Below are 71,853 nucleotides of genomic sequence, written 5' to 3' on the forward strand. Positions count from 1 at the left end.
TTCCTCCTGACCCACTCCAGCCTGGAGAACCAGTAAGCTTTGCCCTTTTAAAAAAACAAAAAAAGTGCAAAGCTTACTGGTTCTCCAGGCTAGAGTGGGTCAGGAGGAAAAGCTTCTGTACACACACGTTCCTCCTTGGGCTCCCTCCCTCCCCACCATTTTCGCCTCCTGCTTGGCCATCCTTGGTGCCTCCTCCTCCTCAGTCTCCCTCCCTCCCTCCTCACCAGCTCACATAACTCTCCAAAGTATCCTGGCTGTCTAAAGTATTTTTTTTTTTACACTTTAGACTCAGATTTCACAGCAGTTAAGGTCGCACACAGAATGGGGAGATGCTCCTAATGCATTGAAATGAAAGGGGTGAAATCTTTTTAAAAATAATTTTTAAAAAACCAATAAATCCTACAAACTTGGGGCTGCCTGGGAGGAGTTGAGGCCATACCTGCTGTGCCCCCAGACCCACTTTGGGGTGCCCTGGCACCCCCCAAAGGGGGGGATCTGCCTCAAATCTCCATTATTCCCTATAGGAGGAATACAAAAATTGGAAACATCTTCAGAAATTCATCAATAATCACAGAAGTGTCCGACTGCTTTGGGGTTTGGTAGGTGGTTGACATCCCTGGGTGCCTACCATCAACCCCAGTTTTGTGCCCCTAGGTGGTCTACATAGGGAGTAATAGGCCAGTTCAAGTCCCCATTATACCCTATGTAGAACCTTTTAGAATCAGTTCAAATTGGGCTCAAATTTGAACCGAACTGGGTGTGTGTGTGTGTAGGGTGGGGGGTTCCGAGCAAAACCAAAACCAAACCTACCTGCCCTGGTTTGAAGCTGTTCCACATTCGAGCCAATCAAGCTAAGCCGGTTTTGTGCAGATCCTTAGTGAGAGGCTTACATGATTGAATGCTGCTCTATGTAATTTGCTGTAGAGTCTGAAGTGGCCCAATCCAAGATGCAGTTTTATCGGCTCAGAAGCTATTTGTGCAGATTAGAACTCAGTCAACTGAATATAAAGTTTACAGTAAACAGCACTCTAAGGGGAAATTGGTATAAAATGTACCTGCGGTGGTACATTACTCCAGCAATGATTTCAAAGATGGACAATGAATACCCTGGAGACTGTTAGAAATGTATGCAGAAGAAAGGTACCTTTTATCATATGTGGTGGGCATGTTAAAAAGCCCAAAAATGTTGGAAAGCAATATATTTGAAGATGCATCAAATTTTGCATATAGATTTTCCTTTTCTTCCAGAAATTTTTATGTTAAATTTTACTAAACCGTATATTCCTGCAAAACACACTGAACTTTCTTTATATATGATAAAGATGTCACAAATCTTTTATGCTTCCTGTTGGAAAACAAATAAGATTCTGACTTTAGATCAAGGATTCTCAAACTTGGGTCCTCAGGTGTTATTGGACTTCAACTCCCATAATCCCCAGCCTCAGTGGCCTTTGGTTGGGGATTATGGGAGTTGAAGTCCAATAACACCTGAGGACCCAAGTTTGAGAATCACTGCTTTAGATTATTGGCAACTCAAATTTGGGAATATGCATCAATGGCTAAAATTACTACATATACTAAGAATAAATCTGAAGACTTTTTCTTTCAGACATGGGAACCATTTATTCAATATAATACATCACAGGGTTTGTTACCTCATCCGAGATTTGGTTTTTGAGAAATTTAATGCAGACTGTTGTGTATAGATAGCAGGAGCATCAATTTTGTCATTGTTATTGTTATCAATTTTTTAGTTTTGCAGTTATATATTTTTCAGAGTAGGAGAAGGAAGGTAGAGAGATGTTGGCTGAAAGAATTCAGGTTGATGTACACAGACTGTAATGAGAATCACTGTATTTGCTTTGCTTGATTATTATTTTTGTTTTTCTGTTTTCTTATGCCTCTTGTTTGTATTTCTGATAAAACAATAACAATATATATTTTAAAAAGAACTCAGTCAAATATGAACCTTGTCATAATGACCTTCAGTAACTGAAATGCTTACTGGAGAAGAGCTTTTCCTTTTCACTCACCCTTGGTTATTATTGCTGCAGTCAAGATGATTAGACTCCCCTCCTTCATGGCACCTAGGTGACTGTTAAAGCAGAGTCACATCTTCTGGGAGCCCTGGGAATGAGGATGTTCCATGCTGCCTGATGTTAGTATAGACAACAGGTGCCCTGGGAAAATTACATTTCCAAAAACTTCTATTACCTTAGATGCTGCTATTGCAGCATGCCAGACACGAAATAGGAGGGATGGGGGAGAGGGAGGAAAGACCTTCCTCCCTCATCTCCCTTCACACTCATAGGGGCCATAATTATGAATGTATTTAGAACTCCTAGGGGGAAAAGAATTCCCCCCAAGCATTCTCAAATGCTGCATGCAATTTCAAGCCCCACTCCAAATTAGGGGTGCGCATGTAACCTGTTTGGCCAGTTCAGTTAGAATCCAGACTGGATTTGAATGGACAGTTCCAGGTCCCCTGTTCCAGGTTTGGTCAAACTGGTTCCAGTCCAGTTTGGCCATCAAAGTGGGCTGAATTGGTTTCTGGGCTGGTTCGGGGATATACTTGTAAAGGGGAATCCAGTGAGGGATTTCCCAAGGCAGTGGTGGTGAAGAGTCTCTGGAGACATCGGAAGTGGTGGGGAGGAAGTGGGGGTAGGGGCTCCTCCAAGCCCCACGCTGACCTCCTGAAGGACACCCCAGGCTGGCAGAGGCCCAGTTCAGGCCTCTGCATATACCTGAACCAGCGCATGCCTCCTTGCCGGATTCCCCTGTATAAGTATATCCCCAAACTTATTCAGACTAGTTCTTTTAGAACTGAAGCCGGCTAAACCGGGCCGGTTCTACACAGTCAGCTCACACATCCCTACTTCAAGTCAAGGGTAGGAACTTTCTCCCATCACTAGTTCAGTGTCCACTGTGTTTGCTAGCAAGGACTATTTTTAAAACAGTCTCTGATTTATACAAGAGTATAAAGGTAAATCTTTTGACTGAGAAGGTGCTGAAGAAAAAAAAAATGCAGATGACAGATCAGGTTGCTATTAATCTAGTGAACACAGGAATATAGGAAGCTGCCTTATTCCAGGCCAGGCCATTTGTCCATCTAGTTCAGTACTGTCTACGCTGACCCCTGCTAACAGAACAAAAGATGCACCTTTTTAAAGTGGCATTTCTCTTTATTGAGCAGGGGGAGAGCAACTGACCCTATCCATCCTCAGCACAGCATCCTTCCAGTGGCTGTTGCTGGTGTCTATCTTATGTTTCTCTTTTAGATTGTGAGTCCTTTGGGCAGCCATTTTATTTATTTATATTTATCTATGTAAACAACTTTGGGAACTTTTGTTGAAAAGAGGTATATAAATATTTGTGGTATTCATATTCATATACACTGATCAGCAGTGGCTCCCTGGGATGTCAGAGGGGTATTTGCCACCCCTACCTGGAGATGTTGCTAGGGACTGAACCTGGGAGCTTCTGCATGGAAAGCTGGGGTTCTCCCACTGAACTAAGGAAATGAAAGATGATGTCCCTGTTCCTCACTTCTTCTTGTGTCCCTGCTTCTTCTCAGCTGATCTGTGTTTAAAACACTTTACTAGAAAGGCATGCCATCTTGGCAGCATTGTTCCAAAGTTAAGCAGTGCAGCCTTTTCACCCCTGGAAAAACTCTAACTTCTTGAAACAATTCCCTTGCACAAATCACAATATGCAAGAACAAAATGAAGGGTGCCTTAAGAAGGTTCCCTTTGTCTGTTTGACTTAGGTGGAGTGACCAAATAGAACATATGACCAAGATCCTTTGCTGAAGACATTGCAGAGTCCAAGACTGAGCCCCTTCAGGGGCGTAACAAGGCTGGAGTGGGCCCAGAGAAATTTTTTTAAAATGGGCCCCTCGCCGATACACACACACACACACGTCATGTGACTTGCCTCTGGGGGGCCCCTTGAGGTGTGGGGGCCCCCAGGCAGATGCCTCCCCTTGCCTAATGGTAGTTACGCCCCTGAGCCCCTTAAATATTTTCCAACCTGCCCGTGTTCAGAATGCCAGTCTTCCCACCAGCCTAAAAACCCAGGAGATCTGTAGAGCTACAGAGTTACCTACTCTCAGTGGTAATCAGGAATTGCAGAGGTGTTCCCCAGCTCCCACTGGATATGCTTTCACTCTGTCACCAGAATTTTCAATGTCTCACCAGAACATTGAATAGGTTTTTATCATCCTTCCAAAGAGGTGGAGCTGAGGAGGCAGATGGTGAAGTGACATCAGACCAATCATGCCTTGACACAATGGCTGAAGACTGAAGGATGTGTTATTTAGATCTTTTGATGCCTTGCCCATGATGATGCTCCATCCTCATCCAAGAGGAAATGTCCAGATGCAGTGTCCACATTAAACTGGGATCATTGGGACTGTGGAAGGCACAGTGGGGTCTCCTGGACTATCTATTGTTCTGGAAGAAATGTTTTAGCGGTTACAAAACCTCCTTGTTCACCATTAGAGGTTGTTTTCTAGCACAGATTGGGGATTTTCATTGAACTAGATATGATGGGGAAGCATTTTGTCCAAGTGGAAGTGGAGAAGATGGGCCTTCTCGGTTACTGCCCTGAGGTTGTGGAATGCTCTCCCTGTTGAGATACGATCCTCCTCATCTCTGGCAATTTTTTAAAAAACCTCTGAAAACCCATCTTTTCACCCAAGCTTTCCCACCTTTTAAAAATTTTCTGTTTTAATTTTATGGTTGATTTTAAATTGTTGAATTATTTTAACTTTTTATATGTGTCTTAATTGTTGATGAGAAACATCAACAGAGATGAAAGTTTGGGCGGTATAGAGGTTTGAGAAATAAATAAATAAATAAATAAATAAATGGCACAATTTTGGAGGTAATGGTGAGAACTTTCTCCTTGCCCCCTCCACCACCACAGCCCTGTACTTGTAAAGGGGAGGCCCCCCCCTTCAGCTTGAGAGCAAGCTTTCGAGTGTGAACCAGCTCGAGGGCAAGCTGGTCCACACGTTCCTAGTGGCTATAGGCCACCTCCAGCCTCAGAGACAAGATGCCACTAAATACCAGTTGCAGGGGAGCAATAGCAGGAGCAGGGGCAAGTCCTCGCTCTCTAAGAAGCCTGTGGACTTCTTAGAGGTATATGGTGGGCCACTATGGGGAAAAGGATGCTCGACTGGATGGGCCTGATCCAGCAGGGTGGTCCTTATGTTCTTATGAGTGCACATTTCATTGTGATTAAATGGATGCACATGGCAGCAAAGATGTCCAGGTGTTCATGAGCTTTGCAATTTCTCTGAGTGGAGAGCTTGTGTATGGATCATGTTCAGGGCTCCCTAACCATGGGGCAAGCCAGGAGGATTGCAACCACCCTCAGGATTTGTCAGGGAACCCCACTGACTGGGGCACAGGCGGGTCCTCAGAAGACGTTGGTGGCAAGCACAGCCCCTGACCCAGAGCCTAGAGTCCCTACTCTCCTAGATGACAACTACTAGCACCAATATTTATAGACCTCTTTTCCACAAAAGTGAACAAAGCATTTTCCATTATTATTATTATTATTATTATTATTATTATTATTATTAATCCCCCAGTGAGGCACTACATTTGCGTGGTTGTGGGGCTTGTGTGCTCTGAGGAAGGTGAGAGCTATGCCAGAGGTCCAACCATACTGGACAGGTCTCACCAGAGGAGCCAGACAAAGAGTGCCTCTCCCATCAACAATATGGTGAGACGTAACTTTAATAAATCTATACCGGATCGGTCGTCGCCCGGGTCAACAAGGACCGCGCCAGGTGCTATAGTCCCTGGACATCTGGTGGCAAGTGGGCAACAGGACTCAGGATCTTCAGTTGAGCAACCAGGGCTGAAGACTGCAAGGTTACTGGAAGAAACGTCGCTTAACCGAAAAAAAAAATACAAAAAACGCCAACAAGGAAATAGTGATCTGTTATTACAAGTCTAGTCCAACTAGAATAGGTTATTTAAAAAGAATGTACCAAATTTGGAAAGAGAAGCATCCAGATACAGAAATAACAGAACAAAGGCTAGCAGACCAGAGAAGATTCATAATAAGAAATAAAGTATTCACAGGAGTTGAGCTGGAAGAAATGCAAAGAGCAACACAGGCTCAAGATATGGAAGAAGAATTACCACCAATTGAAGAAGTTGCTCAGGCGCAGGTGGAGGAGGTGTTGGAAATTGAGGATGCCACTGTTGCTGAACTGTTTCAAAATCAAAACAAGGCAACTGCCCCTTTCCCTTCACCTCAAAAACCCAAATGCCGTTTAACAGAAAAGCAACAAGAACTAGAGCAAAAAATAACTGAGCACATGAAACAAACAACCACCAGGGTTCAACTTCCAGGTCTAAAAACAGTTGCCAAAAAACAACTTGCTCAGGCATTAAAAGATGTCAGTGCTGCACTTGCAGAAATAACAACCAAGAATTTGCAAGAAACAAACCAACTAATGTACAGTGCAGCAACAACAACAACACAAGAGCTCGGATATAAGATCAGTGGACCTGTCAAAAAAGAAAGCAGTACATCACCTAAATGGAAGATTAGATTAGAAAATAAAATCTCCAGGCTTAGATCAGATGCTAGTAAATTGAAAGATATGAAAGACAAGAAGCTGAAGAATGAAAACACCAAACAGTATCTGATCCAAAAATACCACCTAGATTCAAGGAAAATTAGAGAAGTCCTGGAAATAATAAAGCAGCAAATAACAGCAGTGTCAAAGAAGATTAGCAGGTATGAAGCCAGAGTTACACAACACAGGCAGAATCTCCAATTCCAGTCGAATCAGAGATGTTTCTACCAAAGCATAGAAGGAGAAACTGCAAGAAACATCAAAACACCAAATAAAGAAGAAAGAGTGCAATTCTGGGGGAAATTATGGGACAATACAATAGATTATAATAAAAAAGCAGGCTGGGTAAAAGAGGTCAAAAAATGTAACCAACAAATGCAAGATCTAATAATAACACCAGAATTAATAAGTGAAAGAGCAAAAAAAATTAAAAATTGGACTGTGCCAGGCGACGATGAACTGCATGGCTTCTGGCTTAAACACCTAACAAGCCTTCATAAACAACTGTCAAAACTGTTCAATTACATTATGCAAGGAGGTGATATTGAACAATAGCTAACAACTGGGAAAACTCATCTCATAATGAAAGACCCAGCAAGAGGTGCAGTTCCAAGTAATTACAGACCGATAACCTGCCTGCCAACCATGTTCAAATTATTAACTGGAATAATAGCAGATAAAGTGATTCAACACTTATTAACTAACAAACAGCTTCCAGTTGAATAGAAAGGAAATTGCCCGAACACCAGAGGCACAAAAGACCAGCTGCTGATTGACAAAATGATTATAGAAAACTGAAAGAGAAGAAAAACAAATGTAAGTGTTGCATGGATTGACTACAAGAAAGCCTTCGATTCATTGCCTCACTCATGGATACTAAAATGTTTAGAAACAACTGGTGTCAGCAAAAACATTCAGATATTTATTTAAAAAGCAATGAGCATGTGGAGTACACAGTTAACAATCAATGGCCAGACACTTGGACAGGTTAGCATTAGAAGAGGCATTTTCCAAGGGGATTCACTATCCCCTCTGTTGTTTGTAATCGCCATGACCCCACTTTCACAAATACTAAACAAAACAGGCCTCGGATACCAAACATCTAAAAGATCAAGTAAAATCAGCCATTTGGACGATCTGAAGTTGTATGGAAAGTCCCAGTCAGAAATTGAATCACTGCTAAACACTGTCTGTATATTCAGTAGCGATATAGCCCAGTCAGAAATTGAATCACTGCTAAACACTGTCCATATATTCAGTAGCGATATAGCAATGGAGTTTGGACTAGACAAGTGTGCTGCATTAATAATGAACAGAGGGAAAATAACAAAAACAGGAGGAATAGAACTGCCCAATGGAAGCAACATCAAGAACCTGGAAGAGAAAGAACCTTACAAATACTTGGGCATTCTCCAGGCTGATAACATCGCACACACTGAAGTTAAAAGAAAAATTGGAAGTGAATACATCAGGAGAGTTAGAAAAATCCTCAAGTCCAAACTCAATGGCGGGAACACCATACAAGCCATAAACACCTGGGCTATACCTGTTATCAGATACACTGCAGGAATAATAGACTGGACCCAGACAGAGCTAGAGACGCTAGATCGTAAGACCAGGAAAATCATGACCATCAATCATGCTCTGCACCCCCGCAGTGATGTCGATAGGCTATACCTCCCTCGCAGCTCAGGTGGAAGAGGAATGCTGCAAGTCCCCTGGTTCCTGGCAGCTCCATTTGTGCCTCTCTCTCCTGTCCTCTTCTTAACACCCACCCCCGGTGTTATTGAGAGCTGCACTGCCTGCAGACTGGCTATTCATCAGGTAGGACTGTGTGAGCTGGTTAATGATTGAAACAAGGTCACGTTATTCTGGAGCTTGAGTGACAGTGCCTTCAGGGAAGAAAGGAAATCTGGCTTTTCGTTTCAACAGGAAATAGAACTAAGACCTGCGAGTTAACCAGTCCCTTCCATCTCTTCAGCATATTACTTATCTCCCCCTTTTCCCCCCAAGCTTTAACACCTGACTGAAAAACTGTGAATTTACTGAATTTTTTTAAAAAAAAATAGATATCTATAATTATAAATCTGCTTGGGCCTCATGCACTGACTGACTGACATGAACTCCCAGACCAAACCACAAAAGATAGAAACATGCCATTTTCGTGGGTACGTTCCGGACCTTGCCCAGATTACAAAAAAGGCGGGGCGGGCTTGGGAAATTCATTAATAGCCCACAAAATGCAGGAAAACTCTCCTGTTGGAAAAGCATGAGTTAGGGTGAGGATGCGAGTTGGCATGTGAAGATTAGCATTGGGTTTGGTGGTAGGTTTGGGGGTGGAATTACTAATACTATTATTACTAGGGCTAGGGTGGTTATTATTATTGCTATTATTACTATTACTTGGGTTAAGGTTGTTATTTCTAGGTTTTTAGGTTGGTTATTATATTATTATATATAGGGTTAGGATTATTGTTACTACTATGATTACTATTACTAGTAATAATGGAACATAAATAAGAATGGTCTCCAGAATCAAGGGGGCTAGGAAATTTGTTGTGGGACAATCCTCTGGAACCTTGCCCTCCTGTTTAATTCAGCACCTTGAGATCATCCTTCCATCAAGTTGACAGAGAATGCAGCGTCTAACCAAACTAAAGAGGATTAGATAAGGTTCCCACAATAGAGCTCATTGCCTGATGGAGAAATTCCCTTTTTACAAGTCAACACAACGAGGATGCGTGCTCAAATTAGCTTTTATTCATGATCATGAAGGCAGAGTACAAGTCAGAAGTCTGACAAGCACTGCACACTCGGGGTACGCAGTTGCCAGTTTATATAGGTTAAAAGCAAGTCAATACATCCATCAACATACATCATTTGTGGTTAAACATATGTTTTCCTGTGGTGCCAATTAGAGCATTAGACATGAGTTCCTGTCTGGCCTTTCTGCTGACCCTACTCCATATCAGCATCTCCTGGTGCCAGCTATTTTTTCTTTCTGCTGATTGGGGGATTTATCTCATGACCCTGGTCACATACCTTGTCTCCTGTCAGACTCTGGTATTTTTACCTCCTTCTGATGGGCCTCACATCCTTGACTTGAACAATTTTATTCTAGCCTACTGGCCTTACATTCTGTTTAGGAGCCTGAACCAAACCTTTATACACTTATTTGTGGGCCTGGATCAAACATTTCTTTATCAATTTTCTGTTCAGTGCAGGCTACTTTCTATGAATAGTAGCTAGCAGTTCCTAAAGATCATTCCTTCTCTCTTTGGCTTAGGCAGAACAGGTGACCAAAGTCCTTTGCTGAAGGTATCTCAAACTTCACATACACACCTTTCCCTAAGCCACACATGTCCTTGACACAACCATGCCCATTCGGCCCACCCATGAACCCAGGAGACTTGTTGAGGGGAGACATTTACCTCAGTGGTGGTGGTCAGGATTTGTTCCTCAGCTGACATGATGAAGGACGAGACCCACCTTCCTCAACTGAAGGCTGATGGACCTTCTTTTTGGATTTTCTTTTATTTTAAAACTATTTCCAATATATTTTATTTCTAAGCCTTTTCAATGACCTTTAATGTTCAGTAAAAGTTAAAAGTTTTAAAATGTTTTAAAAGTTTTTTTAAAATTTTACTTTTAACTTTTACTGCGCATTAAAAAAGGTCATTGAAAAAGTTTTGCAGTGTGGAAATGCGTATTTCATTGCCCTTATACCCTCTTATTTTATTTCCAACATATAAAATTAGATATTTAATTTCAAACACCAAACAGTCAAAAAATTATTATTCAAATAAACATTTCTTATTCCAGTAAGAAAGCATTCTTTATAATTCTTTTCCACACAAAGTAATATGATCAGTTCTATTTCAACTCTAAGTCAGATGCCATCAGTGCATAATATAAATTTACATTGTAGTCAATAGTAGTAAAGAAAAGGGGTGAACTATTTTTATAAACATGTAAATAAGGAATAGCTCTTTAAAATACTTGTTTCAACACAATTCTGAGTATCCTCTATAATAAAAGGCTTGAGTGTGCGCCCGTGTCCTTTTCTGGCCCGTGTCTTTCTTGGCCACAGGGACACGGGTGGCCATGTTGGAAGGAAGGCCGGAGGCGGTGGCCACGGCGGGGCGACTGACCCCGATGGCAGCGGTGGGGCAACTGACCCCGATGGCGGCGGCCGCGGCGACTGGCCCTGATGGCGGCAGCGGCCGCAGCGGGAGTGCGGACGAGGCGGCGGTGGCCGCGGCGGGGCGACTGGCCCCTATGGTGGAGGCAGTGGCCACAAGGAGACTGGCCCCGCTGGCGGCAGCCGCCACGGTGGGAGACTGGGCCCGCTGGCGGCGTTGGCCGCGGCGGGAGGACTGGGCCTGCTGGCAGTGGCGGCCGCCGTAGGAAGCCCGGAGGCGGAGGCCACGGAACCGGACCGGCCGTGGGAAGGGTAAGGGAGCCCTGAGGTGGCGGGGGGCCTGAGGCCTGAGGTGGTGGGGGGCCTGGCCCGGCCGGCGCCGGCCCCAGATGGCGCCGGCCCCGGCCGAAGGAGGCGGTGGGCCCGGGTGGGAGGAGGCGGCGGTTGAGGGCGCAGACTAGCGCCCGTTAAATTAACGGGCTGAAAAATACTTGTATAATATAAACTTAAAGAGTAGACAAACTTTGATATATATCTATTTCAACATTGTAATTCTGCTTTCAACACTGAACAAATGGGCCCCTTTTTAAACATAACGGCAACCCACGGGTCCATGGTTTGCCTCCACCCCCCACCCCACCCCGCCCCCGGTGCTCCCACCCCACCCCCCAGCACTCCCAGATGTTCACAATCTGAAGTTTGGGAGCTGGCAAAGGGGGCGGGACTGGCTGCATGGGCTTAGTCCAACCCTGGAAGGACAGCCCACACCAAACAATGGGCTAGCAGCTTGCAGGAGGAGATTCCTCCCTTGCCTCCGGTTTGGGGTGAAATTCCAATCCAGGCATAACGGAAGATGGAATGGACCCTCGGTTGGGTGAGTGGAACTCACTACAAATCAAGGGTTCATTCCCAGGTTTGGGGGCAAAATCGGAACTGTGGTTCGGTCTCGAACTGTGGGTCCGATGATTTGGACATCACAGGGGACGAACTGGAGGTAAGTTCCCCATGCAGTTTGGCATTATGTCCGAAGGTGGCCATGGTTTCTATTGCACACGAAACCTAGATCTTAACTTCTTTTCATCTCTTAACCTTCTCAGTTCATAAATTTTCAACATCTGAGCTACAAACCAAACTTTCTCAATCTATTCCTAACACGTAATCTTCTCAGGATTCTTTCATTTCTGTGTGATTATGATCTTTGCAGCTGCCAGTAAACTACATATTAACATTCTATGTTTCTTTAGTATTGTCACCTACTGGTTCCAAAGTAACTGGCTCACAGAGTACGCTGGGATGTTGTATGCAAATAGTTGTGCAACTGCGCTCTTGCACAACTGCAAGCATAGTGTGTGGAATGCATTTACCCAGGAGTGATCCCCTTGGAAATAATGCATTTTGTGCAATTGTTGCAGTTGTGTAACAGAACAGTAGTGCAGCTGTGTGCGCACACATGCTGTGTTGTATTTAAGCCACTGATGTTTTTAAAAGATCCCTGCAACACACAATATGATTTCAAAATGCAAACTTTGGAGGAAATGCTTTCTTTGGCAGAAATGCCAGAAGACTCACCCACCCCAAACAAAAAGCATTCACCCATAGAATTGCCCATAAAATTAGGGTCATTTGGCCCATGATAGGTACAGTGCAGGCCACTGTTATCTTGATTGTTCTGCAAGAGAAGGTTTAAAGCTTGTTTAGAAGTGGGGAAAACTCATGTGGTTTTACTTTACATAAGAACAGCCCTGCTGGATCAGGCTCAGGGCCCATCTAGTTCAGTATCCTGTTCCACACAGTGGCCCACCAGATGCCTCCAAGAAGCCCACAGGAAGGGGGCGAGGGCTTCTCAAATACCGACTGGGGATTTTCAAACACTGACTGGAGATGTTTCATTGGCCTGGATATAATGGCATTTTGTCCCAGTGCAAATATTCAAAAGATCTAGCTGGTCATGGCAGACAGCAAGAATGTTAAGGTACCCTGAGTTACATAACTGTAATCAGCCCATTTCTGCAATACGTATCACAGAGCACTGAGTCTTTGCTTGGATTAAATACTGAGTTGAACAGTTGAAGGAGCTGAGTATGTTTAGCCTGGAAAAGAGAAGACTAAGGGGAGACAAGATAGCCATCTTTAAATACCTGAAGGACTGTCACACAGGGGGAGTGGACTTGTTTCCTGCTGCTTCTGAGAACTGGAACCAATGCCTTGAAATTACAAGGAAGCAGATTTAAGGTAGATGTTAGGGAATTCTAAATTATAAGAGCTGTTGGACAGTGGAACAGTCTGCCTCATGAAGAAGTTGGGTTCTCTTTGCTGGAGGTTTTCAAGCTGGGTCTGAACAGCCACCTGTCAGAGATGCTGTAGCATTTCCTGCACTGAGCAGGGGCTGGACTATAAGAACTCCAAGGTCCATTCTTATTCTATTATATAAACAAGGGTGAGGGCAGGGAGACTAGTGGGTGTGTCACATTCAAATAATAATAATAATAATAATAATAATTAATAATAATAATAATCTGATTTCTATACCGCCCTTCCAAAAATGGCTCAGGGCGGTTTACAAAGAGAAATAACAAACAAATAATTATTTATTAAAAATTATTTCTAGGGAAGCTTCCAAAATTGTTTTCATCCACACTTCCTCCCATATTTTGAAGGTCTGATTTACAAGACAACCTCGTTATTCGCGTGGGTTCTGTTCCTCACCTACTACCGCGAGTAATGGAACCATGAATAACGAGGCATTAGGTTTATGGGGAAAGGGGGCTTAGGTTCCAGGGTGGAGGGGGGGAAATTAAATCACCAAAACAGCCCCCAAATGGGCCAGGACATACTGTGGTGTGCTCTGTGGGTCCCCCATGTGCCTAAAAATGCTCCCCAAAGGAAGGAATGCCCCCCAAATCCTGAAAACTCATGGGGAAAGTTTGTTTCCCCTCCCCCCAGAAATCAGCTACAAAAAGACTCCTCCTATCTCCCTCGAGACAAAATGGCGGCCTCTGGGGTCATTTCCGGCCCTCTGGGAACCATTGATATGTGGGTTTTAACTCATTAGTATCCACGGATACTGGAAACAGTTGTCAATAAAGCACCCCGCTGATACGTGGAACCTGGTCCTGAACCAAAGTAGAACTCAGCCACTATTGCTCCTTCTAGATAGATCTAGTTCTATCTTTTGGTCTCTGAAGAGTCTACAGATTAGAGTGGTATCCAATAAAAGCAGTTTTTTTGCATCTCTTGATGCTAAAGTTTTTAAAATCGTAATGTGTTTTAATCATGATTTTTATCTTTTTATGAATTGTAAATGTTTTATATTTTCTATTACGTTTTAATTCTGTACACCGCCCAGATATTTTGATATTAGCTGATATATAAATTCCTTCATTCGGTCAATCGATCGATCTATCAATCAATCAATCCAGTTGAGCCAAATCTTTTCCGGCCACTGTTGGAACATAGGAAGCTGCCTTATACCAATCCAAACCACTGATCCATATGTAGTTCAGTACTGTCTACAGTGGTGTCAGACAATACACTGATGGGCAGTGCATCTCTAAGGTTTCAGAAGTCTCTTCCTGCCCTACCTGGAGATGCCAAGGAATGAACCTGGGACCTTGTGCATGCAAGCATGCAGATGCTCTTCCACTGAGTTATGGCCCATCCCCTACGGGGGATATCTTACCAAGCTCACATGTAGTCACCCATCCAAATGCAAACCAAGGTGGATCCTGCTCAGCACAGGGGACAATTCATGCTTACTACCGCAAAAAAGTGACTCTCTGGGTTCTACAAACGGAGGTCTGCTTCTAAGCTCCGATGGCCCAGATCCTTTCAAGGAGTGATGCCAGGCACTGAATCACCCTCGGTTCTTCTGCATGGAAAGTAACTGCATAGCAGCTGAGTTCTGGTGTTCACCCACATTTGTCCACATGGGAGGAGAGCTGGTCTTGTAGTAGCCAGCATGAATTGTCCCCTATCTAAGCAGAGTCTGCTCTGGTTTGCATTTGAGTAGGAGACTACATATGAGCACTGTTAGATATTCCCTTTTGGGAATGGGACCGCTCTGGGAAGAGCATCTGCATGTTTGCATGAGAAGGTTCCACGTGCCCTCCCTGGCGTCTTCAAGATAGGGCTGAGAGAGACTCCTGCCTCAGCCTTGGAGAAGCTGCTGCTAGTCTGTGTAGACAATACTGAGCTAGATGGACCAAGGGTCTGACTTGATATAAGGCAGCTTCCTATGTTCATAAACCTTATCCTCCTTCCCGCCTCCAGAGTCAAACTGCAAGCACCTTTACAGTCCATTTTAGCAATAGCAATAGCAATAGCACTTACATTTATATACCGCTTTATAGCCGGAGCTCTCTTACATTTTCCTTTGTAATTGCTTTCTGCTTCCGAAATCCTGCAAAGCACTAGAAATAAACAGTTCTGTATACATTATCATGAGCTTATAGTGTAGATTATCTGTTGTACATTGTTGTATGTTGTAAACTGTAGCTAGAACAATCAACCCTCCCTAGGACTGAGGTTGTACAACCAAGGCTAACACATGTGAATGACATGTTCCAATTGTCATGTCTCCCCAAAAAGGGCAATAAACTAGGTATGTACCACAATGTACCATTGTGGGCTTCCTTTAACCTGGCACCAGCCTTGGTATGATGGTAAGATCTGTGTCCCCGTCTCCCACCATTTGAAGCAATATGTTACAATGCATTTTTGTGGTATCCGCTTTATTATTGGTACACACAAAATTGATTTTGTTAGAGATAAAACAATTTTAACATTGGATTCCATAACAACAGATGACCTATGCGCTCAGAAGAAGCATATAGAGGAGTCCTCCTGGGAATGGACCGCTTCAATATTTAGGAACGGGGGAAATCACATGTTGAAATGCTCTATCAGGTGAGAGAGAGAGAGAGAGCACGCAAGAGCATTTCTAACATGGATTTGCACACATTTTCTGAAGAGGTATGGTTTCTAGGGGACTGTGCCGTATGCTTGCTCTCAACATGCAGCTTAGCTCCAAGTGGAAAATATAAGCAGACCATCAAACATTAATTGCATCAAACTTAAATAGCCTGTGAGTTCAAAGGTCTTTTTAATGTATCCACGGCTGTAAACTAGCAGCAAATGGAACAATGGGTACTTTCTAATGGCTGGCTACTCCATCTGTTGGGGAATGAAGCTTCCCTTACCTGGGTACCTGAGAGGGGAGGAGGCTGCACTGCCATCTGTTTAGGGCAGAGCTGCTTAACCTTGGGTTCCAAGACTTGTAGTCCAACAGTATCTGGGAAGCCAAGGTTCAGAAGCCCTAATCAAAGACATTTTGTGCACCAGGAAGAGCAGGCAATGGCAGGAAGGGGGTACACAAGTGATGGGGAGAAAGCACCCCATAGTGAAGTGATGAGGTATCAGTGACCCATCTCAGGCAAGACTTGTCCAAAAGGACAAGGTGGAAACGTTGGAGTAGCTGACCAGTGGCTGTATAGCTTATACCAATGTTCAGTCTACTGTTATGCTACAGGCAGGCATCCATTAAAAAGAGCTGAAATCACAGTCCTAGGTGTACCTTTTCTATGTATGTATCGTTTGGAATACCAGCACAGCATCTTCCACCATCTTGGGGAAAGCAGATATGCAATGTCTGGCTTACATTGAAATTTGCAGAGGATTCTGCAAAACAAGAGAATATGTTCCCTTGCCAATAGGCAGCCTCCTAAGAAGCAAAAACAAACTGTACTTTTCAAAAAGAGAGACATATTAGATTAGGGGAGTGGCAACGGAACAGCAACCATCGTATTGGCCATTCAGTGATTCGTTTTCTACCAGCAAGGAGGCAACTACGGAACAAACCAAAACAAACACTGCTTTCGTTTGCTAAAACAATAAAATCAGAGTTACAATGCAATGGAACAGAAAGTGAACTAGGCTAAGCTTTTTCACAAACACATATTATTTTATAGTAATGAATTCTAGAAGGTAACACACAAATGCCCGAATCAACAAGAAGTCAGCCATGCTGAAGCCCCATTCAAATCAATGAGACATTAGCCAGTGACTATCTGCAGTCCTATTAATTTCAGTGGGGCTTAGGCAGAACTAAATTTCTTGAGATTGTGGCCAATATAAACAAATTAACTGCATTTAATGAACTCTATAAACATAAAAGCAAAGACTGCTTGAAAAACCAACAAACCAACAACAGGGCAGAAGTTTGCCACCACTAATTTTCCATTAAGTCGACAGCAAAGTTTAGTCCCAATTTCATTGGCTGATGTAATGTGCAACGCTCCCTCAGCCTTGTAATGAAGCGTTTGTGCAGGAACACTCTTGCACAACATGGAAGAATTGTGCAGTGCAATTGTGCAATAGAGGGCCATTTACAGTGGCCCTCTATTGTGTAACTGCAAAGCACATTTCTTCCATGTTGCACAAGAGCACTCTTGCTAACTTCTGCTTAACTTCTTGCTAACTTCGGTGGGATTCTGCTTCATCGTAGGCACCTCTAAACTGATACTTCAACATCCTGTACAATAATGCAGATGCTGAGAAGAAGATCTAATGACAACATACTAAGCGGCAGCAGGAATTTCTTGGCACCGGGTTTGTCTGATGAATAAGAGCATAGGCCTAGCACATATTTTGAAAAAATATAGCTTTTGATTTATTGCCTACCACGACTAATAATTACATGCAATATATTCTCCATTTTAACAAACGTGCCGATGTGAAATCTTCTTGTATAGCTTGGGTTGCCTGGAAGGAGAAGGCAAAGTTGTGTTTACACACACACACAAATGCAGAATTGGCTCTCCAGTTATTGTTGTTGAACTACAACTCCAATCATCTCAAGCCTTATAGCAAAGCAAATACCACCAATGATATAACCAATAGTTTAGATTTAGATAGTGCTTTTGAGTGTAAGAAGTGCTTCATGTTTTAAATTCACATGATCCGAGACCAGAGGCGTAACTATGGGGGGGCAGGGGGGGCATGTGCCCCGGGCGCCATCTTTTCTGGTCACGTGGGGGGCGCCGCCATGACCAATTTTTATTATTATTATTTTTATTTTTTTGTTAATACAAATGTTTCCTGCTCAGTGCAGCAGCGCTGCAGCAGTCAAGGGAGCGCATCGGTGCCCCCTTCCCCACGAGCAGCCCCTTCTGTGCCACCTGCGCCCCCCCCCATTGCTTTGCTGGCGCCTGGCAGCCAGTCAGTGGCCTGGCTTGGTGGCGGCGGGCGCTTGTGAGGAAAAACCTAAGTATAATGTAGTATGTTGGGGGGGCAGGGTGGGGGGGCGACATTTCAGTGCTTGCCCCGGGCGCCGTTTTCCCTAGTTACGCCTCTGTCCGAGACTGGGCAGTTCACACGATTGAGACTGGGTACGTCAAGCATCCTACCCAGCTTTGGGAGCTGTGCACATGCCTGAGGGAAGATTACCTACAAGAGAGGAGCTGGGTAGGATGGCTTTTCCTCCTCCCTTGTTATAAGCTGGGTAGGATGGTGCAGTCCTATCCAGTTCCTGCCTTGCACAGGATCCCTCCCTGCTTCTCCTACCTAGTTGTCTGTTCACTCGCAATAAAAAATCAGGAGCATACACAGTTCCTGAAGGAGGTTTGTCCTATCTAGTTTTCCCTTATTATCATCTTTTCCATAAACAGAAGTTGTCAAACTTGGGTCCCCAGATGTTGTTGGACTACAATTCCCATAATCCCCAGCTGCAATGGCCATAGGCCTCAGGGATGATTTGTAATCCAATACCATCTGGGGACCCACTTTTGAGAATACCTGCCTTATAAGAATGTAACTGAAGAGAGGGGGCTGAGAGAGAAATTCCTAAGACCCATCCTGGGAGTTCATGACAAAGGCAAGATTCAAACTGGGGTATCCTAATTTGCAGATTGGCCTCTTCGTTAGAATACGAACTACCACAATGAGAACATATGAAGCTGCCATCTACCAAGTCAGAGGACTAGTCCACTTCGCTCAGTGTCCCACACCAACCCACAGTGGCTCATCAATGTTTGAACAAAGGGGTCTTCCCTAGACCTAGTTGGAGATGTGGTCAGAGACTGAACAGATACATCTTGTTTAATCTCATAGTTTACCCTACTGAAATAACTACAGGTTTGTTGGTGCAGAATGACAACAGTTTATTTACTTAGTACAATTATTATTTATATACTGCTTTTCAACGTGGTTTGCATAGAAAAATAATAATAAGATAAGATGGGTCTTTTAGCAGAGGAGAAAACAGCACATCCCTGGTTATAAGTATCTGAGTACACAGGAATGTGGCCACAGATCAGAGGTAGAGCATCTGCTTTGCATGCAGAACGTCCTAGGTTCGATGCCTAACAGCACTGATCTACTGTTAAATTTTTATACCGCTTTTCATTAAATAAAATCTCATGGCGGTTCTCCAGGCAGGGCTGTCTGAACCCTTGGGGAGTGACTGCCAGTCAGTGTTGTAGACAATGCTGAGCTAGATGGACCAAGGGTCTGACTCAGCAGATGGCAGCTTCTTATGTTCCTATGTACTAGTTTTGAAGCCAGAGGGAGAGGACTGAGGCACATTCAGTCAGAGTGACAGAATTATGTCACTCCAACAACACGACTGACACCTAGTGGTGGAAAACAGAACTGTAGATGGCTGGCTCAGATGAAACTTTACCAGTCCACATTATTAGCAAAGGGATATGCTAAGAGCACGCCTGTTGGGACTTCTTCTGCAGATATCCCAATGCCCTCCCAACAAGTCCCTTTATCACATGGCGGAGGGCTATTCATCCAAAGGTTTACAGCAATGGCTTCAAATTGCATTCTGGGGGCCCTGGGTCTCTTTGGTAGCTTTATCAGGTGTCCCTCCAACAGACTGGGAACTGTAGAAAAAGCTCTCCTGAAATACCTCTTGTTTGACTATTTTATGTCTTTAATTTTACATCTAATATAATAGATATAAAGGTATCTGTTTATATCTGGGCTCTTATTCTGAGGAATCCAGAATGGTGCACACGATTATCCTTTATCCCCACAGCAAACCTGGTCCAGAGTCACCCAGTGAGTTTCATGGCGGTAGGTGAATTTGAACTTGGGTCCCCCAGGTCTTAGTCCAACACTCTAACCACTACACCATGCTGGCTACCACCCTGTTCCCTTGCAATGGGGTGCATTACAAAATGTGACTGATATTTCCATCACATTCCAACCAACACTCCTCCCTCCCATGTCACAATTTTCCAGCCCATCTGCTCTCCCCTTAATCAATCATTACCACATTATGAATGACACCATCTCTGATACCCTTCTGTGGCATTAACCTTGTCATGTTCTCTTTGGGATTGGGCCAATCTACTTATTTCCTGGTACCTGATTCATGTGGTCATCATCACTGGGGTTCAGGCTCCTTGGCTTCTGGCTCTTCTCCTGCTTTGCCCTCATCTAGGCCTTCTGGCTGTTCAGGGGCTTGAGGCTGATCAGAGCTTTCCGGTTGATCGGAGGCTTGAGGCTGATCAGAGCTTTCCCGTTGATCAGAGGCTTGAGGCTGATCGGAGGCTTCCAGCTGCCCTTCTGTTTCCAGATGATCTGGTTTTTCAGGCTGAGCCACAATTTCACCCAACATCTCCTCAGCAGAGAGCGGGTGATCTATTTCCTGGGCAGGAGGTTCTCCTTCTGGTTCCTCTGGCCACATTCCAGCTTCAAAAGAATCCAGCCTCCTTTCTACCACGTAGCGAAGTAAGCCTGCAAAGTGAGCGGGCGCTTTGTATTAAAAGCTTATTCTGCAAGAAACTGAAATGTGACTGCCCACCTCTCCAAATCAGGGTGGTCTTCAAACTTTCTTCCTACAGTGGGGAACAACTCTTCCCAACAACACAGGTCTATTGAGGAACCCCTGCAGGCTAAGAGAACGCTGTGGAGGAGAATGTTCAAGGGGGTCACACTCACTTTTGGAGGCACTCAGCAAGCCTCACTGCTATTCGGGGGGTGGGGTGGTTTTTATGAAGCAAAGTGAGGCAGTCACCTCAGGCGAGATCACTGGGGCAAGGCAGCGTCTTGCAACTTGCCTCAGGCCACCCCTGGTTAGTCTGGGATGTGTTTAGAGGCAAAATGTAGGGGGTGCATTTCAGGGAGGAGAGATGGTCTTGTGGTAGCAAGCACGACTTGTCCCCTTTGCTAAGCAGGGTCCACTCTAGTTGCATATGAATGGGAGACTATATGTGAGCACTGTAAGATATTCCCCTTAGGGAATGGAGAAGAGTATCTGCATGCTTGCGTGCAGGAGGTTTCAAGTCCCTCCCTGGCATCTCTAGACAGAGCTGAGAGAGACTCCTGCTTGCAACCTTGGAGAAGCCGCTGCCAGTCTGAGTAGACAATAATGAGCTATGTGGAGCAATGGTCTCACTCTGTATATGGCTGCTTCCTATGCTCCTAAGGACAACCTTTGTATTTCTCAGTGCTGCTTGGCAAAGAGGCACCTTTTAATGTGGTGATTCTCTTTATTTAGCAGGGGGAGAGTAACTGGCCCTATCCACCCCCAGCACAGTACCTCCAGTGACTGTTGCTGGTGTCAATCTTATGTTTCTTTTAGATTGTGAGCCCTTTGGGGATAGGGATCCATCTTATTTATTTATTATTTCTCTGTGTAAACTGCCCTGAGCCATTTTTGGAAGGGCGGTATAGAAATCGAATTATTATTATTATTAATAATAATAATAATAATAATAATGACTCCATGTCTGGATAAAACAAACCAGTCAATAACACCTGTCTGACTGTGTAAACAAGAAATAATTCTTATAAGAATAATCTTTATAATAATCTTTCTTGAAGAAAGAAAGAGGATTTAATACTGGCTGCAAAGAACAAGCACTAAGAACAAATGCAATAAGAGCAAAAGTTGAAAAATCCACAACAAACAGCAAGTGCCGCCTTTGTAAAGAAACAGATGAAACAGTGGACCACCTAATCAGCTGTTGTAAAAAGACTGCACAGACTGATTACAAACAAAGGCATGACAAGGTAGCAGGGATGATACACTGGAACATCTGCAAAAAATACAAGCTACCTGTAGCCAAAGATGGGTAGGACCATAAAATTGAAAAAGTTGTAGAAAATGAAGATGCAAAAATATTATGGGACTTCCGACTACAAACAGACAAACATCTGCCACACAATACACCAAATAATATAACTGTAGTCAAGAAGAAAGAAAAACAAGTTAAAATAATCGACATAGCAATACCAGGTGATAGCCGAATAGAAGAAAAAGAAATAGAAAAAATCACCAAATACAAAGATCTACAAATTGAAATTGAAAGGCTGTGGCAGAAGAAGACCAAAATAATCCCTGTGGTATTTGGTGCCCTGGGTGCAGTTCCAAAAGACCTTGAAGAGCACCTCAGCACCATAGGGGCCACAGAAATCACCATCAGCCAATTACAAAAAGCAACTTTACTGGGAACAGCCTATATTCTGCAACGATATCTATAATAACAGCAACAACATCTATATATATAATTCTCCTGGGTGTGCCTTGGAATGTGCATCCCAGCGCCCAGCTGATTGGCTGGGTGGCGGACAGGCCTGATTGGCTGAGGCGCACGCAGGAGTATTGGTTGCTGTGACAGCGGCGGGCCTGGCCGCAGAGGCAGCGGTGGGCCCAGCCCAGCCGTGGAGGCAAGGCCTGGGGGCGGGGGCAGAAGTGGCGGTGGGGACGAGAGGTGGCTGGGCCTGGAAGTGGAGACTAGGGCAGAAGTGGGGGGGGGGAAGAGGTAACCGCCAGCCTCAAAGAGCAAAAAGATGCTCTGTGCGGGGTCGGCTAGTTGATAATATAATTCAGTCATCCCAGGTCCTTGGGAAGGACTCGATGTCTGGATAAAACAAACCAGTCAATAACATCTGTCTGACTGTGTAAACAAATAAACAACAACAACAACATTTTAAACTGGATATGCCAGGGATCAAACCCAGGCCCTTCTGTGTTTAAAGCAGGTGCTCTGCCATTAAGATACCGAACTGCATGGTTGCCTTCTGCTGAGTCAGACCACTGGTCCACCTAGCTGCTCAACATGTGGGGAAGTGCTACAAAGCTTTGACAGTGCCAATACCCCTGCTAGGGGTGAATTTCATTGAATTTCATTGATTCTCCCCAGCAGGAGGAAGGGGGGCAGTTTGGGTTCAAAGAGGTGAACCAACACCATCAGCGCTCAAAGAGGTGAACCAACACCATCAGCGCTGGGTTGTTCTTATGTTCTCATGGCCAGGAAATTTAGGACCAATGAAAAGAGGTACTTTTCCACACAGCACATAATGAATCTGTGGGATCTTCTGCCACAGGATGTGGTGATGGCCAGTAGCTTGGATACAAAGACAGATAATATTTTTATACCGCTTTTCAATTAAAGTTCCCAAAGTGGTTTACATAGAAGTAAATAAATAGATGGCTTTAAAAAGGGCTTAGACAAATTCATGGAGGACAAGTCTATCAATGACTACTGGTCTGGTGGCTACAGGCCACCTCAAGCCTCAGAGGAAAGATGCCTCTAAATGCCATTTGCAAGGGAGCAACAGCAACAGTGTTCCCTCTAATAGGGATTCCCAGATGTTGTTGACTACAACTCCCATAATCCCTAAGCAAAAGCCATTGCAGCTGGGGATTCTGGAAGTTGTAGTCAACAACATCTGGGAATCCCTGTTAGAGGGAACACTGAACATCAAGAAAGAGGGCATGCCCTCACCTCTTGCTTGTTGGCTTCTCAGAGGCATCTGGTGGGCCACTGTGTGAAAGAGGATGTTGGACTGGATGGGCCTTGGGCCTGATCCAGCAGGGCTGTTCTTATTTATTTATTTAGCATATTTATATACTACCCACCTGGTCTTGTGGTAGCAAGCATGACTTGTCCTCTTAGCTAAGCAGGGTCTGCCCTGGTTGCATCTGAATGGGAGACTACATGTGAGCACTGTAAGATCTTTCCCTTAGGGCAGGCATCCCCAAACTGCGGCCCTCCAGATGTTGCTGAACTACAACTTCCAGCATACCCAGCCACAAAAAATTGTGTCTAGGGATGCTGGGAGTTGTAGTTCAGCAACATCTGGAGGGCCGCAGTTTGGGGATGCTTGCCTTAGGGGATGGAGCCGCTCTGGGAAGAGCATCTAGGTTCCAAGTTCCCTCCCTGACTTCTCCAAGATAGGGCTGAGAGAGATTCCTGCCTGCAACCTTGGAGAAGCCGCTGCCAGTCTGTGAAGACAATACTGAGCTAGATAGACCAAAGGTCCGACCCGGTATATGGCAGCTTCCTATGTTCCACCTTGCCTCTGAGGCTGGAGGTGTCCTATAGCCCTCAGACTAGTAGCCAATAAAGGACAAGATCAGCACTTTGAATTTAGCTCAGAAGCAGAGTAGTAACCAGTGAAGCTCCTGCAGGATGCGTATAATACTCATGATAAGCACCCATGAGCAACATTCCAGACCAGCTGAAGCTTCTGAACTGTCTGTCTGTCTATCTATCACATTTTTACACCACCCCATCCAAAGGCCAAACAAATATGTTTTAAGGGCTCTCTTGAAGGCCAACAAGGATCCCAAACCACAAATGTCTGCCGGGAGTGCATTCCACAGCCCAGAAAGGCTACAGAGAAGGCCCAGTTCCGAGTTGCCACCAGATGTACTGGTGGCAACTGGAGATAGACCTCTTCAGACAACCTTAACATGTGGTGGGGATCATGCAGAAGAAGGTGCTCTCTAATGTAAGCTGGACCTAAGCCATTTAGGGCTTTAAAGGTAATAACCAAAACTTTGTATTTTGCCCAGAAACATATCAGCAACCAGTGCAACTGTTTAAGTACAGGCCTAATATGGGCTCTCCGGGTTACCCCAGAGACCAATCTGGCTGCTGCATTTTGAACTAACTGAAGTTTTGGAACCACCTACAAAGGCAGCCCCACATAGCATGCATTACAGTAGTAAATCCCGGTTCAAGCACAGCCCCACATAGTGTGCACTGCAGTAGTCCAATCTGGATGTCACCAAAGCATGAGTGGCTGAGATAAGATCTGACTTTTCCAAGTAGGGTGGCAGCTGGCAGACCAGCTGCAGCTGGTGAAAGTCACTCTTGGACTTTGCCAACACTTGGGCCTCCAAGGACAGCTTTGGGTCCTGGAGTACCCCTAAGCTGTGAACTTTATCTCTCAGCGGGAACGTGACCCCATCTTAGTATTTTAAATATCACTACTACTACTACTACTACCATTACTAATACCATCACCCTACTGCTAAACATTTGTATAGCAGTTTTTTTGGGGGTGCACAAAGTGCTTCACCTGTATTATCTTGATGTAATCCTTACAACAAACCTGTACAGTAGAACAGTATCATTTCCCTATTATAGATGAGGAAGATGTAGGCAGAGAGGGATTGCCTAAGGCAACTCCATCACAGAAGCTAGATTTGGACCATGGGAGTCTGAATAATGCTGGGCTGGAGTTGAAGGGACCAGAGGTTTTCCTACTGTTACGTCCAAATGCATATAACTCCAGTCCGATTTGTAAAGTTACCAGGGGTTGTGCTCCCCAAACTCCAATTTGAACCCTCAGTTTGTAGTGAGTTTCGCTGGTCATAACCAGAGTTCCAGCTGTCTGAATGCAGCACTTGAGGCTGCAGTAGCTCCAACCAGTGCTGAGGTAGGAAGTGCCTCCCTCTCCCTGGCTGTGATTGGCCATTCCTCATCCTCTCTGCAGTCTCCCTGACTGAAGAGAGTCTGTTCTCTGTTTCATCCAAATGCGAACTGGAGAGTGAGGGTGGGGTGGGGAACAGAACCACGGGTCCATTGGGCCTGCAGTTCCACGTTACATGCAAATGCAGCCAACCTTTTAGCTGCTATGCTACCCCAACTCCCGGCCACACTGTCCCTGCTTCTTTTGGCATCTAAAAAATAGCCAGCCTCTCTGATCCCATTTTTGTGTTGTTTTTTAAGTGCGTAATTGGATTGCCAGTTGTTGTTTTTTTAAACTTCAAAGTGAGGCATAAAGATCAGAGGAGAACATAAAGATGCAATTCAACTTACTGTCAGCAATTGTTCTTCCTAGCACCCTCTTCTCCATATTCTCTTCTACTTCATCCATCAGCCACTCAATGAATCCTTGTTCAATGTCTGCATGACAGGAGAAAGCAAAATGAGACTGTGGTTTTCTTCATGGATAAATACCTCCCATTGTTTCACAGACATAGATAAAATGCTGCCAGGACGGACCAGGGGATAGAACCAGCAACCCTTGGATCTAGGCACAGCTGCTGCATAGTGGAGTGCTTCCCTGGGCAGTGAAGGTTCCCAGCTATTGGGGTGACCCTGCCCAGCAAGGCTGCCCATTGGCTTTGCTCAACAAGAAGGTAAATGAAGACTTCCTGCCGTTAGGGCGGAGCTCTGCCTGGAGAATACTATATTTCAGTAGCTTCCTCCTGGCTCAGTTCTGACAGACAGACTCGAGCATTGGTCTGTTTCTGGGAGGTTGCCTCCATAACTACTGTTTATCATCAGAGATGGATCTTGGCAGATTCTTTGTCTGACCCAACATGGCACTGGTCTTCAACTGGTAGTTTGGGATCCACAAGTTGGTTGCATCCTGATCTAAAGTGGGCTTGGCACTATGGTCCCTTGGATTTCTCTGGCTGCCAGAGATGCTCAGTTCCATTGTTATGGGACCCATCCTCTCTATCAGAATCTCATCTCTGTCCATTGCCTCCCACATTCCCTGTTCTCTTTCTCCTTTCTCAAATCCTTACTCAACACCCACTGACAGGCAGCTGAGCCACGGGCAGTGGCCACTAGGGGTGCAAATCCAAAGCTGAGACTGAGAGAGCCAGAGACACACCAGGGATCAAGCCAGTTAAACAATTAGGAGCCAGAGGGTCTAGACAAGAGCCAAGAGTCAGGAACAAGCCAAGGGGCAAACCAGGTAGAAAAACAAGAGCCAGAGGGTCTACCAAGGAGCCAAGAGTCAGGAATGGGCCAACTGGAAGGACACTGGAACAGGAAAAAAACATGTTTTTTTCTCCTGGAAACAGCACAGAAGCTGCTGTGCTAGTTACTTGCACTAAATCTGCAGCTTGCATTCTAGTGTTTTTGTTTTTATACTAGGCGGTATATAAATTCAATAAATAATAGATAGGTAGATAGATAGAGTTGCGGTACTACAAGCAAGCTTGCACTTGCTCAGTGGTTGTGCAATCGTGGCATGCCTCATCCATTTTAAGGGTGCAAAAATGCATTACAATGCAAGAGCACAAGAGCACAAATCCCTGTGAGTGCAACTTTGCTAGAGATGTGTACAGATCGATTCAAACAGCAATTTGCAGCCCAGCCCAGGCAAGGGAGGAGAGCAGGGCCATACCTGCTCCTCTGCTACTGGCTGCAGCTTCCTGTTTCGCTGGTGCCCCCCACCCCCAGCTGCTATCGCATGCCAGCAGCACACACATGGCCTTCGTGCATGTGCAGTGATCTTTGCAAGGGCAACTGGGGGGTACACTGGTGAAAAATGAAGCTGCAGCGAGAGGCAGAGGAGCAGGTATGGACTTGCTCTCCTCCCTTTTAAAGGTGCCCGGGCTGTGTTGCAAATTGCTGTTCGAATCATGATTCATGCACATCCCTAAACTTTGCAATTTTTCTTCTTCAAGTGTGGTCCCAAGGTGGGGTCTGAATTTGAGAATACTGCAGAAACATGGCACTCCTGAATGCGAATGTGCACCAAAGCAAGCCACACACCTCTCTCCACTGGGTCGAAGAAGTAGCCGCTGTCCCGAAGGCTCCCAAATACGGAAGGAATTAGGTCGGACAGGTACCGCACAGCGAAAGCGCGGGCAGCAATTTTCTCGGAGGTTTCTTTCTCCTTCTTCAGGGCAAGCAGTTGTTGCCTCTTACGACGCTCCTGGAAAAGAACAAAAAGGGGCAGAGGTAGGACTTTTGTTCAAAGTCTGTGCAGGACCAGTCTGTGTTTCTTTGCTTCCCTTAGAACTGGGTTTCCCAAACTTGGGACCACAGATGCTGTTGGGTTGCAACTCCCATTATCCCCAGCCACAATGGCAGAAGGCCATTAGGAACATAGGAAGCTGCCTACATGGAATCAGACCATTGGTCCATCTAGGTCCATATTGTCTACACCAGTGGTCCTCCAGATATTGCTGAACTATAACTCTCATCATATATTAATTAAAATTGTAGTGGGGGGTTATGGGAATTGTAGTTCAGCAATATCTGGAGGAGCAGTTTGGGTACCCCTGCTCTACACTGACTGGAAGCAGCTTCTCCAAGGTTTCAGATGGGGGTCTTTCCCAGTCCTATCTGGACATACCAGGGATTGAACCAGGGACCTTCTGCATGCATGCAGTTGCTCTCTCACTGAGCTATGGTCCCCAACCCTTAATGGAATATCTTACACAGACAGCGCTCACATGTAGTCACCAATCCATAAGAACATAAAAAGAACCCAGCTGAATGAGGCCCAAGGCCTATCTAGTCCAGCATCCTGTTTCACACAGTGGCCCACCAGATGCCTCTGGGAAGCCTAAGGCAATGATGTGCCCTCTCTCCTGCTATTGCTCCCCTGCAACTGGTATTTATAGGCATCGTGCCTCTGAGGCTGGAGGTGGCCCATAGACATCAGACTAGTAGCCACTGATAGACTTGTCCTCAATGAATTTGTCTAAGCCCCTTCTAAAGCCATCCAGGCCAGTGGCTGTCACCACATCTTGTGGCAGAGAATTCCACAGATTAACTATGTGCTATCCAGACACAAAGCAGGGTAGATCCTTCTTAGCAAAGAGCAGAATTCATGCTTGTTACCACAAGTTCTCCTCCCCCATCGCAGATGGGCATGATGGAAGTTACAGCCCAACAGCAGATGGAAAGCCTCATGTTGGCTAGCCCGGAGTATACCTTTTCCTCTCTATGCCGCCGCTCTTGCTCCTCGAGGCGCTGAACCTCCGCAAGCTCAGCAAAGCGCAGCTCCTGATAGGCGTATTGATGTGCCCGCAGGTTGGCCAGCTCCTCCTCCTCCATGACTTCCAGCAAGGCCTGCTCAATGGTCTTTCCAACCAAGACTTCAAGCACTGGCCGAACTTCAATGTCGAAATCAAACAGCTGGGGGAAGAAACCAAAATCCAATCCGACATTGCCTGAATCGACATCAATTCAAATCAATCAGGTGTTGACTCCTGAAGCAGCTGCTGAGATGGCTGATCAGTGCAGCTGATTTGGGAGGATATTTGTGGGATTCTGGGCAGCAACATTCCCACCGCCCCACTTTTTTCCCTTTGATTTTTAGCTACAGGAGGGTAAGTATTTCTGCTCATTCCAACATAGCATCCCTCTCAGTGGCTGTTGCTGGCATCGTAAGTCCATTAGGAATGGGAACCATTTTCAGGTTCTCTTGTGGCACACAGTTTGGGAGTCATCCCTGATAACTGGGCCAAGAGGCATTTGTCAAAGTGTGGGTCTCTTATTGTTAGCAGAGGGAAGAGCACTTTTTCCTATGCAATTCAGAACAGCGTCCCTCCAGTGACTGTTAGTGCGGCCTCCATTCATTCATTCATTTGAAGTGTAGAAGCCATCTTTTGGTTCCTTGTGATACAAACTGCCTTGAGAACTTATTAAATTAAAAAGTGGTATATAGACATTCTCCAGCTCTGGATAGAGTCATGCATGTATTAGCTACATTCAGGATAGACTGCTGTAATGTGCTCAGTGTGGGGCTGCCTTTGAAGACTGTTCGGAAGCTTTAGCTGCTGAAGAAATGCTTATGGGTGCAGCTCCTATGTGGAGACACCCATTCGATAGCAGTTTCACTGCAGAGACATAAGAGCATAATTATGCCATTACTCAAAAGAGATGCTGTACCCAAGCACAGCATCTCAAGCAGGCTCAGAGTTCCTGACCTGGCCCCATCACTCACTTCCTCCAAGTGCCACTCAAGCTTTCACAAACACAATGAATATGTATATACCGCTTTTCAACAAAAGTTCCCAAAGCAGCTTACATAGAGAAATATAAATAAATAAATAAAATTGTTCCCTGTCCCCAAATGGCTCACAATCTTAAAAAGAAACAAAAGATAGACACCAGCAACCGCCACTAGAGGGATGCTGTGCTAGGGATGGATAAGAACATAAGAAGAGCCCTGCTTGATCAGGCCCAAGGCCCATCTAGTCCAGTATCCTGTTTCACACAGTGGCCCACCAGATGCCACTGGGAGCCTACAGGCAGGAGTTGAGGGCATGCCCTCTCTCCTGCTGTTACTCTCCTGCAACTGGTATTCGGAGGCATCCTGCCTCTGAGGCTGGAGGTGACCTATAGCCCTCTGACTAGGGCCAGTTGCTCTCTCTCTGCCAAATAAGAGAATCACCACCTTAAAAAGGTGCCTCTTTTGTTCATTTAGCAGGGAACAGATGACTTTAGTAGAAAATGCTTTCCCAGCCAAAAGGCCGAGAAGCGATGGGTGGTGTTTGTCCAAAGAGGCCTACTTCCATGATGGTGGGCGCTTCTGTGATCAGGAGATTTATCATTGACCTTTTCAGATGAATGCTGCTATAAGCATTAGTGGTGGGCAGAGGAGGTGAGTGATGGGCTCAAGGATGGGACTTCTGGCCCTGTTTGTACCCAAATAACATCTGAATTAGACTAAATGTGTCGGGGGGAAAGGACTCTAGCTTAGCCTTCTCACTGTGATGTACCCAAAGCAGAGGACCTCAAACTTGGGGGTACTCAGATGTTGTTAGACTATGACTCCCATCCTCCACTGCCACAATGGGCAAAAGGGGGATGATGGGAGTCGTAATCCAACAATATCTGGGGACCCAGATTTGAGAACCCCTGATCTAAAGAATAGCCTTTTATTAAATGCGTAAGAGTAGTACGGCATCTCTGAATCAGTCCAACTGTTTGGAACCTCTCTTATAAGACTTGCCATACCTCTCCTTCCAATATTTGTGTGGCTACATCTCTGCCAGTCTTTGCGGGAATGAAGAGTGGAGTAGCTGGTCTGTCCAGGAATTCATCCGTTTGACATTCCACATCTACCTCGATAATCCGGTCGGCGAGTTCTTCCAGGTATAACTCTGAAATGGCATTGGGGTGCTATGTTAGCTGCAACAGTTACATAAAATATGACACAAAAAATAATAAATCAACACAAACCTGGTATCAAAAATGACAACATTCAGAAACTAGCAGTAGAAAATTTCAGTCACCTGGAACACTCTACTGCTGATCTGAAAGTCACCATTATTTGAAGAAACTTCAAAATTCAAGCATGAAATAGCTGAAATGGAATTCATCTGATAAAGTGGAAAAACAGATTTGGTCTAAAAACACAAGGAGGTCTAATTCCTTCTTGGTAAGTAGCAATAGGGTTTTTCAAAGAGTCTTATACACTGTTGTGATTACACAAAAGCCTTATACAAGGCTGTTGTTCCTAACAACAGCCTTGTAAGGTAGGTCATTTACCCCAATACTGAAGATGAGGATGAAAACAAAAGAATGACATGACTAAGGCCACCTAGTGAGCTTGTGGCAGAGGTATGATTTGAACCAAGAACTTCATGATTCATAAGCCTAATCTCAACCACCTCAGTGCACCTGCTTGCTGTAGTCTTAGTAGATTTTAGATTTTATATTTTTCCCACACAAGCAATGAGAAGAATAATACAAAAGCTAAAAGCTGTGTCAACAGCTTTTTAACAAAGCAGGGCTGTGTTAAACGTGGTGCCAGGTTTAACACAGCCTGCTGTGAACAGAAGACACCTTGTGCAGACTGAATGATCCATTGGATTCACACCAATCTACTGTGTATTTTGAAGAGTTTGTTTGTGGACTTATTTGTGCAAAATAAAGTCATGCTTCTTGACTGTTGGAAGTTAAAGGACTTTGCGCTGTCTCTTTGCCTCAGACAGTGGAGGACAGACTAGTAAGTCAGAGGGCTAGAGGGTCAAGACATTTGTCATCACTTCTCCACTGCTCTGATGCTATCCCTTTGATGTGTAGATTGCTAATCTCAGGGACTTCCTTCCTCTCTCTTCCTACCTGGCCTCCTACCTTGCAACATGGCAAGCCTCTCTCCCTGCACCATATGTGCAGGGAGGATGCAGAATCCATCTGCATCCAGCTAGATAGATAGATTAGAGATCCTAAATCCTCACTTTCCTATCTAGAATGGAGTTCCTTAATAAATGCCTTTTATATTGATTTGAAACTATGAATTGGCTCCAAGTTACTTTACTCTCAGCACACACGCATGCTTAACTAATCCACTGTGTTGTGCCTCTCTGCACTCTGCTATAATGAGAAAGGGATTCTCTCACCACAGAGAATTTCCAACAGGTTATGGGAGTCCAGTATTTTGAGCTGCGTGTGCTGCAACTAGAGAGTTAGGTTTGTTCCAGGAGATCCATTGAGATCTAGCGTGGACACTTTGAATTGCTAATCTACAGCAACTGCCTTTTAGAGCCGGTGAGAATGGCTACTTACCTAGAAGGAAAACTCAGGCTGACTATGCTGAATGCAGACAACTATTTGGAATAGAAGACTCGATTGAGGATTGCACTGAAAGCAGAAGGACTCCAAAATGTTACTGAGGAGGACCCCCCACCCCATGGATCCACAACTGCTGAGAAAACTTTCAAAGAGAAATGGTTGCGCAGAGATGCTCAAGCTCAAGCGATGGTCGCAGCTTCTGTGAGTAAAAATCTGCTTTTTGCTATATGTAACCTTGGAACCTCAAAGGAGATGCTAAGCAAGCTAGATTCCTTGCATATGAAGAAAGGGTGGGCATACACCTTTAATTTAAGAAAGAAAATGCAAGATCTCCAATATAAAGATGGGGACTGTTTTTCTACTTTTGTGGGATTTTTGGAAGATTTCTTTTTTCAATTTAGAGAGGCAGGGGAGCAATTTACAGAAAGTCAGAAGCTGGAAGCTCTGTTCTTAAGCACACACCCCCAGCTATAGCAGTATAATCGGCCAATTGGAAACCCACACCAATCTAAGCTTTGAAAAGGCTGTGGAAACATTATCCTCAGAAGCAAGCAGGAGAAAAATTTTGAATTCATGCTGTGAGAGTGAACTGGCAAGTAACTTTGCTCTTAAAGCAACAGTTGATCATTCCAGCCGAAACCCAAGGTGGGGAGGGAATGCTGCAAGAGGAAACCGCATGGGGCCCTCACATTTACATACAAAGAGATCTGGCTTTGCCGCCAAAGAAACTCAGCCCAGAGAGAGAGGTCACATGACCGCCAGCAGAGAGACTGCTAAAATGAGGCCAACCGGGACTAATGCCTTTAGATGTTTTCTATGTAACGAATTTGGCCACAAGGTGGCAAACTGTCCCAAGAATCAGACAAAGGAGAATGGAAATCATTTCAACAAAAGCTTTAATGTTAATTTGATGCAAAGCGATGAAAAGTTTATTTTGGATTCGGGTTCGTCTGTGCATATTTCACATAATCTAGATTTCTATACTGAACTGTTTGATATTCCTGAAGAGACTGTTTATTTGGGCAATAATACTACAATTAAAGCCAAGAAGAAAGGCGAAGGAGTTTTGTATTGCAAATTGCTGGATGGATCTGTTAAACCATTTTTTCTTAAAGATGTTTTGTATATCCCTGACTTCTCAAGCTCCTTGATTTCAATTTCCAAGCTAGAAAAGCAAGGCTGTGAACTGTATATTAAAAATGGACGTGTTGTTACCCAGAATGGAGAAGTTTGCCTTGTAGGCTCTGAATTCAAAAGTCTTTATTGTGTGGAATCTACAGACAGAGAAAGACCAAGACCTGAGGCATACCAGCCTAATGAAGTGAACCTTGCTAAGTCATGCCTGCATGAAAACTGCTCGCAACTGTGGCATAGAAGGCTAGGACACTGGAGTTTTGAGTCAATCCAGAACATGAAGGAAAAGGGATTAGCCAATGGCACTGATTTTGTACCATGTGACATTGTAACTAACTGTGTTTGTTGTCTCGAGTTCAAAGCAGTAAACAAGCCATTCCCAAAACAGAGTGAAAGGAAGACCGGAAGACCCTTGGAACTGATCCACAGCGATATATCTGGACCACTACCAGCAACCATAGGTAATCAAAAATATTTTCTAACAATAACAGATGATTTCTCACGATACACGTGTGTTTTTCTACTAAAGGAAAAATCAGAAATGCTCGAGAAATTAAAAGGATATGTGCCGATGGCAAGCAACAAATTTGGCTGGAAACCAAAGATCCTACGCACAGACAATGGAGGAGAATATATGTCCAGCGCCACACAGCAGTTCCTGAGAGAACATGGAATCATGCATCAAACCACGGTACCTTACTGCCCGTCCCAAAATGGAATCTCAGAAAGAAAGAACAGAACTCTACTGGACATGGTAAGATGCATGCTTGCTGACGCACACCTCCCACAGAAAGTCTGGGGAGAAGGCATCATGACTGCTACATACATACAAAACAGAATGCACACAAAGCCTATAGGAACAACACCATATGAACTTTGGCATGGTCATAAGCCGTCAATGACGCACCTGCGTGTCTTTGGAAGTACGGCTTACTCATATATCCCAAAGGAAAAAAGGACTAAGTTAGGGGCTAGGGCCACAAAAGGGATTTTTGTAGGCTACTCAGCACAATCCAAAGGCTACAGAATTCTGGATCCTGACACCAACAGGATAACCATAAACAGAGTGGTGTATTTTGATGAGAATGAAAGAGCTACACCTTCAGAGGGGGCCTACACCGAAGCAAGCAACCAGACCAAGCACCCTGATGACTGAATTATGCTTCCTGATCTCAGAGGAATTGAGGAGGAGGAGATAGCAGATCCAGATCCAACCACAGTCGACACAGAGACCCCCAGCGATCCACCAGACGCACCTGAGGTAATGGAAGGGACCACAGAGGGTGAGGTGAGGCGATCAACGTGCTCAAACAGAGGTGTTCCAGCTCTGAGACTGTCCTACCTCGCAAGAACAGCGGAACAACCAGAACCTTCATCATGGGAGGAAATATCCCAGCTACCACAACCAGAAGCCCAGAAGTGGAAACAAGATGCAATTGAAGAACTTGAGGCTCTACAGAAAAACAAAACCTGGACTCTTACTAAGTTACCTCCAGGAAGGAGAGTAATAGGCTGCAAATGGGTTTTCAAACTCAAACATGATGCTGATGGTGAGATTCAGCGCTACAAAGCCAGATTAGTAGCAAAAGGATATTCACAGAAATATGGAGAACATACCACAGTAAGGACTCTGTTAAGTATTGCTGCTAGCAAAGGAATGTATGTTGAACACCTAGACGTGAAAACTGCATTCTTGCATGGTGAACTGGAAGAGGACATTTACATGCAACAACCACCAGGTTTCTTAGAGAAAGACAAAGAGGACTATGTATGCAAACTGCAAAAGAGCATTTACGGTTTAAAACAAGCTGCCAGAGCATGCAATATAAAAATGAATGATATGCTGCTTCAAGCAAACTTCAAAAGAAGCAACGCGGATCCCTGTCTATACACAAGGTGCATAGATGGCAAGTGGACTTACATTTTGGTGTATGTTGATGATTTGATTCTTGCCTATGAAAATCCAGATGACAGCAAGGAAATAATGCATCATCTGAACAGAGATGTGGAAGTCAAGCAACTTTGGCAACATTGCACACTACTTGGGCATTCAAGTACAAAGAGAGAAAGATAGAAGTTTCCTGATCAACCAAGAACAGAAAACTAAAGACTTGATAAACTTGCTCAGACTGGAAAATGCGAATCCTACACCAACTCCAATGGAAGTGAACTACATAAAGCAAGAAGATCAAACTGAGCCACTATCTGACAACCATAGATATCGTGAAGCATTGGGTAAGCTTTTATACATTAGTACACTCACTAGGCCAGATATTAGCACAGCAGTTGGCTTACTTTGTAGAAATACTGCATCACCAACAGTCAAGGACTGGAATGCAATTAAAAGACTTGTCAGGTACCTAAAGGGTACTGCACACTTTAAGCTCAAGCTGCCAGCTAACAGTCAACCAAAACTAGAAGCATATGTAGATGCAGACTAGGGTGGAGATCTAACAGAAAGGAAATCCACCAGTGGTCACATAATTTTCTATGGAGATGGAGCGATAAGTTGGTCAAGCAGAAAACAAGACATAGTAGCATCATCAACCACTGAAGCGGAATATGTATCAGCTGCACAGGGCTGTCACAAGATACAATGGCTGTGTCAACTACTGAAGGACCTAGGTACAGCGGTACCACAGCCCATACCAGTGTATGAAGACAACCAAAGCTGCATTAAACTCTCCAAACAAGAAAATGTAAAGAGGAGTACCAAACATATTGATATGAAGTACCATGTAGTGAGAAGTCTGCAGAAGGATGGACTAATCAAGCTGATCTACTGCCCGACAAATGAAATGCTTGCAGACATACTCACTAAGCCACTACCAAGACCCTGCTTTGAAAAGCTGAGAAAGAAAATTAGTCTTGTGAGTCTCGAGACATCGAGAGGGGGTGTTGGAAGTTAAAGGACTTTGCACTGTCTCTTTGCCTCAGACAGTGGAGGACAGACTAGTAAGTCAGAGGGCTAGAGGGTCAAGACATTTGTCATCACTTCTCCACTGCTCTGATGCTATCCCTTTGATGTGTAGATTGCTAATCTCAGGGACTTCCTTCCTCTCTCTTCCTACCTGGCCTCCTACCTTGCAACATGGCAAGCCTCTCTCCCTGCACCATATGTGCAGAGGATGCAGAATCCATCTGCATCCAGCTAGATAGATAGATTAGAGATCCTAAATCCTCACTTTCCTATCTAGAATGGAGTTCCTTAATAAATGCCTTTTATATTGATTTGAAACTATGAATTGGCTCCAAGTTACTTTACTCTCAGCACACACGCATGCTTAACTAATCCACTGTGTTGTGCCTCTCTGCACTCTGCTATAATGAGAAAGGGATTCTCTCACCACAGAGAATTTCCAACATTGACTACGTACAGATACCAAAATTTGCACACACATTTCTGCCACTTAAATTAGCTGATTTTTTTTACAGTGGAATATGTTGGGGCAAAGGTTTAATCTTTTCTGAATATAATAATCAGAATTTAACTGTTATTGTTCACAACATTAACATAATAATAATAAAATTATTAAGGAGGGTAAAGAGATTGCAGAGAAGCTGAATGAGTTCTCTGCATCTGTCTTCATGGTGGAGGATACTGACCATACACCCACTCCAGAACTAAGCTTCTCAGGCTCAAATAGCCTCTCAGGAGGCTGAAGAACTGGGCCATTTTGAGGTGAAGAAAGAGGATGTTCTAAACTGTCTTGAAAAACTAAAAATTAACAAATTGCCAGGGCTAGATGGCATCCACCCAAGAGCTCTGAAGGAATTCAAATGTGAAATTGCTGATCTCCTAGCAGAAATATGTCCTACAGTCAGGCTCTGTGCTGGAGGTCTGGAAAGTAGCTAAAGTTACTCCCATTTCCAAAAAGGGATCCAGTGGGGATCTGGGAAATTACAGGCCAGTTAGCTTAACGTTTATGCCGGGTAAATTAATGAAAAGCATACTTAAGGACAAAATTTTTAAACATATAGAAGGACAGACTTTGCGGAAGGAGAACCAACATGGCTTCTGCAAGGGAAAGTCTTGCCTCACTAACCTTGTGGAGTTCTTTGAGAGTGTCAGCAGGCATGTGGATAAACGTGATCTGGTTGACATAGTATACTTGGACTTCCAAAAAGCTTTTGATAAAGTTCCTCACCAAAGGTTCTTGAGTAAACTTAGCAGTCATGGGATAAGGGGACAGGTTCATGTGTGGTTTGGTAACTGGGTGAAGGACAGGAAACAGAGAGTGGGAATAAATGGACAGTTTTCACAATGGAGGGAAGCAGGGGTGTAACTACTATTAGGCAAGAGGAGGCAGCTGCCTGGGGGCCCCCACGCCTCAAGGGGCCCCCAGAGGCAAGTCACATGACTCCCCAACACCTGCAGAGCTTCCTTCATTATGATCCTTCCTTTGTATTTCTTCCTTCGACCTGGCTAATATCTCTCTCTGTGTCTCTCGACCCTCCCTCCCTGCCTCCCTCCTTGAGTGTGTGTATCAGTGAGGGGCCCATTTTAAAATTCTGTCTCTGGGCCCACTCCAGGCTTGTTACGCCCCTGGAGGGAAGTAAAAAGAAGGGTTCCCCAGGGATCTGTAATTGGACCAGTGCTCCTTAACTTATTCTTAAATGATCTCGAAGTTGGGGTAAGCAGCAAAGTGGCCAAATTTGCAGATGACACTAAACTATTTAGGGCAGTGAAATGCAAAATAAATTGGGAGGAGCTCCAAGAGTATCTCTCCAAACTGGGTGAGTGGGTGACAAAATGGCACATGTGATTCAATGTAAGGAAGTGCAAAGTGATGCATAATGGGGCAAAATAAACACACTACCCAGTTTCATATATACATTGATGGGGTCTGACCTGACCAGGAGAGAGATCTTGGGTTCGTGGTAGACTCTTTATTGAAAGTGTCAACTCACTGCGCAGCAGCTGTGAAAAAGGCCAATTCCACGCTAGGGATCATTAGGAAGGGGATTGGAAATAAAAATACTAGTATTATAATGCCCTTGAACACATCTATGTTGTGGCCACATTTGGAGTACTGCAAACAGTTCTGATTACCATATCTTAAGAAGGACATTGTAGAACTGGGAAATGTGCTGAAGAGGGCAACCAAGACGATCAGGGGCCTGGAACACCTTCCTTATGAGGCAAGGCTACAACGCCTGGGGCTCTTTAGTTTGGAAAAGAGGTGACTAAGGGGAGACATAATCGAGGTGTATAGAACTATGTATGGTGTGGAGAAAGTGGATAAAGAGAAATTCTTCTCCCTCTCACATAAAACTAGAACCAGGGGTCATCCCATGAAATTGATTCCCAGGAATTATAGAACGAACAAATGGAAGTACTTTTTCACACAACACACAATCAACTTGTGGAATTCTCTGCCACGAGATTTGGTGACAGCCAACAACCTGGATGGCTTTTAGAGGGGTTTGGATAACTTCATGGAGGGGAGGTCTATCAATGGCTAGTAGTCTGAGGGCTACAGACCATCTCTAGCCTCAAAGGCAGGATGCCTCTGAGTACCAGTTGCAGGGGAGTAACAGCAGGAGAGGTGTGTGTGTGTGTGTGTGTGTAATAACTCCCTCTCTCACAACACTAGAACCAGGGGTCACCCCATGAAACTGAAGGCCCAGAAATATAGGACCGACAAAAGGAAGTACTTTTTCACAGAGCACATAATTAACTTAAGGAATTCTCTGCCATGGGTTGTGGCAGTGGCCACTAGCTTGGCTATTACTGGCTTTAGAAGGGGCTTGGACAAATTCATGGAGGACATGTCGTCTATCACTGGCTACTAGTTTGGTGGCTATAGGCCACCTCCAGCCTCAGAGGCAAGATGCCTCTAAATGCCAGTTTCAGGGGAGCAAAAGCAGGAATGAGGGCATGCCCTCAGCTCTTGCCTGTGGGCTTCTTAGAGGCATCTGGTGGGCCACAGTGGGAAACAGGATGCTGGACTAGACAGGCCTTGGGTCTGATCCAGCAGTGCTTTTCTAGATTTTTAACATTCAATAATCAGATCAATAATTCAAAAATGATATCATGCCCAAGAGAAGCAGAAGATCTTTCTCAGAGTCAAATATACTATGTATGGCAAATGTTTCAAATAAAATGAATGTTTGAAGTTGAAATCCTAAAATCTTAAAGCTGTTCTTTTACTTCCCTTATGCCAACACAGTAAGGAAAAATTCTATTACCTATCCTTAATTTCTTGAACTTTCCTATAAGTATAATCTAGGCAAAATGACTTTGTCTGGCCAATGATGGGCCTCACCTGCTAGAGCTAGTCTTTTGGTAGCAAGCATGAATTGCCCCCTTTGCTAAGTAGGTTTTACCTTGGTTTTTACATTTGGATGGGTGACTACATGTAAACACTGTCTGTGGTAAGATATTTTCCTTAGGGGATGGGGCCATAGTTCAGTGGTAGAGCATCTATTTGGATGCAGAACGTTACAGGTGGTGTCATGGCAGCCTGAAGGTGCTGATGGCTGAGGAGGAGGAGGAGGGCCGCTGAGAGCCGAGAGAAGTGGCGGGGGGCACCGACCGGAACCCCGCTCCCGCTGGAGGGGATACGGCGGCCCACAAGTCCGTGGAGTGGGTCCAGGCCGTTGTCAACCGCTTCAACGAGCAGCTTCCAATCAAAGTCAACCAACAGACGACCCACACCAAAGTCAGCACGGAGCATAACAAGGAATGTCTCATCAACATTTCCAAGTACAAGTTTTCCCTGGTCATCAGCAGTCTCACCAATATCTTGAAAAATGTTAATAATATAAGGATATTTGGAGAAGCTTCCGAAAAGAACTTGTATCTCTCTCAGCTGATTATTTTGGATACACTGGAAAAATGTCTTGCCGGGCAACCCAAGGACACCATGCGCCTGGACGAGACGATGTTGGTCAAGCAGCTGCTGCCTGAGATCTGTCACTTCATCCACACCTACCGCGAAGGCAACCAGCACGCGGCCGAGCTGCGCACGTCCGCCTCCAGGGTTCTCTTCTCGCTCAGCTGCAACAACTTCAACACTGTCTTTAGCTGGATTTCCACCCGGTTACAGGAATTGACCGTGTGCTCTGAAGACAACGCAGATGTCCACGACATTGAACTGCTGCAGTACATCAGCGTGGATTGTGCAAAGCTGAAGCGTATCCTGCAGGAGACAGTGTTTAAGTTCAAAGCCCTCAAGAAAGTAGCACAGCTGGCAGTCATCAACAGTCTTGAGAAGGCATTTTGGAACTGGGTGGAAAACTATCCGGATGAGTTTACAAAGCTGTACCAGACACCTCAGACCGATCTGGCAGATTGTGCGGAGAAGCTGTTTGACTTGGTGGACAGGTTTGCTGAGAGCACAAAACGCAAAGCAGCTGTGTGGCCGCTCCAGACCATCTTCCTTGTTCTGTGTCTGGAAATAATCCAAGACATTGCCAAGAACATGGTGGAGGAAACGAAAACCAACAAGAAACTGTTTTTGGACAACCTCAGGAAGGCGCTTGCAGTCCACAGTGGCAGCCGGCAGCTGACGGAGAGTGCTGCCATCGCGTGTGTGAAGCTCTGCAAGGCCTCAACCTACATCAGTTGGGAAGACAACTCTGTCATCTTCCTCCTTGTGCAGTCCATGGTGGTAGATCTCAAGAAACTGCTCTTCAATCCAAGCAAGCCTTTCTCCAGAGGCAACCAGAACGCAGACATCGACCTGATGATCGATTGCCTGGTGTCCTACTTCCGCATCAACCCGCACAATAACCAGCACTTCAAGACCTGCCTGGCACAGAATTCCCCCTCGACATTTCATTACGTACTGGTAAACTCACTCCACAGAATAATCACAAATGTAAGTGATGGTGAAGACTTATTCCCAGGGAGAAAACAGAATCTCCTTCTCTTGGGATATACAAAGAGCTAAACAGGAAACAATCCGGGATAATTAGTGATTTTTTTTTCTTTTCAAAATGACTTGCTACACATCTATCCCAGCTTCCTGCCAGTGCATTCAGGTTGGATTTTAATTTTCATTCCTCTCCTGTCCGTCTGTTTCATCGCTCCTAGCTTCCTCTCCTCTCCAGTCCTAGCTTACTCTCTCCCCCGCAGTAGCCCTCCGATTGATGGCTGCTAGAAAGGGTTTGGGCCTGCTCGCATTTAGGGAGCATTCAGCCCGACAGCGGCTTTTCCCGCCAAACCTGAAAAACGGCGCGAAGGGCCCGCACAAAATGGCGGCCGCTAAGGGGAGCCTGGCTGGCGCCAGCAGGCCACAGCAGTTACTCCCACAGCCCGATGGCTGTGATCTGGATGCTCGTGGAGAGTCTGGGCATGAAGGTCGCCGCCACTCACCCCCCCCCCCTCCGAAGAGAAAGAAGCAGAAGAGAGCACAGGGAGCATACAGCTTCAAAGCACTGCGCGGATCCTTCTGCGCAAGTGAGCGAAGCGGCTGGGGAGGATGCGGCTTCGCTATCGCCGCCCCTCTTGTCGCCAGCGGCTAGATGCTCCCTCGGAGATGCTGCGGGCGGGCCACAACGGGCGGGCTTGCAAGCCTCGAGCCCCGTGCGCCTGGAACCAGCGGAGGAGGATTAGTCTCTGAGTGGGGGAGCGGAGCGATGCACGCCGAGAGAAGCGGCTTGCGGAGACAGCCCAGGGGATCCGACTCTGGTGAGACCGGGACCCGCCTGGGAGCCTGGGGAGGAGGAGACCCACTCTGCTGACAGGGCTTCCCCCAATGCTGCCATTTCGGCTGGGGACTCAGCCACGAGCGGGACAGGAGGAGGTGCCCTTCAGCCTGCTCTGCTGAAAAGCTGGATAGAGGAGGCTGTGCAGAAATCTGTAGGTGCAGCTCTCAAGGGTCGCCCTGTTGTCAGGGCGCGTAGGAGAAGGAGGGATAGTTCATCCTCCTCGGATTCCCGATCTGTCTGAAGGCTCAGGCACTCTATGAGGGTGACTCCTTATACTGGTAGGGAACTTCATTCCTCGGGGGAATCGGGGGAGGAGTCCCCAGACGCATTCCAGCTAAAGGGATCTAAATCTGGATCTGCGCAGGGGGCAGAGGACCTGGGGTCGTCTTCTTGCGAAGAAGGTGAGATCCCTGATGAGCAGGGGATAGGAGTACAGAATCAGAGGCTGTCCCTGCTGGAGGATGCACAGCCCATTATTAACCAGTCTAATGGCCCTTGGGCTAAAGACTGTTTCTATTGAGGATGATACCCCAGAATCTAAAGGGGCCCTGGTGCTACCTCAGTCTAAGACTCCCTCTCATAGGGCTGTTATGCCAGAGGGGTTTACCCCATCCATTAAGGAGGAATGGGCTTCTTTCGCTGCAGCCAAGCGTGCACCACCATCCGCTTCTAGGTTGTACAATTTTGAGGAGGATACCCTTAATTTACTGAAGGTCCCTCTGACAGACGCGCCCTTTGGGGCCCTCCTTAGTGGCGTTGTGGTGCCTAAGGATGGGGACTCCACGTTCAAGGATCAGGCAGATAAAAAAGCCGAAGCGGCTTTACGTAGGGCGCATGAATCCTCCGCCATGGCTATTAGAGCTGACACCACAGCCTCTCTAGTTAATAGGGCATCTGTGCTGTGGATTGATGAGCTCCTTAACGACCCCCCTACTGATCAGGCGTGGATGCACCGCAAACTCCTCCGCTTGCAAAGAGTGGCCGCCCTCGCTGCAGACGCTACATTTGATAGTGTGCGCTTCTCAGCTAGAGCAGTGAGTGCAGGAGTGTTAGCCAGGCGTAATATTTGGCTGAAATACTGGAAGGTGGACAATACTTTCAAGGCTAACCTGGCAGCTGTACCCTACGTGGGTGGTAAGCTTTTTGGGGATGACGCGCTTAAGGAGGTTTTAATTGAAACTAAGGATAAGAGGAAGTCACTGCCATCCACTCAGCGTAAGGAGGAGAAGGTTTTTACGCGCAGGCCTACTCAGGCCCCAAGAGCATTTAGACCACAATACAGACAGCGTGATTTGTTCAGGCCTTTTAGGCCTCAGTAAAACAGGTCCAGGGGGCAAGGGAGGCAGTTTTCTCCGTACCAGGGCCGACAGTCTTTTACTCCTCAGTCTCGTGGCCCCAAACAGCAGTCCTGACAGTCAGGGCTGCAAGGTGGGGGCGCGCCTATTGGAATTCTGGCCAGTTTGGAGAGAGTCCATAGAGGATCGGTGGGTTCTATCCATAGTAAGGGTAGGTTACAGTGTGGAACTCTCCAGTCCTCCCAGGAACAGGTTCCTCCTTACACCCATGTCAAGAAATGCTGCAAAGCACAAGGGTCTACTCTCAGCAATACTACACCTGATGGACATAGGGGCTGTGGAGGAGGTGCCTTTGGCCCAGAGGGGCCTGGTCGTCTACTCTGTGATCTTCACAGTGCCAAAAAAGGACGGCTCCATAAGAGCGGTCCTGAATCTAGGCCCGATAAACAGGTTAGTGATAAAAAAGAGGTTCCGAATTGAGACTCTGCGCACCATTTCGGAGGCATTGCAAGCAGGGGACTTCATGGCCTCCATAGATCTCCAGGATGCATATCTGCATGTTCCAATTCACCCGCTGAGTCGACCTCTGCTTCGCTTCTGTCACAGGGGCAGGCATTTCCAGTATCGCGCCCTGCCATTTGGCCTGTCCTCAGCCCCCAGTGTCTTTACGAAGGTGTTGTGCCCTCTAGTGGCCATACTCCGCACGGAGGGCATTCACCTTTATTGTTACCTGGACGATCTTTTGATTCGAGCGAGGTCAGCGGCAGCCGTGGAGGCGGCATTGTCCAGGACGATGTCCCTGCTACGAGAGCCTGGTTTCTTGAGAAATGTGGGCAAGAGCCACCTGATCCCATCTACGAACCTTCGACACCTGGGGGTGGTCATGGACATGTCAGTATGCAGGTTGTTCCTTCCGCAGGACAGGATGGCGGTTCTCGTCTCCCTAGCTCGCAGAACCTTGGGGCGCACGTCTTTCAGCGTTCTGAAGCTTGCTCGATTACTCGGTCTTATGGTGGCAGCCATGGACTCCGTCCCTTGAGCCAGACTTCATCTTCGCCATCTGCAGTGGGTGCTGCTTCCCTTTCAACGCAGAATCGCTCTCAAACGCGACAAGAAGGTTCTCCTGTCAGGGGGCCTGAGGGAATCTATTGCCTGGTGGACTGTTCGAAAAAACCTAGAGAAGGAAAAAATGTTTGTGGAACCAAGGAGGATTTTGGTGACAACGGACGCCAGCCTTTCCGGCTGTGGGGCACAGTGCCTCCACAGGACTGCACAGGGGCTGTGGTCAGCGGAGAAAGCTCGCCACAGCATCAATTGGCTGGAACTGCGTCCAGTTTTCCTGGCCCTGAAGGCTTTCCTCCCGGCGGTCAAGGGGAGAAATGGTGCGCACGGACAATGTTTCAACCAAGGCGCACATAAATCGGCAAGGGGGAACGAGGTCCAAGTCCCTTCATCTGCAGGCGTTGGAGCTCCTGGTCTGGGTGGAACGGAACCTTCTGTCCATCCTTGCACACCATGTGAGCGGAGCTTCCAATATTCAGGCGGATTGGCTAAGCCGTCAGGAGATTCAGCCGGCGGAGTGGGGTCTTCACCCTGCAGTGTTCCCATGGGTAACTCAGAGACTGGGCAGACCGCGAATAGATCTTTTCGCATCACAGCAGAACACCAAGCTGCGCAGGTTTTACTCGAGATTCCCAACCAAGGGAGCGGATTCCCAACCAGATGCGCTGTCAGTTCAGTGGCCTCCGTATCTTCTGTATGCCTTTCCTCCAGTGCCCTTACTCTCTCGTTGTCTAAGGAAGTTGCGGGAATCTCAGGCATCACTGATTTTGATTGCGCCTTATTGGCCCAGGAGACCATGGTTTTCCGAGATAGTCGTTCTCGCGGTAGAAAAGCCGCTCAGACTCCCGGTACGTCCAGATCTGCTGCAGCAGGGGCCCATCTTCCATCTGGAGCCAGAGTGGTTGCAGTTGACCGCGTGGAAGCTGAGAGGGCCATGTTGAAGAAGGAAAGACTGTCGGAAGGTGCGATTCAGACCATCCTCTCCTCCAGGAAGGCTTCCACCAATAAAATTTATCAGTCGACATGGCGTAGTTTTTTGCATTGGGCTGCCAGGTGAGCTCTGCAGCCGGGAAATTGCAGGTTACGTGAGTTATTGGACTTCCTGCAAAATGGCCTTTCCCTGGGCCTTAAGCCAAACACCCTCAGGAGACAGGCTGCGTGTTTGGTTCAAATGCTCTTCCCTCAGCAGAAGTCCTTCCAGGCGAAACATCCTTTGTTGAGAAAGTTTTTGAGGAGAGCGGACCTTTTGTCGCCTCCTGTTTGCCACCATTTCCCTTCGTGGGACCTGCATGTGGTTTTAAGGGGCTTGCAGTTTCCTCCCTTTGAACCTCTCAGTTCTATTTCATTGCAGTTGTTGTCCTGGAAGGTGGCGTTCCTGGTTGCCATTACGTCAGCTAGATGGGTCTCGGAATTGCAGGCCTTATCAGTAAAGAGCAATTTGTGTATATTTTCCAAGGACTCAGTGAGGCTTATTCCTGATACGTCCTTTGTTCCTAAGGTGAATTCACTTTTTCATAGATCGGTGGATATCTACTTATCTTCTTTTTGTCCCGAGCCTCGACATCAGTCGGGAAAAAAGTGGCACCGTTTGGATGTTCGTCGGGCGTTGCGGATATATCTGAATAGGACGGAAGCGTTCCGCAGGTCCGATGCCTTGTTCGTGGCTTTCAAAAACCCCAAGAGAGGATCCAAAGTGGCGGCCGCGACCATTGCCAGGTGGGTCAAGGCTTGCATAGTGGAATCTTACAAGGCACAGAAGCTACCAGTGCCAGAGCAGATCACGGCTCATTCAACGAGGTCGGCGGCTACTTCGGCTGTTCTGTCATCAGCAGTGTCGCTTGAGGAGATTTGTAAGGCAGCGACTTGATCTTCTCCGTTTACTTTCTCCAGACATTACAAGTTGGATGAGCATAATGCAGCCAGAGCTGCTTTTGGTCGGAGGGTTCTGCAGAGGGTCCTTCCGGGTCAATAGATCCAGTATTTATTTCTGTTTTCCCTCCCGTGTTGGTGCTGTGGTATCTCCCACGTTGGGTGACCTCCTACACCAGCCGAGAAAGATACATTGGTACTCACCGTGAAGGTGTCTTCTGGCTGGTGTAGAAGAAGTCACCCAAAGCCCACCTGGGTTGTTCTTCTCTGCATCTCTATTTTGGAAGGGGGGTTTGTTGTGTTGTTTCCTTCCTTCACTGTGTCCTAGTTAGTTTGTTGGTTTTTTATTCATGTTATTGATGTTCTGAAGCTTGAGCTGTTTTAGATACTGAAGGGATCCGCCCACATGCATGGGGTTAAGGATCTTCAAGTATTTCTACTTCCTGCCTTCTGGAGCATGTGGAGGGATGTTATCCCACGTTGGGTGACCTCTTCTACACCAGCCAGAAGACACCTTCATGGTGAGTACCAATGTACCTATCTGCTGTGCATGGAGAAGGTCCCAGGTTCAATGCTTAGCCTCTTTGAGTGGGGTGGGAAGGACTCCAGTCTGAAACCCTAGGGAGCTACTGCCAGTCAAGAGTAGATAATCCCACTACTACTACTACTATTATTTATATACTGCTTGTCAACATTCCTGAACTAGATTGGGACGGGGCCATTGCTCAGTGGTAAACCATCTGCTTTGCATGCAAGAGGTTCCAGGTTCAATCCCTGGCAGTCCTCTTCGGAAATTAAAGGTTTTCTGGTGGCTACCTGTTTGCACAGTGACATGCCGCCTGCCTTCCAGAGGATCTGGTGTCCTCGTCCGAAGCTGTTCCTTGGCCCGTTTTCTGGCCAGTGCTTTCCGGCGTGCTTCCCGCTGCCGCTGGAGCTCAAGGGGATCCGGTTCGTCGCTCTGGGAAGGAATGGAGAAAATTACAATACTACCATAATGGATCCCAGAGAGGCCTCCAGAGCTAGTGAGGCAAAACTTGAAATCCACGAAAACTTCCTTTTGAACAGACTTAGAGCAAGAGAAGGCAACCTTAGTTCTCCAGCTGTTATTGAACTAAAATTCCCCTTATCCCCAGCTACACTAAATTGTGGCTGGAGATGATGGGAATTGTAGTTCCACAATGAGTAGCCACCAGACGAGTTCGGGGCAACTGCAGAAAAACCTCTCCAGACAATCTCAGTGGGAAGTGGGGATCATGGCAAAGATGTAAATACCCAGGGCCTAAGCTGTTTAGGGCTTTATAGGTTATAACCAGCATATTGTATTTTATCCAGAAACTAAGTGGCAGCCAGTGTAGCTCTTTTAGTACAGTATACTGTAGGAGTAATATGGTCTCTCAGAGATGACCCGGAAACCAACCTGGCTGCTGCATTCTGTACCAACTGCAGTTTCCAGACTACATACAAAGGCAGTCCCACGTAGAGCGCATTGCAGTAGTGAAGTCTGAGGTTACCAGCATATGTACCATTGTTCTGAGGTCATTTATCTCAAGGAATGGACGCAGCTGGCGTATCAGGCAAAGCTGACAGAAAGCACCTCTGGCCACCACCTCAACCTGGGACAGCAAGAAGAGGTTAGGATCCAGCAGCACACCCAGACTGCATATCTTGTTCCTTTTGGGGAAATGTGACCCCTTCCAAAACTGGCAGATCAAAATAGTCTACCGTGTTCTGACCCTGCACAATAAGTACTTTCATCTTATCTGGATTCAGTCTCAGTTTGTTATCCTTCATCCAGCCCATCACTGCCTCCAGGCAGGCATTTAGGGAGGTTATGCCTTCTCCTGATGATTTTGACATGGAGAAATAGTTTTAGGTGTCATCAGCATACTGATAACATCCTGAACCAAATTTCCTGATGATCTCTCCCAGTGGTTTCATGTAGATGCTAAAAAGCACTGGAAACAGTATGGAGCCCTGGGGGACATCATATAAAAGTTCAGATTTTGAAGAGCAATGGTCTCCAAGCGACGCCATCTGGAATCTGCCTGAGAGGTAGGAGCAGAACCACTGCAAAGAAGTGCCTCCCACACACAACCCCCTCAGACACTCCAGAAGGTAAGAATTGTTCAATTTTACCAGTTCTTGTGTGTTGAGGCAGAGCTGCAGGAAAGGAGGCATGTTCAAGTCAATATTTGGATTTTGTCTTACTCAGGGAAAGGTCCTGGGTATTTTACTTTCCATTACCCTGTAAAGCAAGGCTTTTCAAACTTGAGTCCCATATGATACTGGACTACAAATCTCATCATCCCCAGCAACAATGGATGATGGGAGCTATAGTACAACAATATCTGGAGACCCAAGGCTTAATACCCCTTCTGTAAAGTACTATGCACATTGGTGGTGCTTAATTAACTAACAAAACTATAATAGCAGCAGCAGCAGCTGCCTTCCTGGGTTGATACCAGGGGTTCATCTAGCCCAGCATCCTGCTTCCAACAGTGGCCAAGCCCAATGCCTCCAGGCAACAGCCTTTCCTTGCTGATTGCTCCCAATGAACTAACAGCCAGAGCTAGACTGCCTCTGAATGTAGAGGCTCCATCTAGCTCTCATGTTTACTAACTATTTATAGACAAATGTGAGAAAGAACTGGAGAAGGTACAGAAGAGGGCAACCAAGATGATCAGGGGCCTAAAGCACCTTTCTCATGAGGCAACACTACAACACCTGGGGCTTTTTAGTTTAGAAAAAAGACGACTGCACAAAGACATGATAGAGGTCTATAAAATCATGCATGGTGTGGAGAAAGTGGAGAGAGAGAAGTTCTTTTCCCTCTCACACAACACTAGAACCAGGGGTCACTCCATGAAATTGATTGCCAGGACCAAAAAATTTTCTAGGACCAAAAAACGGAAGTACTTTTTCGCACAACGCATGATCCACTTGTGGAACTCTCTGCCACAGGATGTGGTGACAGCCAACAACCTGGATGGCTTTAAGAGGGGTTTGGATGACTTCATGGAGGAGAGGTCTATCAATGGCTACTAGTCGGAGGGCCGTGGGCCGCCTCCAGCCTCAAAGGCAGGATGCCTCTGAGTACCAGTTGCAGGGGAGTAATGGCAGGAGAGAGGGCACGCCCTCAACTCCTGTCTGTGGCTTCCAGCGGCATCTGGTGGGCCACTGTGCGAAACAGGATGCTGGACTAGATGGGCCTTGGGCCTGATCCAGCAGGGCTGTTCTTATGTTCTAAAGAGGAGAGTCTTTTTTAACAGCCATTTAAGTTAGTGGTCAGCACCATTTAAAAATACTATATATTACTTAAAAAGCATTTATAAAGTAATATTTTGTGTTCAGCACTACAGTAGGGCTGTGCATTTTGTTTTTTGTTTTGTTTTTGGCCTGAATCCGAAACACCCCCATTTTGTTCTCTGTTTGAAATCAGCCAATCCGAAACACACCAATTTTGTTCTTTTTCAAAACTGCAAAATCCGAATCCAAAATGTTTTGGATTTTAAAAAATGGCCCTGTGGCAAAACTAGTGGGTGGTGGTGGTAGTGCCCAATGGGTGGAAACTACCACCCAAATTTCAGAGGAATTTGGGCAAAGGGCTTATTTTTGAAGAATTTTTGAAGTTTAAGATTTTTCCCATAGGGAAGAATGGAAGAATTCCAGCAAAAGCATAACTTCATGTTGGGGGGAAAGGGGTGGCCCAGAGCAGAGTAGGGTGGGTGGTAGTGCCCAGTGGGGGCAAGTAAGCTGCCAGAATTATTTCAAAGGAATTGGGCAGAGGGCTGATTTTTAAAGATTTAATGGAGTTTACGCATCTTTAAAGTTCTTCCCTATAGGGAATGATGGAGGTTTCAGCAGCCCCATAACTGCACTTGCGGGGCACCGGGGTGGCCCAGAGCGAGTGGTGGTGTAGAGCACAGTTTCTCAACCGCCGGTCCCCGGACCGCTGCCCGTCCCCAAGGGGTTGAGTGCCGGTCCGTGCAAGTCCTTTAACACCCCCTCCTTTTCAAGCATGCCAGTCCTTTAACACCCTGGAGATTAGCTCCCTGGAGCTAATCTTTAACCAGGCAGCCTTCGCTGCAGGGCTCTGTCTTCCTCCGGAGTCCCAGACAGCCTTTTCTCACTCCCAGCTAATCTCTCCAGTCTCTTTGATGAGAGGAAATAGTGAGAGCGAGTGATGTCACTGGTATGCAGCTGGTGAAACACACTCGAGGCAGTTAGCAGGGCAAGTGAGAGGGAGTGCTTGGCTTGGCTGGAGTGCTGCATGCATAAACTCTGTTCTGAACTTCTGCATGCATAAACTCTGTTCTGAACTACTACAGAGGAGGAACAGAGGAAGGCAGGCAGGCAAAAAAAAAAGTAAGCAACAGTGCTGATCAAATTAAAAAAGAAGGGAAAGATAAGAAGAATGAAAGGGGTGGGGGTGAGGGGCAGGCTGATCATGTACTGACAACAAAAGGGGATGAAGATCAAATAAAATGGGATTTTTAAAAGCAAGCATACAGGAGAGAACAAGCACAATCTGTGTGAACTGAGAAATAAAATGGGGGGGGGGATGAGGGAGATGAAGAAAGGGGTGGCTAGGGTGAGCTACTGACTTACCAAAAAGGGGATGAAGCTAACATAAACTGGGATTTTTAAAAACAAACATGCAGGCAGGAGAGAGAACTAGTGCAATGTGTGTGAACTGAGAAAACCAGTGGAAAAAAGAGATCACGAGAAAGGGGATGGAGTGGGGGCTGGGTGTAGCAAGGTATGAAATGGTGAATAGAGGAGAGAGAAGGAGGGAAAGAAGGATGAAGAAGAGACCCACTAAAAGTCTTCCCACTCAAGTGTGAGTACATAGTACTCCCCCTCTCCCTTAAACCTCTGCCTAAAAATCATTACAGTTGTAAAAACCTGGATATATATGAATGTGTGGTATGAAGGGTTAAATCTCCCACCCCATTCCCTGTGGTTTACTTTCCTAATGTGGATGCCATATTGATGTGTAAAGTTCATTACCATAACATTACCTTTTCAAGGTAATGAGTGTTTTAGTTCTGAGTGTACTGCTTGGAGGTTTTTTGGATGATGATGTTTGGTTACAGACTTCCAGTATGATATGAGATGTCATGTTTTAAGCTTCCTATCAATTAAGTTGATAAGCTGGTTTTATGGTAGCAAACATGCATTGTCCCATTTGCTAAGGAGAGCAAGGGCAGTGATTACCAAATGAAGAGAGGAGGAAAGCTGGAGGGGGAGTACTGTGTGTGTAAGAGAGAGTACTATTTTAAAAGCAATATTAAATTACTATTTTTATGCATTTAAGAAGCAAGATATTATGTATACAGGAACTTGACACAAGTTCCTGCCTGCATGTTTATATGCAAAATAGATAGATGAGGAGTAAGAAAAGACAGAATTGGAAGAATGGAGTGTAAGGTTGCAACCTATTTTTAAAATATGGTAATGTTAAATCTGGACTGGACAAATCTCAGGTGCCAGGGAGCCATGATGTCTCATCCTTTCCTCCCTCCCCCTTTTGAGCTAGAACTTCAAAAGTTAAATATTGATTAAATTCATTTTCATTAATTTCACTTTGATTTAATTGATTGATTAAGTGTTATTTTAATAATCAGCACCCGAAAAATTGACCTCGGCCCCCATGAGCCAAGTCACAGTCAGTTTTGGCCCATCAGGACATTTGAGTGGTGAACACCTGTGAACGCCTGTACTAATAGATAAACTTGAAACCCCTTTGCTAACTGCTGGTCTGGGTCTAGAAACTGCACACACAAAATGTAGCGGTCCTTGAAACTCTGCATGATGAATTTAGCGGTCCTTGACTCCAAAAAGGTTGAGAAACACTGGTGTAGAGCACATAGGGTGCCAACCACCCCCATGGGTTGCTAACTCATGGGGTACTGGGTTCTGTTGTTTCTTAGATGTTTTGAGTGTAGATTCAAAAATCTACATATGAGAGTGGATTCATGGTTTGTCATTGAAAATCTCATACGCTTCCAGAGAATCTACACTCAGAACACCTCAGAAACAACAGAACCCAGCACCCCATGGGTTAGCAACCCATGGGGATGGTTGGCACCTTATGTGCACTACACCACCACTCGCTCCCGGCCACCCTAGTGCCCCCCAGGTGGAGTTATGCATCTGCTGAAATTTCCATTATTCCCTAGGGGGAAAAACCTCAAAGATGTGTAAACTTCAACAATTCCTAAGAAATCAGCCCTTTGCCCTATTCCTTTGGAATCTGGGTTGTAGCAGGCACCCCTTGGGGCACTGCCACCCAACCCACTGTTTTGCCCCTCAGGTCCCCTTTCTGTCCCAAATATATGTAAACTTCAGAAATTCTTTAAAAATCAGCCCTTTTCCCAATTCCTTTGGAATCTGGGTGGCAGCAGGCATCCATTGGTGCACTACCACCTGACCCACTCTTCGGCCCCCAAAGTCCCCTTTCTGCCCTGAATCCACCCCAAATAACATCAACATCACACATCAACAACAACAGCAGAGCTTTGCAAAGAACCAGGCAAATTTCCAAAGGTCATGCACATCCACATCCCTCCCAGAAATGCAATTGATCTACACACAACAGTGTGAAACAACAACAATGAAATGCACACTGCCCCACTGGCCAATGAGGGTAAAATTTACCCTTAAATTTCCTTAAAAGGAAAAAGGAGGCAATTGCAAACAGATCAGCCCATGCTTTCGCTGGCCAATCTGCAGGCTGGAAGGGCCGGAAATTCAAACCGATGTCAAAACTCAAAATGGAGACTGAAGGAGAAAGACTTTCACGATCTCAAAATGGAGTTCCAAAACAGCCCAGACAATAAAACATTTTGTATCCGAAACGGGGACGTTTTGTTTCAGCTACAAAATTTTCTGTTTTGAGCATTGAGTGTTTTGTTTCAGCTACAGAACAGCCGAAATGGCCTGTTTTGTGCACAAAACGTTTTGTAGCCGAAACGAAACGCACATCCCTACATTACAGCATAATACATTTTAAACAATGTCATTTCTTTCCCTCCCTTCCTCTCTCCTGCCATGAGAATAAACAACAAAATAAAAAGTCCAAATAAATAAAATAAAGGCAGCATGCAATTACAGCGTGGTACCTGCTTAAATTGAAAGTAATTCTAAATCATCACTCCAAACCTTGTTGGATGCACAAAAGAAGTTTCATTCTGTGAATGTGTTTGGTTCATGAGCTGCCAGCTCCACCATTTGTGGCACCCACTCTGCCTGGAGAGGTAAGAGCAGTGAGGTCCATGATAGTTATGCATTAAGAACATAAGAACAGCCCTGCTGGATCAGGCCCAAGGCCTATCTAGGCCAGCATCCTGGTTCACACAGTGGCTCACCAGATTCCTCTGGGAAACCCACAGGCAAGAGCTGAAGGTGTGCCCTCTCTCCTGCTGTAGCTCCCCTGCAACTGGTATTCGGAGGCATCTTGCCTCTGAGGCTGGAGGTGGCCTACAGCCACCAGACTAGTAGCCAGATAGACTTGTCCTCTATGAATTTATCTAAGCCCTTCTTAAAGCCACCCAGCTTTGTAAATGTGTGCACAAACAGTGGTTCAAGCACCAGTTCGGACCAGTTCCGAACCATTTCACCACCATGGGGAGGGGAGTGGGAGCCTTAAGAAAGAGGAGATCAGTTCCTAACCTGCTCTCCGCCACCCCATGAAGTTTCCTGTTGGGGCGGTGCTTGGCCCAAGTACCCATGCACGGCGCCAGCACACACATGGCATTCGTGTGGTTGCCATTTGCTCATTCAGCATGGTGCATACCTCACCTCTACAGTCTGGTGGCTGTCATCACATCTTGTGGCAGAGAATTTCATTGCATGAAGTAGGACTTTCTTTTGCCCAAAGCTTGGATGTTCTTAGAAATATTTTTCTGGCCTACTCGTGTACTTAAGTTCAGAAAAATTAAGCGAACAACCCACCCAAGGTAAGATGTGAAGGGCATACGTGTTGCCACGAACCACCCTCCGCTCGTACATGAGGTTTGCATAGTGGTATGGCTCATCTTCCCTGCAATACATAAAATTAAAGATGGGAGAAAATGGGTTAAAATGTTATTACAAGTTTAATATTCATTAGACTCAATATTTGCAAAGTTCTGCGAAATACGCAAGCAACCTGAATTTAAATTAGTTTGTTTATTGTTGAATTTATATACCACCTTTCATTAAAATAATCCCAAAGCTGTTTACATTATAACTAAAAAGCGCAATTAAAACAATGCATTATTGAAATAACAAATATTAAATTTAAACATAAAAATTATACATCTCTATTTAAGGTATATATAAAACAAAGCAGTAAAACACACAAAACACAGAGCAGAAGCCGCAGCAAAAAACAGCTTTCCTAAAAAGCCTGGGATATTTATTAGGATAATTTTACTAGGATAAATGAGATTTCTCTATATCACTTAAGAACTAGGAATTCATATCCACCAACATTTCACAGATGAAAAGAGAAACACATTGATTGATTGATTGATTGTTAAATTTATATACCTCCTTTCATTAAACCAGTCCCAAGGCGGTTTACAGCAAAAAATTTAAACACAAGATGGTAAAAAAGACACAATTAAAATATTAAGTGAAAAAAATATTAAACAAATCTGATTAAAAATTTAAACCAAAAGCATAAAAGCAATACAGACTATAAAGAGCAGTACCAGAGAATCAAATACATGCCTGGGCAAAAAGCCAAGATTTTACACTTTTTCACATGCACATAACACCCCATTTCTCCTGCAAATAATTGCTGCCAAAGGCTATTGCCATAAAACTTTGCTGAGGGCCCTGTTCCACCTTTTGCATCTTGTCTTCCTTTGTTCTGCAACAGCCGGTCCGCTTTTAAAAATCATGCTGTCTCAAACTAGGGATGTGCACGAACCGGTCCGCAGGCCATGTTACAGGTCTGCGAACCGGTTCGCAAGTGGCCCGGTCCGGCGGTCTGACGCCGGGGGGGTGGCTCTTTAAGGGTGGGGGGTTGTACTTACCCCTCTCGCCGCTTCCCCCCTCTGGCGCACCATTATTTAAATGAATTTGGGGGGGCAGCAGCGGCCCCTCCCTCCTTGTCGGTGGTACAAGTGGAAGTAACTTCCGCACATGAGCCTGCCGCTGACGCGCACGCGTGCACTGTGTGATGTGGGCGGCGCACGTGCGTCACCGGCGGCCACATGTGCGGAAGTTACTTCCGCATTTCACAGCCAACAAGGGGGCAGGGGCCCTGCTGCCCCGAAAAATGCACTTAAAAATGGAGCGCCGGAGGGGGAAAGAATCACCCCCCCCCGGCGTCGGACCGCCCCTCCACGGTCCATGCACATCCCTGTCTCAAACTGCCACCCTCACTTTTACCACCCATTTGCTGGTGGTGAAACCTATCAAGGAAGATGAGGAGTTGCCAGACAGGACAGAAGCTGCTCTCTGGGAATGACCTCAAGAAGAAGAGCCAAGTTATTTATTTATTTATTTATTATTAAAACTTTTATACCGCCCTTCCAAAAGGCTCAGGGCGGTTTACATTAAAACACCATTAAAATCAGTTAATAATTAAAACAAAAATTATAGAGCATAAAAACAATAATTAACAATTAAAAACATCGTAAAACAACAATTAAATAATCCCAACAATTAAGTTATCCCATAGGAAGAGGCAAATCTTCATGGGTTGCATTCTCCCATATACCACAATGCACTGTGCAAGGAGCATGGTGCATTGGGGGATTCCCCGCTGCCACGCTGCTCCTTCTGCCCAGCTCTATGGAAGCCAAGATTGCCAACAGGCCAAGTATCCATACAAATGGCCAGTGAGTTAGGAGGGTGCTAGCCAAGGTACAAAACCCAGGCTACCTGGAGGAGGAGCACTAGGATTGAGACTGATCCTGGTGGTTATCATGAGCAGCCCTACCTGGGTAGGGAAGTATTAGCACAGTAGGGCTGCTCATGAGAATTTGGTACCAGGGGGGCTGGTCAAAAGGAATTCAGTGCCACTGGTGCTGAGCAACTGGTACAAAGCTCTACCAATGGAGATAAGGATTGCTGCCACCTAGATAAGGATTTCTGCTCTGGCTGCACAGAGCCAGTGTGGTGTAGTGGTTAGAGTGTTGGACTAGGACCGGGGAGACCTGAGTTCAAATCCCCGCTCAGCCATGAAGCTCACTGGGTGACTCTGGGCCAGTCACATATATCTCAGCCTGACCTACCTTAAAGGGTTGTTGTGATGATAAACATAACCATGTACACTGCTCTGGGCTCCTTGGAGGAAGAGTGGGATATAAATGTAATAAATAAATGAAAGAGAGGAAGGCACCCAGCAGTCTCTCCAGGACTGGGGAAAAGTCAACTGCAGGTCCCCTGCAGGTAAAAGCAAAGAAGAGCAAAGCTGCATGACCCAGCTAAGCAGAGGCCCATTGGGCATGCATGGTGGCCTCCAAAGTGGCTGCCGCGATGGGGGTGAGGCCCGAAACGGGCAGAAGATCACCTGAACAGGGTGATTTGCCACATAGTAGAGGCTGGTGGAGGGAGTTGGGACCCCCTGTGACCTTGGAGAATCCCCCCCCCCCCAAAAAAATTTTAAGATCACAAACCCCCAAACTGGGATGGGGGTGGGTGGGTTTCGAAGGGGTGTAGAACTAAACTGGCCTGGTCCAGTTTGGGTCTGGTTTGGACGCGAACCAAACCAGGTCAGCCGGTTTTGTGCACACCCCTGCATTAGTGGAGCATCTGCTTGGCGTGGTGCTGGATACCAGTTCAATCCCTGGCAGCATCTCCAGGGAGGGCTGGGAAAGACCCCTGCCTGAAATCCTGGAGAGTTGCTGCCAGTGAGTGCAAACAGTGCTGAGCTAGATAGACAAATAACTTGATTCTGTATAAGGCAGCTCCCTGTGTTTGTAAATTTCAGTTGGGGTTGAGCCCCAATGTTTCTACGAAGCTAGAGCTTTTATAAAATGAAGAAACGTGCTATTTCGAAAGGACATTCCCCCAAAGAAGTGCCCCGAGACTAGTTTCCCTCTCTCTGTTGTTGCATCTTTGGTCTTCATTTCCCTCCTGGTTTAGGCCCCTGGTACTCACTGATCGTTGGCTTCCAGAGAACCCCGGTATTTCCGTCTGGGGGGCAGAGCCCGGGGCTGGCTGCAGTAGGAGTAGGTTCCAGGGGGTGCCCCTGTGTCCTCTCGGGCAACAAGCACCGATGTGGAGGCCATGCCGGTTGTAGGCAGCCTCTGGGTCGAATAGGCCCAGGCTGTATAGAACAGTCCTCCTAGCAACCGTTGCCATGCAACATGGTGTCTGCTCCCCAGTGACTGTTGCCAAGGTAAACTGATCCCTGGGCTCAGCAGCTGATCTGGCTGGGTGCTCCCTCCCTTTTCAAGCACACACACGCAGGCTGCCTGCAATTTATACCAGACACTGAAAGACTGAAGCATTTTTTTCTTTTTCTTTTAGAAAAAGAGATGGGGGCGGGGGGGCGGGTTTGACTGGTTCAATCCCTTGGATAAAGTCTGCAAGACTGATAAACATTGTTGTTTTTTTGTTGGTGGGAGCTTCAGACCCTGATGTTACACCGCGAATGGAAAAATTTCATTCTAGCTGCTAGGAAAATCAGAAAGAGATCTCAGAGGCAAGTCAACCTCAGATGAATTCAGGTAAATGGACAGATGAATTCAGGTGATAGTTCTTTGTCAATTGACTTTATTTATTCCCCTTCTGCCTTATATAACTGGGAGATACCAAAATAGATGGTGGAAATTGAACTTGGAATCAATCCAGATGATTTATTTATTTATTACATTTTATATCCCACTCTTCCTCCAAGGAGCCCAGAGTGGTGTACTAGGTTTCTCCTCACAACAACCCTGTGAAGTAGGTTAGGCTGAGAGAGAAGTGACTGGCCCAGAGTCACCCAGCAAGTATCATGGCTGAATGCGGATTTGAACTCGGGTCTCCCTGGTCCTAGTCCAGCACTCTAACCACTACACCACGCTGGCTCTCTTATATACATGGTATATAAGTTGTATACTGTATAATTTTTCCTTTCATGGATAATTGCCTTAAAAGGATAAAATATTCAGATCTGATCAAAGAGATATTTCAGTTTTTGGTTTACTCCGAAACTACAGGATTTTTTAAATAAGCATGAGAAACTTTGTTAAATCAAATCAGATTTACAGAAATGGAATATTCCAGGGGAGCCAAAAGGCATTGTGGTTGAGGATGATGGGAGCTGTAGCCCAACAATATCTGCAGGCTCAAAGACTGGGAACATCTGGAATAACAAACAACACCTGGAAATATTTCTATTATGTCTATGCCGAGGATAGTGAAAGAGAATGGCAAGGGGGCTTTGCTTGGTTAAACCATTTCTACATACATTTAGATGTATATATCATATAGGTAATTTTACTAAATACTCATTGTCTTTTGTTTTATTACATTGTTTTAATTGTATTTTAATGGATTAGGCCTTACTTTGATCAGATCTTTGGTTCATGTCTGACCCAGACATTGCTTTCTGCTTGACTCTTGGAATTTTTGCTTGCCTGGGCAATACTTGTAGTCAGCATGATGAAAATTACATGTATCGTCTCTGAGACTCATAAGAACACAGAAGTGAAAATTAACATGAACACTTTTTGAACTCTTTGTTAAACCCGGCAAGGATCCCAGAGTGGTATACATAGTTATGTTTATCCTCACAACAACCCTGTGAGGTAGGCTTCATAGCTGATTGGGGGTTTGAACTTGGGTTTTTCCAGGCCTAGTTAAGCACTCGAAGCACTACATTACACTGGCATTTAAAGCACATGTTTCTCCCCATTCATGTCCATATATTGGGTGGGTTCAGATATCACAAAGCATTTACTTCAACTAACTGTAGTCAATTTATATTTCTGAACCCTCATCAAACAAACTGTGGTTTATTTCAAGCAGGTGAACCTCAGATGTGAAGTTGGTGGTCTCCTAACTGTAGTTTCACATCATGTCTGAACTCACAATTGCCATTTAATCTTGATTTGTTTCAAGAGCTTTGTCTTTTTATGGCTCTTGCATAAAAGGGGCAAGCCTAGATTAGGAGAAAGGGCCGAATCCAAACAAACCATGATATGGCAATCATTTGTAGCTCCAATAAAGGTTTGTTAAAGAAACCTTAGCTAAAATAAACCATGGTTGCATGATATCTGAATCTGTATATTATAAGCTGAATGGCTTCACATAATATGCTGAAAGTGGACCTACTGGTTCCCAGGAAGCATGCACTCCTGGTGCTTTAACTTACATTTGAAGTTGGGCGCTTCTGCTTTCAGCATATTTTGTGAAGCCGCCCTAAGAGTTTGGAAACATTGGATGACATTAATAATTATCTGGATATATTGAGCCAGGTGTCCAGGGACAGAACTATGAGGCAATCTGCAGAAATTTCAAGCTTAATGGTGGTGGCCTCCCAGCTCCAGACAGTCTTGAAGGAAACGAATTTTCTAGACTCATTTCAAACTGGCTTTCGGGTGGGCTATGGGGTGGAGACTGCCTTGGTCAGCCTGATGGATGATCTCCAATTGGGAATTGACAGAGGAAGTGTGACTTTGTTGGTCCTTTTGGACCTCTTGGTGGCTTTGATATGATCGACCATAGTATCCTTCTGGAGCGTCTGAGTGGGTTGGGAGTGGGAGGCACTGCTTTGCAGTGGTTCCGCTTCTACCTCTTGGGCAGGTTCCAGATGATGTCCCTTGGAGACTGTTGTTCTTCAAAATCTAAAATTTTGTATGGTGTCCCTCAGGGCTCCGTATTGTCTCCGATGTTATTTAACATCTACATGAAACCGCTGGGAGATTTGGTGCAGGGTGCCATCAGTATGCTGATGACACCCGCATCAGGAGATTTGGTGCAGGGTGCTATCAGTATGCTGATGACACCCAAATCTACTACGCCATGTCAACATCATCGGGAGAGGGCATAATCTCCCTAAATGCATGCCTGGAGGCAGTAATGGGCTGGATGAGGGATAGCTGAGATTGAATCCAGATAAGACGGAGATACTCATTGTTTGGGATCAAAACTCGAGAGACGATTTTGATCTGCCTGTTCTGGATGCGGTCACACTTCCCCAGAAGGAACAAGTATGGAGTCTGGGGGTGCTTCTGGATCCAAGCCTCTCCCTGGTGTCCTAGCTTGAGGCAGTGGCCAGAAGTACCTTCTATAAGCTTCAGCTGATACTCCAGCTGTGTCCATTTCTTGAGATAAACAACCTCAGAACAGTGGTACATATGCTGGTAACCTCCAGATTGGATTACTGCAATGCACTCTATGTGGGGCTGTCCTTGTGTGTATTCCGAAAACTATAGCTGATTCAGAATGAGGCAGCCAGGTTGGTCTCTGGGTCATCTCGGAGAGACCATATTATTCCCATATTGAAATATCTAAACTGGCTGCTGATAAGTTTCCAGACAAAATACAAGCTATAACATATAAAGCCCTAAACGGCTTGGGCCCTGCATATTTAAGAGAACGTCTTCTTCATTATGATCCCCACTGCCCATTGGTATTATCAGGAGAGGTCTGTCTGCAGTTGCCACCATCTCATCAGGTGGCTATTCGGGGGCAGGCCTTTTCCGCTGCTGCCCCAAAGCTTTGGAATGCGTTCCTGGCTGAAATAATAGCCTTCCCATCTCTGACAATTTTTTAAAAGTCTTTAAAGATGCACCTATTCACCCAGGCTTTTAATTAAATATTGTTTTAATAGTTTTAAATTCATTTTAAAATATTGTTTTAAAATTTAGATTGTTGTAATGTTTTAATGTTTACTATATCATTTATTTTGTTTTAACTATTGTTTTAACTTTTTGTTTGTTTGCTTGTTGTAAACTGCCCAGAGAAGTGAGTTTTGGGCAGTATAGAAATATGTTAAAATAATAATAATGACAATAATAATAATCTGTTGTTTGTAATTGCCCTCTGTTGTTTGTAGCGATTACATGACCCCACTTTCACAAATACTAAACAAAAAAGGCCTCGGATACCAAACATCTAAAACATCAAGTAAAATAATCCATCTGCTGTACATGGACGATCTGAAGTTGTATGGAAAGTCCCAGTCAAAAACTGAATCACTGCTAAACACTGTCTGTCTATTCAGTAGCGATATGGCAATGGAGTTTGGACTAGACAAGTGTGCTGCATTAATAATGAACAGAGGAAAAATAAGAAAAACAGAAGGAATAGAACTGCCCAATGGAAGCAACATCAAGAACCTGGAAGAGAAAGAACATTACAAATACTTGGGCATTCTCCAGGCTGATCACAGTGCACACACTGAAGTTAAAAGAAAAATTGGAAGTGAATACATCAGGAGAGTTAGAAAAATCCTCAAGTCCAAACTCAATGGCGGGAACACCATACAAGCCATAAACACCTGGGCTATACCTGTTATCAGATACACTGCAGGAATAATAGACTGGACCCAAGCAGAGCTAGAGACGCTAGATCGTAAGACCAGGAAAATCATGACCATCAATCATGCTCTGCACCCCCGCTGTGATGTAGATAGGCTCTACCTCCCTCGCAGCTCAGGTGGAAGAGGAATGCTGCAAGTCCATCAAACAGTAGAGGAGGAGAAAAGAGGCCTTGAAGAATACATAAAGGACAGTGAAGAAGATGCACTTCAAATGGTCAATAACGAGAAACTATTCAACACCAATCAAACAAAGCAGGCCTACAAGAAAGAACAACCGAGCAGAAAAATGGAGAAATAAGCCCCTGCATGGTCAATATTTGCAAAATATAAGTGGAAAATCAGACATCACCAAGACCTGGCAATGGCTTAAGACTGGCAACTTGAAGAAAGAAACAGAGGGTTTAATATTGGCAGCACAAGAACAGGCACTAAGAACAAATGCAATAAGAGCAAAAGTAGAAAAGTCAACAACAAACAGCAAGTGCCACCTTTGTAAAGAAGGAGATGAAACCGTGGACCACCTAATCAGCTGTTGTAAAAAGATTGCACAGACTGACTACAAACAAAGACATGACAAGGTAGCAGGGATGATACACTGGAACATTTGCAAAAAATACAAGCTAACTGTAGCCAAAAATTGGTGGGACCATACAATTGAAAAAGTTGAAGAAAATGAAGATTTTCGGACTTCCGACTACAAACAGACAAACATCTGCCACACAATACACCAGATATAACTGTAGTCGAGAAGAAAGAAAAACAAGTTAAAAGAATCGACATAGCAATACCAGGGGATAGCAGAATAGAAGAAAAAGAGATAGAAAAAAATCACAAAAAATACAAAGATCTACAAATGGAAATCAAAAGGCTGTGGCAGAAAAAGACCAAAATAATCCCAGTGGTAATTGGCGCCCTGGGTGCAGTTCCAAAAGACCTTGAGGAGCACCTCAGCACCATAGGGGCCACAGAAATCACCATCAGCCAATTACAAAAAGCAACTTTACTGGGAACGGCCTATATTCTGCGACGATATCTATAACAACAGCAACAACATTGATAATAAAATTCAGCCATCCCAGGTCCTTGGGAAGGACTTGATGTCTGGATAAAACAAAACAGTCAATAACACCTGTCTGACTGTGTAAATAAATAAATAAATAAATAAATAATACCACCACCAACTCAAGATAAAATAAGCTTGTTTCAGTATTTTCAGATTAGACATGTAGTTAACACGTCCTTTGGAAGTATGGTTCTTTATAAGACGTAATGATTTCTGAATTTATAATTTCTGAGAATATATCAAAGTAAGCTATGTAACATAGTTATAGCTCTGGATAAAAGATAATGAGTTTCATATAAAAGGAAAATTAAGTATAGTCATGTCCAATGAAAAACAGAAATAGCTCTGGTCCAGAGTTTCAGAAGAAACATTGTATGAATTTAAAAGGGAAAAACACCGCTTTTATAAGGTTATTTTTGCAATGGTGCCTCCATTAAGACTTAGTGATATGTATATATACGCTCAAAAGATTTGGATATATGTTGGAGGTGTGGCAATCTAAGAACAAACTTTATTCATATATTTTGAAACTTGGGGGGAAATTATTTTTTTGGCAATCTTAAGATTAAATTGAAGAGATGAAAAGTAATTCTCTAACTCTTGATCCATTTTGTAGCATTATTTAGATATTTGCAACAAATTGTACCTCAGAACTGTTATTCATTAATTAACAGGAGCAAGGCCAGTGATAAACTCTGTCTAGAAAAAGGACATGCCCCAATTTTTCGTGAACAGCTTGTACGTGTCTGGAATAAAGCTTACAGAGTTAAACACAGGCAGATGTAATTAAGAGAAGGATGTGAGGCAGAGGAACCATTTGCTCAAAAATTGAGTTTGAATTTTATTTTCGTTAGAAGAATAAAATACACGAGAACAGCCCTGCTGGATCAAGCCCAAGGCCTATCTAGTCCAGCATCCTGTTTCACACAGTGGCCCACCAGATGCCTCTGAGAAGCCCACAGGCAAGATTTGAGGGTTTGCACTCTCTCCTACCATTACTCCCCTGCAACTGGTATTCAGAGGCATCTTGCCTCTGAGGCTAGAGGTGGTCTATAAACCTCAGACTAGTAGCCATTGATAGACCTGTCCTCCATGAATTTACAAGACACAGTCCAACCATTTATATGAGGAACAGTTTAGATATCATTCATTAAACTGGCTTCAACCAAAGTTTGGACAGAGACTTGAAGGTGATAACAGGCAATATCTCGCCAAACTTGGAGCTTACTTTGAAAATGGTGCATCAATTCATTTTGCAATAGTTGATATTACTGTGCCAGAAAGAGTGACAGTGACAATAAATGAATTTGTACAAGTTTTGTTAGGGCTGTGGGGAGCACAAGGGAGTATGTACGATTAGTGGATAAATGTATCTTTAGCTATTCATTGTGCAAATGTCAAGCTTTGCTTTCTATATTTGTGATGGTATATAATATATGAATATTCATTTTTGAAAATGTGTGCAGGTTTGAAGATCCTTTAATAAAATTATATTATGTTTTTTAAACATTGATTGGAATAAACATTTCTGCATCTATAGTATTTGCCTGTATCTATTTTTCCCAGATGGCGATTTTACTTTGCTTCCCCACGTAAGGGTAGTTGTGAGTTCACATATCATCCAGTTTTCAGAATGATCTTATAGAAAGAAACTAAGATGTGTATTGTAGGACTTTGGAAATGCATTTTTAAAAGTTACAAGCCAACCTGCAGGAAGATGGATTAATAGGAGTATTGCTGTCTAGCTGCTGTTGTGGAAGACATCTCTTGTGGGTTATCATTCCGTGCTTGCTCCAGAGAGGCAGGACTTATGCAAATTAAGTAACAAGCCTATAAAAGCCCAGGGACGATAACCTGGCTAAGAGTCAGAGGGGTACCGATCAAATGGACTCAAAGGGAGACGCATGGAGTACTCTTAGTACTTTATGGAGATCCCAGGTAGGGAACTGGTGTATCACTGGAGGTGACATCAGTGTGGCTCCTCTCAAGAATTTCCTAAGGTGAGGATGTGAAGGAATGGGTTTCCCCTTGAATTTGGACAGTAGAGGTCCCAACACTGCTGCATGTCTTTTGATAGTATTTGCACACCTGATTGGTAGAAGATCTGCTAGAAGCTAGCAAAGTGTTCAGGACACGTGGAGTGAAGCCCTGGCTGCTGAGGAGGTTCCGTTTAGTCGCCAGGCGGCAAGCCTGAACCAACCTGGGTTGTGGTGATATATCGGGCTTTGGCTGAGGAGATCTTCCGGGCTCAGGTGGAAGAACGGGCTGTCTCCTGCGAGGTGTAGGATCTTGGTGAACCAGGGGCGCCGGGGCCAGAACGGGACAACTAGGATGACTCATGCCCTCAAAATACAGATGCGATGCAGGAGCCTGCTCAGCAAGGGAACCAGAGGGGAAGCGTAGAGCAGTGCTGGTGGCCAGGGAGCTGACATGGAGTCAATGTCTTCTGCTAGCTGACACGAGAAGCAGGAGACAAACCTTGGTAGCTGATTGTTGTGGCTGGACATGAACAGGTCCATTTTTGGAAGTCCCAGTTTTCTGGTAATCAGCCTGAAGACCCTGGGATTGAGTCTCCATTCTGCTGGATGTAAGTCCTGTCTGCTTAGCCGGTCGGCTTGAATATTCATGGATCCGCTGACATGGTGAGCCAGTAGTAAGTGTAGATGTTTTTCCACCCAGTGAAGGAGAAGGGTCACTTCTTGATGGAGTGAGCTGGACCTGGTCCCTCCCTGTCTGTTGATATGAGCTTTGGCCGTCATGTTGTCCGTTCGAACAAAGACATCTTTTCTGTGAAGCAGAGGCATGAAAACTCAGAGTGCCAAAAGAATGGCCCTCAGTTTGAGCCAGTTCATACTGTGTTTTCGTTCTTCTGTGGTCCACTTGCCCTGTGCAGTCTTGGAGAGGCAATGGGCTCCCCAGCCGAGGAGGCTAGTGTCCGTGGTTAGGATCACCTTGTGAGGATCTAGAAACGGCTTTCTGCGGTCCAGGCTGGATGGTTCCAGCCACCAACATAGGGAGTCCTTTAGATGGAGAGGTAAGGAGAACTGTCTGAGGCGTTTGTGAGCAATGTCATCCTGGAAAGGGAGTAGAAACCATTGCAGTGGCTGTAGGTGGAAACATGCCCATGGTACAGCCTCTAGAGTTGACACCATCAGGCCTGGCAATTGTGCTAGGGTCATGACCGAAGCCATCCAACTAGATAAGAGGCTCTGTACTAAGTCCAGGAGCTTTTGTTTGCATTCCTGTGGAAGGAACAACTTGTCTTTTGATGTGTCAATGATGACTCCAAGGTGTTGAAGTCTGAAAGTTGGGTGGAGGTGACTTTTGGTCCTATTTATTAGAAAACCGTGGGCATCCAACTCTCTGAGTGTTATGGCCACGTCCTGCTCTGCTTCTTCTCTTGATTGAATGAGCAAGTCATCCAGAAAGAAAAATAGGCGGAGCTTCTGAAGTCGAATATGAGCCACCAATGGGGCCATGACTTTTGTGAATATTCTTGCTGCTGATAAGAGGCCGAAGGGTAAGGCTGTGTACTGGAAGTATTACCCTTGGTAGAAGAAGCAAAGGAAGGGTCTGGAACGTGGGTGAATTGGTACGTGGAGGTAGGCCTCTGTCAAGTCAATTGAAGATAGAAGATCCTAGTGTTGGAGGTTCTCTGCGATAGAACGTAACGTTTCCATTCGGAACTTTAATTTGCGTACCCATCTGTTTAAATACTTGAGATCTAGCACTGCCCTGAAGGTATTATCCCATTTGGGCATGGTAAACAAGATGGAGTAAATCCCTTGTCGGTGTGTGAACGAGGTACTGGTTCTATTGCAGAGATGGCTACTAGGTGCTCGATGGCTTGTAGAATGGCTGCATGTTTTGTGTGAGACCTGGAATGAGGTGTTGGCAGAAACTTGTCCTTGGGTGGTAATATGAGTTCTGTTTCGCACCCATGAAGCACAGTATCCAGCACCCATTGGTCTGACATGCAGTTCTCCCAAATGTGAAAGGATTGAGAGAGGCGACCTCTGACACCGTGACTGTCACCGGGCCTGGTTGCCAGAACCTGAGGGGTATACTTGTGGGTCAAATGGGCCGTAACCTAAAATTTGGCTTTAAAAAAGCCAATCGTCACGAGACCGGACGGGGCTTTGCTCATTGTCCAAATTGTTCTTTGGGGCACCTGGTCTTGGAGAGAAGTTAGGTGTGCCCGAGTTGTTGCGTCTCATTTGGTTGTTCCGATCTCTCCCAGAGTTTTGAAAATAGGGACAAAAGGATTGATTAGGTCTGTGAAAGGAGCTTTTCTCATCCTTTTTAGGAGCAGATGGCAGAGCCTTCTTTTTATCCTTCGTCTCAATGAGGATATCTTTGAGAGCCTCGTCCCCAAAGAGCTTGGTTGCCGTGAAGGTAACTGAGGCCAAATTGGATCGAGACACCACATCCACTGGTCAGTGTTTTAGCCAAAGAGAGTGCCTGGCCACCATGGTATTAGCAGTGGCCCTAGCCCCAAAGCGTACTGAGTCTAAGGTCGCATCAGTGATGAATGCCTGAGCTTTCTGAAGCTCCAAGGTGAGTTGTCTGAGCCTAGTCGGTTCTGGCAGAGGTGTTTGGAGCAGTTCATCTGTCCAGAGTAGTGAGGCTCTAGAAATGATGGAAGCTGCAATTTAGGTGCTAATGGAAAGGGAGATACACTCGCTGTTCTTCTTGAGGTGGAACTCGAGTTTTTTCTCCGTAGGGTCCTTCATAACTGACTCACCATCTTGTGGCAGGACAGCCGCTGAGGTTAGGGCCGCGACATGGGCATCAACCGGGGGTGGGTGGGTGGGTCTGAAAAAGAGTAGTCGCTGTGGGAACAAAGGCATAATGTTTATTTACAAGGGTAGATGTCTTTTTCTGGATAGCGGAAGCCAGTCATTCCTGCTTGAGAACTTCAGAGAAAGTCTCAGGCAAAACAAGCGTTCTGGAGTAGCGGTAGTAGGTAATACCAGGGACTCTCTTGTTGGAGTTGCAGAGCCCTGAAGACCTTTAAGAGAGAGACCCAGAATTTTCAGTGCCTTAACAAAAAGGTGAGAGAAGTCATCAGATGGGAATTATCTATGTGAAAGAGTAGCAGGTTCTGTTGGGTATACATCAGACCATTCCCCTTCCTCTAAGGAGTCTGGATCAGTGTCCGGGTCTGCAGGGTCCTTATCTGGACCGACAGGGGTCAGAAGGAGTTGGAGGAGATTCTGGTGGGAGGGAAGGTTCCCCGGGTCTGCCCTGGAGAGGATCAGGAGAGTTATAGTCTGAATCCTCTGAAGAATGGGCGGGAGGAGGGAGTTTTTTCCTTTGGTCCCTGCCTGCATTTATTTTTATTTTATTTATTTATTTGGAGGTTTTGTGAGAATGCCTGTGCTTCTGACCCTTCCTTCTTTTCTTAGGTGGAGAGGAGGGAGAAGCTGAGGTTTGAGACTCTGAGGAAGATGACGAAGGAGATCTAGGATGGCTCTTTCACTTATGGCGCCACTAAGCGCTGGGATTCAAAAGCGTCAGCAATCATGGAAGAAAAGCATTGACGCCATTCTGCTGGTAATTCCGCCACCAGGGGGTGGGTAAGGGCCCTTGGGTCTGTAGGGGTATGCGTAGGATCTGTTCCCCCAGGTGTGGGCTGGTCTAGGGCTCCCTGATCAATTGGAACCAGTAATGGGGGGTTGTGTTGATCAATAGGATCTGGATAGTGATTCCCTGCGACAGTCATAATCATGGGTTCTGCGCCTGCGCAGACCTGCTCCGGGTAGTAGTCGTTAGCTCCTCGAGACACTCTTAACCACCTCTGCACAAGCCTGCAGTTCACTATATTGGCGGTTAGGCGTCCCACTCTTCAGTTTCTTTCTGACCGCCTAGGCGTCAGACGCTTCGGAAAGTTAAAGCTCCTCAGCTAATTATATTCTTGATTTATGTGTATTTCACCTCTGGACTGACTGACTATTCTTCGGAAACTCCTTCTACAATAAAGCATATAACAGGAAAAAACAAAAAACAAAACCGGACAGAAAATTGGCAACGGACTAACGGAACAGTAATCGATACTCGGCGGTTTTTTGTGCCCCATACTTCCCTAACCCATCTCCATGAGCGAGGGATCAGTGCCTAACACCACCACGATTAGGGGTGGAAAATCTAAGGACAGCACCCGTGAAAAAACGACATTTAAAAAGTGCCAGGGCTGCGGAAACAAACTCCCTTCAACTGACGGGCATCAGCTTTGTCGCCTTTGCCTTGGGGAGGGGCACCCTGCCGCATCTTGCGATATCTGTGCTGGCTTCTCAAAACAGACCTTAAAAAATAGGTGGGCGCGTCTGATGGTTGTTCTGATGGAGGATGCGTTGCGCCCACCTACAGGGAGCTCCCTGCTTTCTCCGGGAACTGCACAATCCTCGCAGTCTAAAAACCCAGAGAAAAGAAAGCATAAAGAGCCATCGAGCCATGCCTCCAGTCCACGACATCGAGTGGGCTTGGCATCGACTTCAGCACCACTAACTAAGCGAAAGAAACATCGCCATGCAGGTGCTGTGGAGACTACCCCTTCTCCTTCGGGGTTGCAAGAGACTCGCCTCCGACATCGTGCAGTCTCACTCTCTCCGGCTCCGACGCCACAAATATCTCCAGCGCAGCCAAGCTCGATACCGGCTTCCCAGGCACAGACTAAGACAAACCATTCTGGAAAACACACTTCAAAGCCAAAAAAGCACACAGCTAAGTCATGAGGACATACCTCAACATCGAAGACCCACTCGACTTCAACGCATATTGCCCTCCCGTGGACATCGAAGAGGCATGCCTCCTCTTCGGATAAATCTAATGAAGAAGCTCTTACACTCGAGCTCGAAGTAGCTGCACTAGAAGATGACAGTATTATTCATACAGATTTAGATACCGAGGAAGCTATTCTCGATACCGAGGAGGCTATTCTCATTGCACAGCCAACATATGATACAAAACTCACCCCAATAGCCCAAGGGGAAGATCCAATGTTATCCCATCTGCTTCGCTCAGAAGAAACTACTCCTTCCACTTTGACTTTTAGAGGATTCCTCCACCCTGGTTTAGACTACAACAGACAGGAAGAGGATGTCGAGGATTTAGCAGCAGATGATGGATGTCCACCAGTTATTCCCAAGACACTTGAGTCTGTGGGTTTACTGCCCCACAATGGATGGGGAGCAACCTCTATTACACTGCCACAGGAGGATTATGCCGTGTTTAAACAGTGGGATTTTAAATAGTGGGATTTCCCTTTCTCCTCTTTATTGTTTGTTTAATTCTGTGACTGCCCCTTTCCATTGTTTTGGTTGCATTTTGTGGGGCTTAGGTCATGGCACATCTCAGCCATACTTTTGCTTTCTCAGCGGAGGAGATTGATGATATTTTGGGCAATTGCCCCCTTGAGGGTCTGGAGGATGAGGCTGCTACCTCATCTCCCGATTGGTCCTCCTATGACGATATGAGGAAAAAGCATGTTAGGATGCAACTACATGCATCTGTTCTTAAGAAATACTATGAGTCAGCTAGGATCCCTAGAGGTTTACGGATCAACAAACCTCCTACATTATTTTTGCAGGATGTTGAGTTTCGTGATAGGTGGATTCCGATATTAAACAAATGTTCGTTTGACCTAATTGTCCTGATTATACAGCGGGCTTCCCAGGACGCTAGTGTTATGAAGACAGCTTTTGATGAGGCTCTCTTGGGCCTCAGAGTTAATGTACATAGTGAGACATTTGACAACAAGATGCTTGAGATTGAGAATGAACTGAAAACTTTTAAAGAACATCTCTTGGAATTTAAGAATAGGAAGCTTGACAGGGACTCTAGGTATTATGAATTGGGGAGGGTGTATAATTGGATGTCAGCACCTGAGAGGCGTAAGAAAGCAGTTACTTGGAAGTAACCCATTAGCTCCTCTGAATACTCGGAATCAGAGGAGTCTGCTACATCTGACTCTGATAGGTTGCCTTCGGCTAGAAGGACCCGCTCAGACAGGGCAGCTAAAACCAGGTCTGAATATAGTTCTTTTTTTTGTGAGAACCGCAGGACCAGAGGGCGCATGAGACCCTAGTGGTTAATTTGAGTTCCAAGCTTATTTCTCCCCAACAATTTAGAGTTTTACAGCTTGGCTTAAGTTTTGTGCCTACCCCAATGTATCAAACTTTCAAAACTCGGGTTGACCTGTATAAGCTAATAAGAACAATTAAACTCAGAAGTTATTTTGGAAATAGACAGGATTTGGGTCATGCTCAGTTTAGACCCAAATCCACCTTTATTCCGGCCATTGACTCTCCAACTATTGCCACTTTTCAAAAGTTGGTTGAGAGGGACATTGGGAGGATAGAACAACAGTTCTTAGGTATGACCCATCACCATTCCAATTTGTCTAGAACTGATAAGGCACTTTTAATTCTTTACAACAGGATCCCGATTTGGTGATTAAACAGGCGGACAAAGGGGGAGCTATCGTTCTCATGAGACTACATTTGTGAAGTTGAGAGGCAATTGGCTGACAGAACAAACTATGTACCACTGGACCATGACCCCACCAATAAGATTATGGCCCTGATTAAGGTTGTACTTGATGAGGCGGACATGTTGGGGATTATTTCGGCTAATGAGAAGAGGTTTCTTCTCAATCAGCACCCTAGGGTACCCGTATTTTATGTCCTACCTAAAATACACAAACCAGCTCACCCTGTCAAGGGTCGGCCCATAGTCTCTGGTTATAATGCAGTCCTTGAGCCACTGTCCATTTATGCTGATCATCATTTAAAACCGTTTTTTGGACAGATTACCTCCTATATCAAGGACACGAGGGACTTCATTTGCAAGCTTGAAGGAATAGTTTTATCTGATCAAGCCATTTTGGTGACCCTAGATGTGGTGTCATTGTATACCAGTATACCTCTGGAACAGGCACACGAAGTTGTGGAATCGCTATTACTGACGCAATCTGACCCCAATCCCCCCACATGTCATGCCCTCGAGCTCCGACAGCGAGGAGGAAGGGGAAGCTGTC

At 45.4% G+C, this 71,853-nt stretch overlaps 2 protein-coding genes across 2 annotated transcripts; one reads left to right on the forward strand and one right to left on the reverse strand.

Moving 5' to 3' along the window:
* Positions 1–15,452: 15,452 nt before the first annotated feature.
* LOC128346133 (radial spoke head protein 3 homolog B-like) lies at positions 15,453–57,625 on the reverse strand. Its single transcript, XM_053299092.1, has 9 exons — positions 57,379–57,625; positions 54,235–54,322; positions 47,095–47,236; positions 30,701–30,846; positions 28,670–28,873; positions 27,500–27,662; positions 25,805–25,891; positions 20,112–20,483; positions 15,453–17,498 (listed from the first exon to the last, which is right to left on the reverse strand). The coding sequence occupies exons 1-8, from the start codon at positions 57,507–57,509 to the stop codon at positions 20,131–20,133; spliced, it is 1,314 nt and encodes a 437-aa protein (XP_053155067.1). The 5' UTR covers positions 57,510–57,625; the 3' UTR covers positions 15,453–17,498; positions 20,112–20,130.
* Positions 34,293–42,572, forward strand: LOC128347668 (neurofibromin-like). Its single transcript, XM_053302607.1, has 3 exons — positions 34,293–34,317; positions 39,956–41,220; positions 42,417–42,572. Exons 1-3 carry the CDS (start codon positions 34,293–34,295, stop codon positions 42,570–42,572), a joined length of 1,446 nt encoding a protein of 481 aa, XP_053158582.1.
* Positions 57,626–71,853: the final 14,228 nt, after the last annotated feature.

The sequence above is a fragment of the Hemicordylus capensis genome, chromosome 2 (assembly GCF_027244095.1).
Source record: "Hemicordylus capensis ecotype Gifberg chromosome 2, rHemCap1.1.pri, whole genome shotgun sequence".
NCBI lineage: Eukaryota > Metazoa > Chordata > Lepidosauria > Squamata > Cordylidae > Hemicordylus > Hemicordylus capensis.

What these genes read in the sequence shown, in the direction of transcription:
- LOC128347668 (XM_053302607.1), top strand. Translation starts at nt 34,293, where the DNA reads ATGACGCACCTGCGTGTCTTTGGAA. An exon ending in GCACCTGCGTGTCTTTGGAA is followed by an intron (nt 34,318 to 39,955) that starts GTACGGCTTACT and finishes CTCCCGCTGGAG; the next exon opens with GGGATACGGCGGCCCACAAG. An exon ending in TCCACAGAATAATCACAAAT is followed by an intron (nt 41,221 to 42,416) that starts GTAAGTGATGGT and finishes GGATCTGCGCAG; the next exon opens with GGGGCAGAGGACCTGGGGTC.
- LOC128346133 (XM_053299092.1), bottom strand. Translation starts at nt 57,509, where the DNA reads ATGGCCTCCACATCGGTGCTTGTTGCCCGAGAGGACACAGGGGCACCC. An exon ending in GGCGGCATAGAGAGGAAAAG is followed by an intron (nt 27,663 to 28,669) that starts GTATACTCCGGG and finishes GTTCTTTTCCAG; the next exon opens with GAGCGTCGTAAGAGGCAACA. An exon ending in AGGAAGAACAATTGCTGACA is followed by an intron (nt 20,484 to 25,804) that starts GTAAGTTGAATT and finishes CTCACTTTGCAG; the next exon opens with GCTTACTTCGCTACGTGGTA.